Here is a 72,089-nt window from a genome sequence, read left to right on the forward strand (position 1 = left end):
GAGATTGGCATGAAATGCTCCCATTCGCGTTACACGGTTACCGAACTTCAGTGCGAACGTCAACTGGGGCAACGCCGTTCTCATTGGTGTATGGGATGGAGGCTGTGTTACCGTTTGAGGTAGAAGTCCCGTCATTAAGGATCTTGGCAGAATCCGGATTAAAGGAATCAGAGTGGGCCCAAATGCGCTATGACCAACTCAACCTCATTGAGGATAAGCGCTTAACGGCCATGAGTCATGGGCGCTTGTACCAGCAAATAATGAAGAATGCATTCGACAAGAAGGTACGCTTGCGCAAGTTCCATGAGGGAGACCTTGTTCTAAAGAAAATGTCCCATGCCATCAAGGACAATCGAGGAAAATGGGCCCCAAACTACGAAGGGCCTTTTGTTGTGAAAAGGGCTTTTTCCGGAGGAGCCCTGGTGCTTACCAACATGGATGGCAAAGAGCTACCTTCGCCTGTGAATTCTGATGTCGTCAAGCGATATTATGCTTAGAATCTGGGGCAATTAAGGATGTCGCCGCATGTTTTTTATCTTTACGTGTTTTCTAGATTTCCCCCAGGGATTCCCCGTCTACTGTATCTCTCGTTACAATCTTTCAAAGAAATGAACGTAGAATCGAGGCTTTAGTCCTCACGTTGGTTTCAAACCTTGCTTTAATTTGTGATCACCTGAGCTCTTCCGCTCAGTTCAGGGGATGCCCCAAGCGCTTAATTAAAATTGAACCTAAACCAACTTTCGCTCAAATTTGTTGCATTTGAAAACATTCATGCATACGCATACTCATGCATATTGTTGTGGTAAAACAGGGGCAAGATCATCTTGAGCTACCTTCTGGGGTGGGGACAAAACATGAACAGCAGAAACCAACCCGAGGTAAGACAACGACGCGGTCAGGATTGGCCATACCTGGTTGTTTATTACCTGCAGGTACTTAGGAATGGATGCAATTGGGGATGGGGTCACGACCAACTGATCGTCGCCCCTTCTCTGCGCTAAACAAGCAGAGAACGTTGCTGCAAGGCAGCCCCGTATCCTTTGTATTCGCAGTTTTCTTTTGCTATTTGTTTGTTTTAAATCAACGCCTAATTCTAACTTAAGTAAGTTCAAGTTAGGCAAAACGCTAACCCGTAAGGAAGGAGGGGACATGGTTAATGTTCCTCTAAAAAAAAAATGCAGGTTAGCTCGCCTGGGCGAGCAACCCCTGCACCAAAATATAAGAGTGACGAAAGGGGGGACGTTTTTGCATTCAAAAACTTCTTTTCCCCCCTTTCAAAAGCCATACCCACGGAATTTACGAGTTTGCACCCCTAGGGTCTCTACTTTTCGCATTCTTCGATTCCGTTTTGCGCTTTTATTCATCACCAACAAGTAAGTGTTCCATCCTTAAGCTTTCTAGCTTTTCATTGGTGTATTTTGATCTCCTTTTGGTGCTCTAAATTGTGGGAATATGCTCAAATATGTGGGGCAATTTTGGTTTGTTTTCTTGCTTGATTGGGTTCAATTGGGGGTTTGTATGGGATGGCCCTAGGCCTATAATGCATTTTGAAGCAATGGGACATGCCACATTGTCCCCGTTCTCTTGCTATTAATGCCTAAACGCGCGCCCACCAAGTGTTCGGTGAAATGCCCATGGGAAACAACCCATGGGGCATTTTGGTTTGCACATATTTTCTATTTTTTGAGACATGCATTCAGTTCCGAAAGGGCTAGAGTAATTGCCCCACATATATCCTAGGCCTAGGAACCAAAGTTTTTATGCAAAAGAACGCAAGAGTGGGTGTATATTGGGTAAAGTTACCCTTTTTGGCCAGCAATCAGCTATGAGCCACGCTACAATAATTTCCCTACGCCTAGATGTTTAGGAATTTTGCTCATCATAAATGTGTAGGTTTAGAATAGGTAGCAAAATACCTTTGGCAATTTACACTTTGGGTGTGGTAGCAAAATACTTGGATGTATGTACATGTAATTTTTGGTAGTCAAAATGTCTCACAAAAAAAATATACATATGTTGCATGTTATGTAAAGAAAATACATTACAAAAATACCTTTTAATTTGAATACAATTTTAGTCAGCAAAAGAAAATATACTTGAATTTGCATGCGGCTTTAGGTAGCAAAAAAAAAAAAAACTTGAAAAAAAACATGAAATGTAGCACCTTATTGTGTAGATAGCCAAGATTCATCACAAGGTTTGTATATGCATAGGTATTAGAAATGCCAGAATGTGCACGTGTGCAATTTTTGGTAGCCAAGATGCTTTGAGTATGCATGTATGTAAATTTAGCCAAGGAAGTGCATGTGATGTAGGTAGCAAATACACCTTGGAAGTACACATAGATAAATCTAGGTAACAAAGGTGCCTTGATTGCGCATGGGTGCATTTTTTAGGTAGAAGAATATCTTGTGCGAGTGAATGTTCATAAGGAAGTATGTGCATGAGTTTGCTCTAGATTTACATTGATATTTGTGTTTATTGGAGGAGGCTGTACGCCATTTTTGTTTTAAGAGTAACATTTCTTGGTAAAACTAACTTTCCAAATGTTTGCCTTCGCAGGAAATGGCCCCGAGGAAGCTTGCCTCGAAGAGGTCCAGGAAGGATAAGGCGGTCGAAGGAACTAGTTCCGCTCCTGAGTATGACAGTTACCGCTTTAGGAGCGCTATACACCAGCAGCGCTTCGAGGCCATCAAGGGATGGTCATTTCTCCGGGAGCGACGCGTCCAGCTCAGGGACGACGAGTATATGGATTTCCAGGAGGAGATAGGTCGCCGGCGGTGGGCATCACTAGTTACCCCCATGGCCAAGTTCGATCCAGAAATAGTCCTCGAATTTTATGCCAATGCTTGGCCAACAGAGGAGGGCGTGCGTGACATGAGGTCCTGGGTAAGGGGTCAATGGATCCCGTTTGATGCCGATGCTATCGGCCAGCTCCTGGGATATCCGTTAGTGCTGGAAGAGGGCCAGGAGTGCGAGTATGGCCAGAGGAGGAACCGGTCTGATGGGTTCGATGAGGAGGCCATCGCTCAGTTGCTATGTATACCGGGGCAGGATTTTGCTCGGACTGCTGCCGGAAGACGGGTGTGGATCATGTGCACCAACATGACCACCCTGACTCAGATATGGATGACTTTGCTGCTCAGCAACATCCTGCCCACCGACCATAATTCCGACCTCCCCCTGCCGAAGTGTCAGTTGGTGTATGCCATCCTGACGCGGATGAGCATCCATGTGGCTCAGTTAATCGCTGGTGCCATCTATATTTTTGCAGGTATGGCGCCTACTAGGCACCCTTTGGACCCAGATAAGTCCAACAGGGCCCTGGGATTTCCCGCACTGATCACAGGACTCTGCCAGTCGTTCGGAGTCCCCGTGGCCCCTACCAAGGTGATTCGGCCGCCCATCACCCGGGCTTTTATTGAGAAGTACTGCACCCAGAGACAGGCTTAGGGGGATGCTCCACAGGCCGCGGGCGCGCCACCACCACCTCATCAGGCTGGCCCGGCTGGGTCATTTGACATGGAGCAGTATTTACGGCATTTGGTTCGCCAGCAGGCAGCCAACCACCGGGCACATGTGCAGACCCATGATTGTCTATACCAGATGAGCCTCAGCATGCAGAGCCAGGGCTTCGCTTCTTTTTCATGCCCTAATCCAGACCAGTTTAGGGCAGAGGTCGCATGGCCCGGGGATTGGCCCGAGGCCTAAGCCGGAGAGGCGCCCCCGGAAGTTCCCGGCGATGGAGAGGAGGCCCACGAGGATGAGGAGATGGCCGATTTGCTTGACTTCTTGGGAGGGAGTGGAGCTACATGACTGGGAGATCCCCAGATTCATGTTTTCTTTCATATTTCTTTTATCATTTTTATGTTATGTTTTGACTTGAGAGACTAATGTTTGTTTTTGTTGTTTCGATTGTCATTTGTACAGCGCATACATTTTTGTTTGGATTGTTGCGTTAGTGTTTATATATCATTACTATCAATGATGTTTGAAATTCTGGAACCGTGTAGAGTTCTTCGTTTAGGAACATCGTCCAAAACCAAAAATAAATAAAACAAACAAAATCATAATAAAAATAAGAAAATAAAAAAGGGAGAGCAAGTAAGAAAAAAAGAGGAAAAAGAGAAGAAAAATAAGTTGTCTAGCTGAAAAACCGACATGCTTTTGAAAAGAGATGGCTTCCAACTTTTCTTTGAAAAATTCATTGATCATAACTAGTTTTTGGAAAATGTGTGTGTACACCCGAAGGGTGAACGCTGTGAAATTTCCCGGACGCCCGAAATGGACTCGGATGAATGCACAAATTGATAAAAGAACATATTTTGGAAACATTGGGTTGATTTAAAATAGAGGAAATGAATCCTGAGCCCTAGCATCACATGACCATAAAAATTTGACACTTGAGTGTCCACATAGGTGCATGCATGACCAGTTTTGCATAAAATTTCCAAATCATCATCTTTGCATTTGTGTCATGGAAATAATGTGGGGCATCCCTTTTTATCCTTGAACCAAACCAAACCAAACCCTGACATGTATCATGTCTAGCCATTCTACGAGCCTTGAGCCAAAATCCTGACTCACCATAAACCTTGATCCAGGGTGAGAATGTCAATCCTTACCCTCGGAAGCAAAAAAAGAGAAGGAAAATTTCCAATCAAAGAGAAAGCAAAAAAAAAGGGGAGAGAAGGAAAATTTCCAATCAAGGAAAAAAAAAAGGAAGCAAGGAAATTCCCAATCAAAGAGTGGGAGAAAACGAAAAGAAAGGAAAGAAAATTCCAAGTCAAAGAAAAAGAAAAGAATGGGAGAAAGTAAAAAAGAAGAAAGCTCCTGGTCAAAGAAACCAGAAGAAATGTGCAGAAAGGTCTTGGGACCAGACAATATCTGAACAATACAGAATTGTCACCAAATGAACAAAAGAAAGAAAAGGAAACCATGACCTAAAGTGGTCTGCCCCCTTTGATTACCAACCAAAATCCTGTGCGTCGGTGACTTGTTCGCCTCGCGCAAAACCAAAACAGAAAAGGAAAAGGCCAAAAACACGCAAAAGCCGAAAAACCCACCAAAAGAATCCCTTCCCGAGGGAAGTCCTATTGATCCATGATCACGCATGTAATTTTTGATTTGATAGGAAGTAATTTGCAAAGTCAAGTCATGACATATCTATGGTTCGGAATTAGGATGAAACACTTACCTGTGCGAGATTGATACACTTTGAGTGATTTTCTTCTATTTTTGTCGAACCCAGTGTTTCCTCTAAATGGTCATTTAGAAACGAAATGCTAAACATCCAAAATCTCATTTGTGGTTATGAGAAAATTTCATCAGCAGATTCTCCTTCCCCGATAGACACATTGTTTTTTGTCCGAAAAGCATATGTTGATCTGATTAGTTGGAAGTTTTATCTCTTTACTAAAGCACGTTCGCATTTTAGCGAAGAAAACACTGGGACTATTTCTAGTCTCACAAGTTATCCAGAACTACGTAGGTCTGAGTTCCTCATTGGAGGATACGTAGGAGCAAGAGCCTCGCTTTTGTCGACCACACCACCTTTTGTTGCCATGACCCAAGAGCTGGTAACCCGCGGAGACACCTTACAGTTATCCGCACCTCGTCGTTCAGTGACCCCAAGTGTGATTGATGAGCAGAGGCCAATGTGGTCATCTGCGCCCTTTCCGGAGATGTCAGCATCTTCCGGTGGAGACTTTTTCAAGTCTCACAAGTTATCTAGAACTACGTAGGTCTGAGTTCCTCATTGGAGGATACTTAGGAGCAAGAGCCTTACTTTTGTCGGCCGCCCCACAAGATCTGTCATACTGACCCTGCGGAGACAAAATTTGGTCATTCCGCACCCCTTTGCCATTCAGACACAGTCGTGTCCGATGGCACGCAGAGACAAATTATGGTCATTCTGCACCCTTTTGTCATCCAGAGGCGGCGGGCCCGATGACATGCGGAGACAAAATTTGGTCATTCCGCACCCCTTTGCCATTCAGACACAGTCGTGTCCGATGACAAAATTTGGTCATTCTGCACCTTATTGTCATCTAGAGGCGGCGGGCCCGATGACATGCGGAGACAAAATTTGGTCATTCCGCACTCATTTGCCATTCAGACACAGTCGTGTCCGATGGCACGCAGAGACAAAATTTGGTCATTCTGCACCCTTTTGTCATCCAGAGGCGGCGGGCCCGATGACATGCAGAGACAAAATTTGGTCATTCCGCACCCCTTTGCCATTCAGACACAATTGTGTCCGATGGCACGCAGAGACAAAATTTGGTCATTCTGCACCCTTTTGTCATCCAGAGGCGGCGGGTCCGATGACATGCGGAGACAAAATTTGGTCATTCCGCACCCCTTTGCCATTCAGACACAGTCGTGTCCGATGGCACGCAGAGACAAAATTTGATCATTCTACACCCTTTTGTCATGCAGAGGCGGCGGGCCCGATGACATGCGGAGACAAAATTTGGTCATTCCGCACCCCTTTGCCATTCAGACACAGTCGTATCCGATGGCACGCAGAGACAAAATTTGGTCATTCTGCACCCTTTTGTCATCCAGAGGCGGCGGGCTCGATGACATGCGGAGACAAAATTTGGTCATTCCGCACCCCTTTGCCATTCAGACACAGTCGTGTCCGATGGCACGCAGAGACAAAATTTGGTCATTCTGCACCCTTTTGTCATCCAGAGGCGGCGGGCCCGATGACATGCGGAGACAAAATTTGGTCATTCCGCACCCCTTTGCCATTCAGACACAGTCGTGTACGATGGCACACAGAGACAAAATTTGGTCATTCCGCACCCCTTTGTCATTCAGACACAGTCGTGTCCGATGGCACGCAGAGACAAATTATTGTCATTCTGCACCCTTCGTCAATCGCGGTCGACAAGCCCGTTGACACGCGAAGATTTACATCATCTTCCGCACTTACAAGATCTGTCATACTGACTTTTGAGTCACGCTGACGGGCGGAAATACTCGAGTGGTTATCCGTATAAACATTCTTTTGCTATCTGTAAGACAGAACGCTTGATAGCAGGCAGAGACTGACACCGTCTTCTGCACCTTTTGTTCCCCCAGGAACAACAAGTCATTTGCATGCGGAAATTTTATGGTCACCCGTGACTCTCGTCAACCGAGAGGAACGAAATTAGTGTCTTATCTTTACTTTCCTTTTATCTCCAATAAAAGACAAGTAAAGAGGGGCAACTGTCATACCCTAATTTCGTCCGGGGACCTTTGCTTGATGGCATGCGACTTTTGTTTGGTCCTTGTAAGGTGCTTGGCACCCATCATTAGGCAATCTGTGAAATTCCGGGACATGCCGAAAAACAAAAGAAAATATTGATGCACAATCCGTAAGGTTCCGTGACACACCGGAAATCAAATGAAAGCATCGTTGCACAATTAGTGAGGTTCCGTAACACTCCGTAAGTAAAAAAGGGGATGATTATGTAATCCGCAAGGTTCCGTAACATTACGGAAAGAAAACAAGTATCGTTACGAAATTCGTAAGTTTCCGTAACTTTACGAAAAAAGAATCACCAAAAAAAAGGCAAGGGGTGTACTTAGTAAAAATGGGGGTGCAAATAGCAACCAGGCCCACTTGGGCCCTCCAGAAGATTCCTCCAGAAGGCTGTTGCTTCTGGAGGAAGCAACCCTGCTCGCCTGGGCGAGCTGGGTGGCAAGCATCTCCCCTATTTTGCTATAAATAAGGGAGGAAGTGAAGAAGAAAAGGGTTCAGCCCCTTAGGCACTTCTCTCTCTTTCGAATTTGCTTGGAAAAATTGTTTCCGTGAAGAAAATCTAAGCCGAGGCGCTTCCGAAACGTTTCCGTAACGTTTCCGTGAGGAATTTCGCAAAGGTTTCGACCGTTCTTCAACGTTCTTCATTCGTTCTTCATCGTTCTTCGATCTTCAACGGGTAAGTACCTCGAACCAAGCTTTTCAATTCATTCTATGTACCCGCAGTGGTCCACATTGTGTTTCGTGTATTTTTATTCTCGTTTTATTTACTTTTTATACCCCCTTTTGACGTGCTAAAGCCATTTTATTTCAGTCATTTCTCGCTTTACCTAAAAATAAAATAAATTTCCATCGATCGTTTGAATTGTATTATCCATTAACTTCGGTTAAAATGAATTCCGACCGTTCGGTCGTGCTGTACCACGTTGGAAATCAAAAAGAGGTAAAATAATAATATAATAATAAAAAATATATACGTTTTAGTAAAATAAAGCGGAAAATCAATCGGACGTTTTCTCTTTGGGATTTCTCATTCTTAATTGAATTGACTAATAACTAAAGTGAAACGAAGGCTAAAATCATTTCGCCTAGTCAAGCTCGTCCATAAAAAAATAGGTTTTTGAAGTTTGTTATTTCAATTTCTTACTAAGTAAAATGGATCATTTTTCAAGGTCCAACGCCTTAAAATGATCCCCTTTCAAGTAAAAAAAAGAACCACTTGATAAAAAAGAACTACGTAGGTCTGATTTCCTCATCACAATTGAGGAATACGTAGGAGCAAAGGGAAACACCCTTGTCGACCACAAAAATAGAAAAAATATAAAAAGGGTATAAAGGATATAAAGACGTAAAAAGGGAATGTAAAAATCAAAGTCATGTTTGCGCATTCGATTAAAGGCTGTCGTCCCTTGGGACAGACGTGTGGGGTGCTAATACCTTCCCCGTGCGTAAATACAACTCCCGAACCTTTTCACTTAAAAGTTCGTAGATCGCGTCTTTTCCGGTTTTTCCGACGTTTTCCTCAAATAAATGTTGGTGGCGACTCCGCGCGTATTCCTTTCGTGGAACACGCATCCCGCGAGTCTCGCGTCGCCCTCCCGCCGAAGGGTAGGTTGCGACAGAACTGTTGGAATGTGAATGACCAAGCTCATAGCAACTGATGTTCTCTTTTCCTTTGCACCAATAGCTGGCATCCCTGCATCTTCTACTTCAGCCCCACTTCCAGCTTTAGCAGACTTATCTGCCCAAAGCTCCCAAACTTCAGATGCCAAATTGTAAAGCGTGTTTGAAGGACAAATTCTCATTATGCAAAGCTTGCAGGAACTGGCTCAGCAAAGGCCAATTATGAGTGTAGAGCAATTCATTAAGAAGGTGGCCTGGCCTGGAGCCTGACCTTCTTTTGTGGGGGATAATGAAAGTTTTAAAACCTAGGCACCTCAACAGCATGAGCTAGAGCCCGAAAATGATCACTCATCTGAAGCCATCATCCCTGGAGCTATTGATTTTTCAAAAAGAAGATTAGAGACGAGATCCAATAAGGCTGATCATCTTGGACCAGTGCCAGTATCAGTTGATGTACCATTTCCAGGGTTGGATCCATCTTCACCTCAGCATGCAGCAGATTCTTCCACTCCTGTCTTAAAGATACTTGAGGGCCAGACCATACCAGTCCTAGCTCTGGACATTTCTCATCCAGCTACTCCAGTATTGCATCTGACAGATAAAGAGGATGTTCAGACACAGGATATCCAGGACCAGTCACAAGAATTTTGATTCCTGATGACACTTTTTGGTTTATTATTATTTTAATTATGGTTTTAATATAGCATTTCTTTTATGTTTATATACACTACTAGTTTCATTTATGAATAATTGGTTTGCTCTTCCTAAAGCATTTTGAACAGTTTAACTTAGTTTTTGATGACATGGCAGTAAAACACATTTATCTTTTTGTGAAAAATGGGTGTATGTATTGATTTTGAATTGAATGCATGATTGTGATGGAATTTGTGTTCTTTTCATGAGTTTGAGAAAGTGTGTATGTTAGACAAAGAAAGAACAAGAATGTGAATTTGCAATTAGAATTGTTAGTCAGTAGACAGATTGATTGAGAAAGAAAAGCTTGAACCAAAACCGGTGAGAGTGTGAACTTAAACTGTGAGTGAATGACTAGCTGTGAGTAATAATCTTTACATCAATCTCTGAATTTTAGAATGAAATGTATAAACGAGAACATGATGAAGGCCATGATTGTACATACACAAGCCTTTTGACCAAAAAGCTTACCTTGAATGATAATTATATCCTTTGCACCCTTCTTGAGCTGAATGATATTGTCAAAAATTTGAACCCTAAACTTAAATAAGTATCTTCTGATACCTTGCTTAGATTCTAGGAAAGCATATGGTCCAAAGCTAATTTACCCCAAATTTGGGGGAGTGGAACTAATTGGAATGCAAAGAAAGAGAGAAAGCATTAGCACACACAACACACAAGTTGTCTGTTAAAAAAAAAAGAATAAAGAAGAAAAGTGTGTTGATGTAACAAGGTCAAAAGCAAAGGAAAGTGAAAAGCTAGTGAGCAAGCCAATTGTATTAAAAAGACCATTGGGATAAGTCTTGGAGTTGTGCTCTGTTAGAATCTAAACCTTTGAATCCTAGAAAAACCAATGAATTTTTGTAGCCAAGCCTTACTACAAGCCTGAGAAAGTCCTTCTGATTCTGTTTATACATTTCTGACTTTATGGCATGAGATGAAATTCAAAGATTGGACCTCTTGCTAGTTGTTACTAATGAATTGCTTAAACACTTGTGCTTGAGTGAAACAATAGTCGTGAGACTGTAGTTTAAGCTACTTTCCTTGATATCTATCTTATGCCTAACTCCATCTAATTGTTCAGGTTACATTTTATTCTTCTCTTTGGATAACTTCATACCTTGTGAAAGACAAGTGATGAGGGCATTTTACTCCATTCTCTTATCATGCAATCAGTAACTTTTGTTGCATACACCTTTGTACATAGTCACTGCATGTCATTGTCACTTGAGGACAAGTGGGTTGTTCTCTTTTTGCTTGAGGACAAGCAAAACTGTAAATTTGGGAGAGTTGTTAGTCGGTGAAAATGACTAACTTTTGTGTATAAAACTTGTATAAATTGTATCAAACTCTCCCAATTTATGGTTATTTTGTAGTGTTATAAGTATTTTCTGTTAAGTATAGGTAATAAATACTTAGTACTTTCATTTTGTGTGTTTAATAATCATTTTCTCTCAATTTCAGGTTAATTAGGTAAGCTTTGAAAAGTGTTATTTTTCACCTTCTCGCTAAGCCAATATGTTGGCTTAGCGAGCGTCCGCTAAGCACAACACTCATGGGCTAAGCGCGAGGAAGACACTGGAAGAAGATGAGTTGTACAGGTTCTCTAAGCGCACCGCTTCATCTCACTAAGTGCACCACTTCAGTTCATCTGCTAAGCGAGAAAGGCATGCGTTAAGCCAAAATTCACTAATGTACGCTAAGCGGTCCATAAGTGCGCTAAGTGCACGAGCACGAACAAGGCCACCTATTTAAGCCTGAAATCAGTACTCATTGTGTATATAGGCGTTCTATGAAGAACTCGCTAAGCACGCTTACCGCACTAAGCGAGTTCATCCTTTGAGGATGAACACTCATCCTCTTACTAAGCTACCTGTGGCTAAGCGAGGCTGAATCGCTAAGCCAGGTAACTTAGACAATTTTTTGTTGATAGCCGCACGCTAAGCCGAGCTTTCCTGGGCCAAGCACGATTTTTTGCGACACCCGCTAAGCTTAGCGAGCTTAAGCTCCCAACACTTAGTGGAATTTTTGAAGAGTTGGTGCCGCTAAGTGCAACCTTTAAGGAGCTTAGTGCATATCCTTGTGGCAGATGTTTAGCTTAGCGGGCGCTATCCAGCTAAGCCAATTTTGCAGAAGCTAAATTTCTGCAACTTCTGTTAAGCGACTCCACATGTCGCTAAGCGATAGTGTTTTTTTTTTGCAAAGGCCAACTAAGCGGACCATGTCTTGCTAAGCGGCCAGTGTCTTTTTCAGTTTTTGAAATTTGAATAACTTGTGTGTTGATTAATTGTTTGGTTCCTTTGTCTGCAGATGGCTTCCTGAAAGAGAAAGAGTATTAGTACAAGGCCCACATCTCAGTATGACACAAGGAGATTCTCTTCCTTAGATGCTTGGACCAGATACACAAATAATGTTTTGGGAGAAACATTTTACCTGAGAGGAAGGTAGAGCTCTATCACACTGAGCTAGATGACTTTCTGAATTGGAAAGGCGTAATTTCCATAAACACCTCACCAATTTAGTCGATGGGAGCATAGACCTGTCTTTGGTTAAAAAGTTCTATGCAAATTTATACAGTTCTGAGGACCGTCCACCAAAGCAGTCCAGAGTCAGAGGTCATTTGGTGAAGATTGATGCTGATAGACTCAACACATTCCTGGAGACACCTGTGGTATTAGCCGAGGGAGAGACTCTACCCACATACTCCAAATACTGCAGGTTGCCTACGGACTTCAAAGAGATAGAGGCTGCCTTATGCATACCTGGCCGAGGGTTCATCTTCAACTCTGAGGGCTATCCTTGGAAGATTCTCAGGAAGGATTTGACTACACTAGCTCAGGTGTGGAGTGTCCTCTCATACTCCAACTTGGACCCCACATCACATACCTCTGATCTAATAGTGGACAGAGCTAGGTTGATCTTTAGCCTAGTCTCTCACTTGGATATGAACATAGGAGCATTGATCTCTGGCCAGATGACCTCTATAGCCCAGTCTAACACTTCTAGACTTGGGTTCCCTGCTCTGATCACCGCATTATGTAGGCCAGAGGGGTTGTCTCTGACAGCGTTACCTTTGAGCGCCTGAGCCCGGTCATTAACTTGGCCTACATCAGGAAGAACTGTTGGAATCCCGACGATCTAACAGTTTCTATCCGAGGGGCTAGAAGGGCAAGGGCAAGGCCGGCTGAGCTTCCTTCTTCTTCTGCAGCTCCTACTCCAGCATCCACTTCAGCAGCCCCATCTGTCCCAGCTCAGACAGATTCTCAGCATTTTGAAGCCATGCTTTAGACCATTCATCAGGGACAAATCATTTTACTACAAAGTTTACAGGTGGTGGTGCGTCTAGGATCTATTCCTTCAGTTGAGCAGTTCAGGGAAATGGTAGCCTGGCCCAGGACCCAACCTTCTCTTCATATGGAAGATGAAGGTCCCACAGCCCAGGTACCTCAGCATCTGGAGGATGAGTCATCTGAGGCCACCATCCCAGAGCCATTTGATATAGGACAAGAGGTAGAGGAGACACAGGTGAGACAGGTAGCTACTGCCACTCCTGAGCGATCCCTTGAGGCTACTTCAGAGCCTTCTGCACTAGTGGTAAACCTACCCTCACCTCAGCCTGCAGCAGACCCCTCCACTCCTCTTCTAGAGATGCTAGAGGACCCAACTACACCATTCCTAGCTATGGACACTTCTCCTCCAACTACTTCAGTGCTTCATCTAACAGATGAGGAGGATGGTCAGACACAGGACACCCCGGACCAGTCACAGGAATTTTGATTCCTGATGAGACTTTTTGCTTTTTGATTTATTATTATTATAATTTTGGTTTTCGTACAGTGTTTCTTTTATATTTATATACACTTCTAGTTTTATTTATGAATAGTTGGTTTGCTTTTCCTGAAGCATTTTGAGCAGTTTAACTTGTTTTTGATGACATGGCAGTAAAACACTTTTGTCTTTTTGTGAAATGGGTGTATATCTTTATTTTGAATTGAACGCATGATTGTGATGGAATTTGTGTTCTTTTCATGAGTTTGAGCAAGTATGTATGTTAGACAAAGAAAGAACAAGTATCTGAACTTGCAATTAGAATTGTTAGTCAGTAGACAAATTGATTGAGAAAGAAAAGCTTGAACCAAAACCGATGAAAGTGAGAACTTAAACTGTGAGTGAACAACTAGCTGTGAGTAATAATCTTTGTATGAATCTCTGAATTTTAGAATGAAATGTATTAACGAGAACATGATGAAGGCCATGATTGTACATACACCAGCCTTTTGACCAAAAAGCTTACCTGGAATGATAATTATATCATTTGCACCATTTTTGAGCTGAATGATATTGTCAAAAATTTGAACCCTAAACTTAAATAAGTATCTCTAGATACTTAGTTTAGATTCTAGGAGAGCATATAGTTCAAGGCAAGTTTACCCCAAATTTGGGGGAGTGGAACTAATTGGGATGTAAAGAAAGAGAGAAAACATTAGCACACACAACACACAAGTTGTCTGTTAAAAAAAAAAGAAGAGAAGAATAAAGAAGAAAAGTGTGTTGATGTAACATTAGCACACACAACACACAAGTTGTCTGTTAATTAGGCAAGCTTTGAAAAGTGTTGTTTTTCACCTTCTCGCTAAGCCAATCAGCTGGCTTAGCGAGCGTCCGCTAAGCGCAACACTCATGGGCTAAGCGCGAGGAAGACACTAGAAAAAGATGAGTTGTACAGGTTCTCTAAGCGCACCGCTTCATCTCACTAAGTGCACCACTTCAGTTCATCTGCTAAGCGAGAAAGGCATGCGTTAAAGCCTGAAATCAGATTTTAGAAAGAGAGTTTGGACTAAGATTCAGAGCTTTGCATGTCTAGGATTTCTAAAGAGACAAAGGTCCAAGTTCCAAAGAGTTTTGAGAGATTTTTGCTGTCTGAAGATCTGCAGGGACCAGAGCTTGAAGCAGGAGCCGGTTTGAAAGCTTGAGATGAGTTTGTGAGTGATTGTGAGATCCTAGAGGTGAAGGATACATCCTCACCACTTGTATTTTTGCAATCTTTCATCTTGTTCTTCTCTTTATTGTAAAGAAGGCTTCCTAGTATGGAAAGCTAAATCCTCTGTTGGATCTTCCCTGTAGGTACCTGATGTAAATATATTTCTATCTATTTAATGATGTTTTGTGTGTTCTCTGTGCTATCTGCTTTTCACTCCAGTATGCCTTTACCTTGATCAAATAGATGCATGCTTTGTTAGGATCATTCAACAGTGGAAACTGGTCTGACTCTAAAGTCCTTGAGAGTACAGGGCTAAGTTGTCGTACTATCACGAAGAATCGGGGTGCGATAATTTAGTTGTGTATGTGTGTCTTAATGCGGTCCTGGTTGAGTTTAGTCTTACAAGAGGAATCTGTGGAAGATGCTTGATCAGGATTAGGCTAAACTATTGTCATACCCTAATTTCGTCCGGGGACCTTTGCTTGATGACATGCAACTTTTGTTTGGTCCTTGTGAGGTGCTTGGCACCCATCATTAGGCAATTTGTGAAATTCCGGGACATGCCGGAAATCAAAAGAAAATATTGATGCACAATCCGTAAGGTTCCGTGACACACCGGAAATCAAATGGAAGCATCGTTGCACAATTAGTGAGGTTCCATAACATTCCGTAAGTCAAAAAAGGGGATGATTATGTAATCCGCAAGGTTCCGTAACATTACGGAAAGAAAACAAGTATCGTTACGAAATTCGTAAGTTTCTGTAACTTTACGAAAAAAGAATCACCAAAAAAAGGCAGGGGGTGTATTTAGTAAAAAATGGGGGTGCAAATAGCAATCAGGCCCACTTGGGCCCTCCAGAAGATTCCTCCAGAAGGCTGTTGCTTCTGGAGGAAGCAACCCTGCTCGCCAGGGCGAGCTGGGTGGCAAGCTTCTCCCCCAATTTTCTATAAATAGGGGGAGAAGTGAAGTAGAAAGGGGTTCAGCCCCTTAGGCACTTCTCTCTTTCGAATTTGCTTTGAAAAATTGTTTCCGTGAAGAAACTCCAAGCCGAGGCGCTTCCGTAACGTTTCCGTGAGTGATTTCGCGAAGGTTTTCGACCGTTCTTCGACGTTCTTCATTCGTTCTTCAACGGGTAAGTACCTCAAACCAAGCTTTTCAATTCATTCTATGTACCCGTGGTGGTCCACATTTGGTTTCATGTATTTTTATTCTCGTTTTCATTTACTTTTTATACCCCCTTTTGACGTGCTTAAGCCATTTATTTAAGTCATTTCTCGCTTAACCTAAAAATAAAATAAATTTCCACCGATCGTTTGAATTGTATCATCCGTTAACTTTGGTTGAAATGAATTCCGACCGATCGGTCGTGCCGCAACCACGTTGGAAATAAAAAAAAGAGGTAAATAATAATAAAAAAAATATCTTTTAGTAAAATAAAACGAAAAATCAATCGAACGTTTTCTCTTTGGGATTTCTCATTCTTAATCGAATTGACTAAGTAACTAAAGTGAAATTAAGGCTAAAATCGACTCGCCTAGTCAAGCTCGTCCACAAAAATAGGATTTTGAAAGTTTATCATTTCTGTTTCTTACTAAGTAAAATGGATCATTTTTAAGGTCCAACGCCTTAAAATGATCACCTTTCAAGTAAAAAAGAATCACTTGATTCACGCATAAGAAAGAACTACGTAGGTCTGTTTTCCTCATCGCAATTGAGGAATATGTAGGAGCAAAGGGAAACACCCTTGTCGACCACAAAAAGAAAAAAATATATAAAAATGATATAAAGGATATAAAGTCATAAAAGGGAATGTAAAAATCAAAGTCATGTTTGCACATTCGATTAAAGGCTATCGTCCCTTGTGACGAACGTGTGGGGTGCTAATACCTTCCCCGCGCGTAAATACAACTCCCAAGCCTTTCATTTAAAAGTTCGTAGATCGCGTCTTTTCCGGTTTTTCCGACGTTTTCCTCAAATAAACGTTGGTGGCGACTCCGCGCGTATTCCTTTCGTGGAACACGCCTCCCGCGAGTCACTCGTCGCCCTCCCGTCGAAGGGTAGGTTGCGACAGTTGGCGACTCCACTGGGGAGATTTTTAGAGAGTTAGGCCATTTAATATTGTGCAATGTTTTATCATGACTTTCTCCTTTGATTGGTTTCCCTTTATTTGTCTTATGTTCTTGTGTATATAAACTCTTTGTTGCTTTTAGTGCATTTTTTAAATGTATACATGAGGTAAATATTTATTCATTTGATGCACACAAACACCAAACACTATTTGCACACACGATGAGTTGAAAAAGGGCCCTATACCCGGGTTCGTGGGAACATAAGGAGCGGAGGTGAATCCGTGATCATGCTAGGTCTCTGACTTGCTTGATTACAGTGAACCCTCATCTAAAGTTTTTCTCTTTGAAAACATATTGTTGCTAGTAGTCCCTACTGCTGCAGTATGTTCTTCGAAGGGGATGATACCTCTAGAAACCATCAAGAGAGATATGACTACCTTGGGGGTTATCACTAAAAGCCTAGTTAGCTTTCTCCCTTATAGGTCCCTTAAATAGGGGCATGGAGCAAACACGCTGCATGCCATTTTTCACACTGCCATGCATAAGTATCATATACCCTTTTGCTTATATTTGTTTGTGAATATTGTCGTACTATGTACATCCCCGTGTTGTGCCTTTCGCATATGCATCATGCGTGGGTTTCGTCTTTGATCCCCTCACTTTAGCAAACCGAAGGAGGGTCCGTGTCGCCTTCTTAAAAACATACGTTGGGTGCCATGCTGCCCAAACGTTGTATCCAAGAAGGAAACAATTTCTCGGGCTCCCGTATTCGTAAATTGCATCTGTGTCATATGCATTTCTTCATGCATTCATCCATTCCACCCATGATAGATGTCGGAGTTTTGATTCGCACTGGATTTTATTTCACTTTAGTAAAACATGGGATCGAGTCAAAAGCCTTCGCTTAAAAAGAGGTTCTATCAAGTCAAAATCAAGAGCTTAGAGGTCACTAGTTTACGAGAGTTGGGGCAATTAATGGGTCAACTTCAACGGCAAGCCTTCTGCAAAGCCTATGGTAAGATTTGGGACCTAGCTAGGGTAGAAGTCTCCATGGAACCGATTGCATCCCTTTCCCAGTATTATGACCAGCCCCTAAGGTGCTTCACATTCGAGGACTTCCAGCTAGTGCCGACTGTGAAAGAGTTTGAAGAAATCCTGGGATGCCCACTGGGAGGAAGGAAGCCATATCTTTTCTCTGGGTTCTATCCCTCCACGACAAGAGTTGCCAAGGTAGTGAAAATCTCAGCACAAGAGTTGAACCAGGTAAAGCAAAATAGGAATGGGGTAGTCGGAGTATCAAGGAAGTGTTTGGAAGAAAGGGCAAAGGCCTTGGAAAATCAAGGCGAATGGGCTTTCTTTTATTGACATCTTGGCGCTTTTGATCTTTGGAGTTGTCCTCTTTCCGAATATGGAAGGGTTAGTGGACCTAGCAGTGATTGACGCTTTCCTCGCCTTTCATCATGGCAAGGAAAGCCCGGTCGTCGCCATTTTGGCCATGTATGACACGTTCGACCGGGGATGTGAAAAGAGCGACGCAAGAATTTTTTGTTGTGCACTGGCTCTCTATGTGTGGCTGGTTTCACACCCTTTTCTCCAAGAAGGTAGGCCCGTCTATCCGCTACAAGGTCACCGCTCGTGCGTCGAAAAAGGAAAGGCGAATTGGGACCAACTCTTGGCTACCATGGAGGGGCGTCTGTTAATTGGTTCCCTCGCTAGAAGGAAGGAAGAATCAGGATTCTATCTTCATACGAAGGATGTCCAAATGTTCCCTTGATGGAACAAGGGGTTTTATTAATTATAATCCCGTCCTCGCCATAAGACAGCTTGGCTACCCCATGAGAGGAGTGCCATCAGACGAAAGCATCACGCCTTTCATCGCACGGGTTTCAGTGACCACAACGCGAGGGTACTCCAAGGAGTTCGCAAGGCATGGGATGCGGCGTGAAGAAAGGACAGAGAGCTTAGGGGAAGCAGTAATGGGATCATCGGCGGCTATCATAAGTGGCTGAGAGTCCGGACACAAGGATTGGATCGGCTCCCAAATCTAAAGACTGTGAGAGACAATGAGGTTAAAGCTTCGGAATAAAGTGATGAGGTACAAGCCCTAAAGGCAAAGCTTGAAAGAGCCCGGGTAGTCAAAGAGAAGTTCAAGTCCATAGCCATCAAAGTCTGAAGAGAGTATGATGAACTAAGGGATGTCAATATGGCCACCAATGAAGCCTTGGAATGAGAAACCAAGAAGGCCCGAAAGGAAGAACACGACCAAAATAAGTTTTGAGGGGCTTTATAGGGCAGCAATAGTGAGCTCAAACTCTGAAGAGGTGAAAGGAATCATCACGGGTCAAAGGCATGATCTGGAAGGACGAGCTAAAGGCTTGCCTTAGGTCGAAAAGAAATTTGTCCCAACAGTTAAAGTGAGACTGAAGGGAATATGTGGGCCATCATCGATGAGTGCAAAGAGAAGCTAAATCTAGCGGCGACTCACGAGCAAAGGCTAAAGGATGAGTACGCCAAGATATCAGCAGAAAGGGAAGCAAGGGAAAGGGTAATTGATTCATTGCACCAAGAGGCAACAATGAGGATGGACCGATTTGCTCTTACTTTGAACAGGAGTCAAGAACTTCCCCGATTGCTAGCCAAGGCCAAAGCAAGGGCGGACACCTACTCCGCCCCCAAGGAGATCCACGGACTTCTCAGCTATTGTCAGCATATGATAGACTTAATGGACCATATGATTAGAAACCGCTAGGAAGTTTGTATTGTCGCTCAGATCTTGACTAGTTATAACTTTTTGAATAAAATGAGTTTATCCCACGTTTTTACTCCAAAAATCAGTGCGAATCAAGTCACTCCCACATTTTATCTCTAGCATGCATTGTATGTTGGTCTCGTCCTTTGTCACGGGAAGCCGGAAGGTCCATATCACCTTCTTAATTGTACACATGGGGCACTGCACCCCCAAATGCGCAAGTAAGAAGAGATAATTTTCCGGGCTCTCGTGTCCGTAAAATGCGTTCATATCATGCATCGCATAAGCATCTCTTCATAACATCATAATGAACATATCGTTCCTGCATTTGTCCGTTATCATATTCCAGCCTCACATTTTGCATGAGTCATGGCATCATCATGCATATGCGTTCAACAAACTTTTTGATCTGCAAAATTGCATACCATTTGTTTTCATGTTTGCTCATCCTTGCGTTTTCCTCTACAAAACAAAAACAAAAAAGGGGAAGCGTGAAACTTCACACTACATTCTTAGTTGCATGTGTTAGGCACCATGAGCCAACCATGTTGGGATCATAAACCTATTTCTAAAAAAAAAAAAAACACACAACAACAAAACAAAATAACTGAACATGGTACCTAATGCATGGTTAACTAGGAAATGGTGTTTCTTCGGGCATCTCGATTTCATAATTACATTTTCCGTGCATAAGCTTAAAGTATGCCCGAGTCATTCATCCCTATGAGATGTTGTTGAAGTATTGGCGATCAGAATTGCCATTCCTTGGATTATAGGGTTGAACCAAGCTCATGCTTTTACAAAAAGGTTCATCAAGTCAAGTTGAAATATGGAAGTAACCGTCTTGCAAAATTGGGGCAAAAGATGAATCGAGTCTGTCGCAACCTACCCTTCGGCGGGAGGGCGACGCGTGACTCGCGGGATGCGTGTTCCACGAAAGGAATACGCGCGGAGTCGCCACCAACGTTTATTTGAGGAAAACGTCGGAAAAACCGGAAAAGACGCGATCTACGAACTTTTTAAGTGAAAGGCTCGGGAGTTGTATTTACGCGCGGGGAAGGTATTAGCACCCCACACGTCCATCACAAGGGACGGCAGCCTTTAATCGAATGTGCAAACATGACTTCGATTTTTACGTTCCCTTTTATGTCCTTATATCCTTTATACCTTTTTTATATTTTTTCCTTTTTGTGGTCGACAAGGGTGTTTCCCTTTGCTCCTACGTATTCCTCAATTTGCGATGAGGAAATCAGACCTACGTAGTTTTTTCTTATCAAGTGATTCTTTTTTACTTAAGTGGTGATCATTTTAAGGCGTTGGACCTTAAAAATGATCCATTTTACTTAGTGAGAAATTGAAATGACAAACTTCAAAAGCCTATTTTTATGGACGAGCTTGACTAGGCGAGTTGATTTTAGCCTTAGTTTCACTTTAGTTATTAATCAATTCGATTAAGAATGAGAAATCCCAAAGAGAAAATGCCCGATTGATTTTCCGCTTTATTTTGTTAAAAGATGTTTTTTTGATTATTATATTATTTTTTACCTCTTTTTTTATTTCCAACGTGGTTACGGCACGACCGAACGGTCGGAATTCATTTTAACAGAAGTTAACGGATAATACAATTCAAACATTCGGTGGAAATTTATTTTATTTTTAAGTTAAGCGAGAAATGACTTAAGTAAAATGGCTTAAGCACGTCAAAAGGGGGTATAAAAAGTAAACAAAACGAGAATAAAAATGCACGAAACACAATGTGGACCACCAAAGGTACATAGAATGAATCGAAAAGCTTGGTTCGAGGTACTTACCCGTTGAAGATCGAAGAACGATGAAGAACGAATGAAGAACGCCGAAGAACGGTTGAAACCTTTGCGAAATTCTTCACAGAAAACGTTACGGAAACGTTTCGGAAGCGCCTCGGCTTAGATTTTCTTCACGGAAACGATTTTTCCAAGCAAATTCGAAAGAGAGAGAAGTGCCTAAGGGGCTGAACCTTTTTCTTCTTCACTTCCTCCCCTATTTATAGCAAAATAGGGGAGGTGGTTGCCGCCCAGCTCGCCCAGGCGAGCCAGGTTGCTTCCTCCAGAAGCAACAGCCTTCTGGAGGAATATTCTGGAGGGCCCAAGTGGGCCTGGGTGCTATTTGCACCCCCATTTTTACTAAGTACACCCCCTCTGCTTTTTTTTGGTGATTCTTTTTTCGTAAAGTTACGGAAACTTACGAATTTCGTAACGATACTTGTTTTCTTTCCGTAATGTTACGGAACCTTGCGGATTACATAATCATCCCCTTTTTGACTTACGGAATGTTACGGAACCTCACTTAATTATGCAACGATGCTTCCATTTGATTTCTGGTGTGTCACGGAAACTTACGGATTGTGCATCAATATTTTTTTTGTTTTCCGGCATGTCCTGGAATTTCACAAATTGCCTAATGATGGGTGCCAAGCACCTTACAAGGACCAAAGAAAAGTCGCATGTCATCAAGCAAAGGTCCCCGGACGAAATTAGGGTTTGACAGTTGCCCCTCTTTACTTGTCTGTTATTGGAGATAAAAGGAAAGTAAAGATAAGACACTAATTTTGTTCCTCTCGTTTTGACGAGAGTCGCGGGTGACCATAAAATCTCCACATGCAACTGACTTGTTGTTCCCGGAATTTCACAAATTGCCTAATGATGGGTGCCAAGCACCTCACAAGGACGAAAGAAAGGTCGCATGTCATCAAGCAAAGGTCCCCGGACGAAATTAGGGTATGACACTAATTTCGTTCCTCTCGGTTGACGAGAGTCGCGGGTGACCATAAAATTTCCGCATGTAAATGACTTGTTCCCGGAGGAACAAAAGGTGCAGAAGACTATGTCAGTATCTGCATGTCATCGGGCCCGCCGCCTCTGGATGACATAAGGGTGCGGATAACCGTAAGGTACCTCCGCGTGTCATCGGGCCCGCCGCCTCTGGATGACACAAGGGTGCAGAATGACCAAATTTTGTCTCTGCGTGTTATCGGGCCCGCCGCCTCTTGATGACAAAAGGGTGCGGATAACCGTAAGGTATCTCCGCGTGTCATCAGGCCCGCCGCCTCTGGATGACACAAGGGTGCAGAATGACCAAATTTTGTCTCTGCGTGTCATCGGGCCCGCCGCCTCTGGATGACAAAAGGGTGCGGATAACCGTAAGGTATCTCCGCGTGTCATCGGGCCCGCCGCCTCTGGATGACACAAGGGTGCAGAATGACCAAATTTTGTCTCTGCATGTCATCGGGCCCGCCGCCTCTGGATGACAAAAGGGTGCGGATAATCGTAAGGTATCTCCGCGTGTCATCGGGCCCGCCGCCTCTGGATGACACAAGGGTGCAGAATGACCAAATTTTGTCTTTGCATGTCATCGGGCCCGCCGCCTCTGGATGACAAAAGGGTGCGGATAACCGTAAGGTATCTCCGCGTGTCATCGGGCCCGCCGCCTCTGGATGACACAAGGGTGCGGATAACCGTAAGGTATCTCCGCGTTTCATCGGGCCCGCCGCCTCTAGATGACACAAGGGTGCGGATAACCGTAAGGTATCTCCGCGTGTCATCGGGCCCGCCGCCTCTAGATGACACAAGGGTGCAGAATGACCAAATTTTGTCTCTGCGTGTCATCGGGCCCGCCGCCTCTGGATGACACAAGGGTGCATGTCACATGACCTCAGGGTCAGTATGACAAAGATTATGGGGAGGCCGACAAAAGCAAGGCTCTTGCTCCTACGTATCCTCCAATGAGGAACTCAGACCTACGTAGTTCTAGATAACTTGTGAGACTTGAAAAAGTCTCCACCAGAAGATGCCTACATCTCCGGAAAGGACGCAGATGACCATATTGGCCTCTGCTTATCAATCACACTCGAGGTGCGGATAACCGTAAGGTGTCTCCGCGGGCTACCAGCTCTTGGGTCATGGTAACAGAAAGCGGTGCGGTCGACAAAAGCGAGGCTTTTGCTCCTACGTATCCTCCAATGAGGAACTCAGACCTACGTATCCTCTATTTTAGTCAACCCAATGTTTCCAAAATATGTTCTTTTATCAATTTGTGCATTCATCCGAGTCCATTTTGGGCGTCCGGGAAAATTTTCACAGCATTCACCCTTCAGGTGTACACACACATTTTCCAAAAATTGGTTATGAGCATGTCGGTTTTTCAAAGAAAAGTTGGAAATCATCTCTTTTCATAAGCATGTCGGTTTTTCAGCAAGACAACTTATTTTTCCTTTTCCATCTTTTTTCTTACTTGCTTTCTTTTTCCTTATTTGCTCTCTTTTTTTCTTACTTGCTCTCTTCTTTTCTCATTTGCTCTCTTTTCCATTTCATTTTTTTTCTTTTCTATTTTTTTTTATTTTTATCATGATTTTTGTTTGTTTTACATATATATTTTTTGGACGATGTTCCTAAACGAAGAACTCTACACGGCTCCAGAATTTCAAACATCATCGATAGTAATGACATACTAACGCAACAATCCAAACAAAAATGTATGCGCTGTACAAATGACAATCGAAACAACAAAAACAAACATTAGTCTCTCAAGTCATAACATATAAATGATAAAAGAAATACGAAAGAAAAACATGAATCTGGGGATCTTCCAGTCATGTATCTCCACTCCCTCCCAAGAAGTCAAGCATATCGGCCATCTCCTCGTCCTCGTGGGCCTCTTCTCCACCGCCGGGAGCTTCTGGGGGTGCCTCTCCTGCTTGGGCCTCAGGCCAATCTCCGGGCCATGCGACCTCTGCCCTGAACTGGTCTGGAGTAGGGCATGAAAAAGAAACGAAGCCCTGGCTCTACATGCTGAGGCTCATCTAGTACAGACAATCATGGGTCTGCACATGTGCCCGGTGGTTGGCTGCGTGCTGGCGAAACAAATGCCGTAAATACTGCTCCATGTCAAATGCCCCAGTCTGGCCAGCCTGATGAGGTGGTGGTGGCGCGCCTGCGGCCTGTGGAGCATCACCCTGAGCCTGTCTCTGGGTACAGTACTTCTCAATAAAAGCCCAGGTGATAGGCGGCCGAATCACCTTGGTAGGTGCAACGGGGACTCCGAACGACTGGCAGAGTCCTGTGATCAGTGCGGGAAATCCCAGGGCCCTGTTGGACTTATCTGGATCCAAAGGGTGCCTGGTAGGCGCCATACCTGCAAAAATATAAATGGCATCAGCGATTAACTGAGCCACATGGACGCTCATCCGCGTCAGGATGGCGTACACCAGCTGACACTTCGGCAGGGGGAGGTCGGAATTATGATCGCTGGGCAGGATGTTGCTGAGGAGCAACGTCATCCATATCTCGGTCAGGATGGTCATGTTGGTGCGCATGATTCGCACTCGTCTCCCTGCAGCAGTCCGGGCAAAATCCTGTCCCGGTATACATAGTAGCTGGGCGATGGCCTCCTCATCGAACCCATCAGACCGGTTCCTCCTCTGGCCATACTCACATTCCTGGCCCTCTTCTAGCACCAACGGATATCCCAGGAGCTGGCTGATAGCATCGGCATCAAACGGGATCCACTGACCCCTTACCCAGGATCTCATGTCACGCACGCCCTCCTCTGTTGGCCAAGCATTGACATAAAACTCAAGGACTATTTCTAGATCGAACTTGGCCATGGGAGTAACCAGTGATGTCCACCGCCGGCGCCCTATTTCCTCCTGGAAATCAGTATACTCGTCGTCCCTGAGCTGGACGCGTCGCTCCCGGAGAAACGACCATCCCTTGATGGCCTCGAAGCGCTGCTGGTGTACAGCGCTCCTAAAGCGGTGACTGTCATACTCCGGAGCGGAACTAGTTCCTTCGGCCGCCTTGTCCTTCCTGGACCTCTTTGAGGCAAGCTTCCTCGGGGCCATTTCTTGCGAGAGCAAACATTTGGAAAGTTAGTTTTACCAAGAATGCTACTCTTAAAACAAAAATGGCATACAACATACAAACATCAATGTAAATTTAGAGTAAACTTATGCACATACTTCTTTACGAACGTTCACTTGCACAAGACATTCTTATAACTAAGAAAAATGCACCCATGTACAATCAAAACACATCCATTACCTAGATTATTTATATGTACTTCCAAGGTGTATTTGCTACCTACATCACATGCACTTCTTTGGCTAAATTTACATACATGCATACTCAAAGCATTTGGGGTACCAAAAATTGCACATGTGCACATTCCGGTATTTCTAATATTTATGCATATACAAACTTTGTGATGAATCTTGGCTATCTACGCAATAAGGTGATACATTTCATGCTTCATTCAAGTGTTTTTGCTACCTAAAGCCGCATGCGAATTCAAGTATATTTCCTTTTGCTGACTAAAATTGTATTCAAATTAAAAGGTATATATATATATATATATATATATATATATATATATATATATATATATTGTAATGTATTTTCTTTACATAACATGCAATATGTATATATTTTTTTTGTGAGACATTTTGACTACCCAAAATTTCATGTACGTACACCCTAATATTTTGATACCATATCCAAAGTGTAAATTGCCAAAGGTATTTTGCTACCTATTTTAAGCCTACACATTTATGATGAGCAAAATTCCTAAACATCTAGACGTAGGGAAATTATTGTAGCGTGGCCCATAGCTGATTGCTGGCCAAAAAGGGTAACTTTACCCAATATGCACCTCCTCTTGTGTTCTTTTGCATAAAACTTTGGTTCCTAGGCCTAGGATATATGTGGGGCAATTACTCTAGCCTTTTTTCGGGAATGAATGCATGTCCCAAAAAAAATAGAAAATATGTGCAAACCAAAATGCCCCATGGGTTGTTTCCTTACAAAAGTCACGCGCTAATGCCATTGAGGCATTTCACCGAACACTTGGTGGGCGCGCGTTTAGGTATCAATAGCAAGAGAACGGGGACAATGTGGCATGTCCCATTGTTTCAAAATGCATTATAGGCCTAGGGCCATCCCATACAAACCCCCAATCCAACCCAATCAAGCAAGAAAACAAACCAAAATTGCCCCACATATTTGAGCACATTTCCACACTTTAGAGCACAAAAAGAAGATCAAAATACACCAATGAAAAGCTAGAAAGCTTAGGGATGGAATACTTACTTGTTGGTGATGAACAACAGCGCGAAACGGAATCAAACAATGCGAAAAATGATGACCCTAGGGCTGCAAGCTCGTAAATCCCGTGGGTATGGCTTTTGAAAGGGGGAAAAAGAAGTTTTTGAATGCAAAAACGTTCCCCCTTTCGTCATTCTTATATTTTAGTGCAGGGGTGGCTCGCCCAGGCAAGCTAACCTGCATTTTTTTTTTTGAGGGGAACATTAACCATGTCCCCTCCTTTCTCATGGATTAGCGTCTTGCCTAACTTGAACTTACTTAGGTTAGAATTAGGCGTTGATTACTTATTTTTACTTTTTAAAACAAACAAATAGTAAAAGAAAACTGCGAATACAAAGGATACGGGGCTGCCTTGCAACGACGTTCTCTGCTTGTCTAGCGCAGAGAAAAGGCAACAATCAGTCGATCGTGACCCTATCCCCACTTGCATCCATTTCTAAGTACCTGCAAGTAATAAACAACCAGGTATGGCCAATCTTGACCGCGTCGTTGTCTTACCTTGATTGGTTTCTGCTGTCCATGTTTTGTCCTCACCCCAGAAGGTAGCTCAAGACGATCCTGCCCCCGTTTTACCACAACAATATGCATGCGTATGCGTATGCATGAATGTTTTCAAAGGCAGTAAATTTAGTGAAAGTTGGTTTAGGTCCAATTTTAATTAAGCGCTTGGGGCATCCCATGAACTGAGCGGAAGGGCTCAGGTGATCACAAATCAACGCAAGGTTTGAAACCAACGTGAGGACTAAGGCCTCGAATCCACATTCATTTCTTTGAAAAGATTGTAACAAGAGATACAACAGACGGGAAATCCCTGGGGGGAAATCCAGAAAACACATAAAGATAAAGAACATGCAGCGACATCCTTAATTGCCCCGGATCCTAAGCGTAATATCGCTTGACGACATCAGAATTCACGGGTGAAGGTAGCTCTTCGCCATCCATGTTGGTAAGCACCAGGACTCCTCCGGAAAAAGCCCTCTTCACAACAAAAGGCCCTTCGTAGTTCGGGGCCCATTTCCCTCGATTGTCCTTGACAGCATGGGACATTTTCTTTAGCACAAGGTCTCCCTCATGGAACTTGCGCAAGCGTACTTTCTTGTCGAATGCACTCTTCATTCTTTGCTGGTACACGCGCCCATGACTCATGGCCGTTAAGCGCTTACCCTCAATGAGGTTGAGCTGGTCATAGCGCGTTTGAGCCCACTCTGATTCCTTTAATCCGGATTCTGCCATGATCCTTAATGATGGGACTTCCACCTCAAACGGTAACACAGCCTCCATCCCATATACCAATGAGAACGGCGTTGCCCCAGTTGACGTTCGCACTGAAGTTCGGTAACTATGTAACACGAATGGGAGCATTTCGTGCCAATCCTTGTATGACACGGTCATCTTTTGGATAATCTTTTTTATATTCTTATTGGCCGCTTCCACGGCTCCATTCATCTTTGGCCGGTAGGGTGTGGAATTGTGATGTTGGATTTTAAACTCCTCGCACATTTCCCCATCATCTTGTTATTCAGGTTGGTGCCGTTGTCCGTGATAATCTTCCTTGGCAAACCATATCGGCAGATGATCTCTTTCTTAATGAACCTGACCACTACACCCCTCGTGACACTGGTATAGGAAGCCGCCTCGACCCACTTGGTGAAATAATCTATCGCTACGAGGATGAAGCGATGACCATTCGAGGCCTTGGGCTCAATGGCCCCGATGACATCTATTCCCCACATGGAGAAAGGCCAAGGGGCGGACATGACATTCAGAGGATGTGGTGGGGCATTGACATTATCTGCGAACGCTTGACATTTGTGGCATTTCCTCACATGGACACAACAATCACTTTCCATGGTAAGCCAGTAATAACCTGCTCTTAGGATCTTCCTGGCCATAGCATTCCCATTGGCGTGTGTTCCAAACGAGCCCTCATGGACTTCCTCGATCATGTGATTTGCCTCCCTGGCATCCACACACCGCAGGAGTGTCATGTCGTGATTTCTCTTATACAGTATGCTTCCACTCATGAAGAAACCGGCTGCCAACCTTCTCAATGTCCTCTTATCATTGTTGGCAATCTCTGGCGGGTATTCTTTGCTTACGACATATCGCTTGATGTCGAAATACCAAGGCTTTCTGTCCCGTTCCTCTTCTACTTGGCAACAATGCACGGGTTTGCCATGACACCAAAATTCAATGTAGGGTAGATCCCCGTGCGGCGTTAGCTGGAACATAGACGCCAAAGTAGCAAGTGCATCCGCCATTTGATTTTCCTCGCGGGGAACATGATGGAAGGAGATCTCATCGAAGGTCTTAGCCAATTCCTTGATATAGGCTTTGTAGGGTATCAGCTTGGGATCTCTAGTTTTCCATTCCTCTCTCAGCTGATGGATTACCAATGCCGAGTCGCCGTACACCTTGAGTAGTTTGACATTGGAGTCAATCGCTGCCTGGACGGCTAGGGCACATGCTTCATATTCGGCCATGTTGTTGGTGCAGTCGAATCCTAGCCTGGCTGTGAAGGGTACACATTGATTGTCCGGAGAGACCAATACTGCCCCAACGCCATGACCTAGAATGTTTGACGCTCCGTCAAACCATACAGTCCATTTGTCCCGATCTTCGTCCAATTTTTCCTCAAACAAGACCATGATGTCCTCATCCGGGAATTCAGGATGCATGGGCTGATAGTCGTTAAGAGGCTGTTGAGCCAAATAATCTGCTAAGGCGCTTCCTTTTATCGCCTTTTGGGTGACGTAGACTATATCAAATTCGGATAGCAGGACTTGCCACCGGGCGATTCGTCCCGTGAGAGCTGGCTTTTCGAAGATGTACTTAACCGGGTCCATCTTGGATATCAACCAGGTAGTATGGCTCAGCATGTACTGCCTTAGGCGATGGGATGCCCATACTAAAGCATAACACGTTCTTTCGAGCAACGATTAATTCATTTCACAGGTCGTGAACTTCTTACTCAGGTAGTAAACAGCACGCTCTTTCTTTCCGGATTCGTCATGTTGCCCCAGCATACACCCCATTGACTCGTCCAAGATTGATATTACTTAAGCCTTTCGAACAACTTCTGCAGGTTGACAAGGTGTTCTTCCTCGGATTTAGATTTAGCAATTATGTCGTCCACGTAGACCTCGATCTCTTGATGCATCATATCATGTAACAAAGCTACCATGGCCCGTTGATAAGTTGCCCCGGCATTCTTGAGTCCAAAGGACATCACCTTGTAATAGAACGTCCCCCACAGGGTGATGAAAGTAGTCTTTTCCATATCCTCGGGCGCCATCTTTATCTGATTGTAACCAGAGAAACCGTCCATGAAGGAAAATAAAGCGAAATTGGCCGTGTTATCTACGAGGATATCGATGTGTGGTAAAGGAAAATTGTCCTTGGGACTGGCCCGATTCAGGTCCCGATAATCCACACACATTCGTACTTTCCCATCTTTCTTAGGGACCGGTACGATGTTGGCAACCCATTCTGGATACCGAGCGACGGCCAGAAATCCAGCGTCAAATTGCTTCTTCACTTCTTCTTTTATCTTTAAGGATGTTTCGGGCTTCATCCTTCTTAGTTTCTGTTTTACCGGGGAACACTCGGGATTTAGAGGTAATCGGTGTTGTACAATGTCAGAACTCAAACCAGGCATATCTTGGTATGACCAAGCAAAGATGTCTTGGTAGTCTTTTAGCAGGATTATTAATTCTTCACGGATAGGTGCGGTAATACCTGTACCTATCTTTACTTCCCTTTTTCCACTGCCAATTCCTAAGTCTACCAGCTCTGTTCCTTCTTGATGAGGCCCCATTTCTTGGTCCTCATGGGCGACCATTCTTTCTAATCTTGGGGGAAGTCCCACATCCTCATTTCCTTCATCTTCCATTTGACTCATTTCTTGCTCGAAGTCGATAGGCGGGTCCCAGGTATTAGTACCTTCAGGAGACTCGTCATCGGATCTGCCATTTCAGAAAAAGAAGTAAACATGCAAATGAATGAGAATGGGTAGAGACGTAGGAACAGATGAAGAAAGATCTTTGTATTATAAATTCAAAAACAAAAGACACAAAGCCTTAACAAAAGGAAAAAACTCTAAAGCCTAGGCCCAACTATAGAGCTTTTAAAACCTTAAAGGTTTACATTATGCTCGTTGCGTAAATGCCGGGGCGTTCCTCCACTCGCCAATTTCCCAGCTGGAAATCAGGAGGGCATGGTCGTACCAAATCCAATGTACTCGGAACATCATCTTCGCATATCGCGACCACTTGACCTTTGTCTCCCTGACCCGCGCTTATAAAGCTTCTACTTATGTGGCAGGGCGGGCTTCCTTCACTTTCTTGTCTCCAACGCGAGGTTTGACCACTGCTCTTCCTTCCCGCGATGCTTCTGTTCATATCCGCCTGAGTGGGCTTATAGCCTAAACCATACTTCCCACGATTTCCTTTGACGTTTATCAGGCTAGTTATGCCGTCGTTGTCCTTGCCTAAACCCATTCCGGGTTCGTAACCGTTCCCTAACATAACTCGGGCCATCATTACTGCTGCATCCGACAGACAAGGCTGCCCAGAGAAGGAGTCCACGGAGGAAATGCTGACCACCTCAAAAGACTGGAAAGCGGTTTCTAACGATTCTTCTGCGGCTTCCACATAGGCATAGAGGATGGGCAGCTCTCCAAGATGTCTTTCTCGCCTGACACGATGACCAAGTGCCCCTCCACTACGAATTTCAACTTTTGGTGGAGTGTAGAGGGCATAACTCCCACTGAGTGGATCCACGGGCGCCCCAACAGACAGCTGTAGGGGGGGTTAATATCCATTATTTGGAAGGTGACTTGACAGGTGTGAGGGCCTATTTGTACTGGGAGATCGATCTCTCCCCTAACCTCTCGGCGAGTGCCGTCGAAGGCACGAACCACCATTGAACTCGGCTTTAAGTGGGAAGCATTGAATGGTAATTTCTCCAAAGTTCTCTTAGGCATCACGTTTAAACTGGAACCATTATCGATGAGCACCTTGGCTACGATATGGTCCATACACTTGACTGATACGTGTAAAGCCTTATTATGCCCTCTCCCCTCGGCGGGGATTTCTTCTTCGGCGAAGGCAAGATAGTTGTTGGCAGTGAAATTGCTGACCAGCCCTCTGAAACCTTCTACCGAGATATCTTGGGCCACATGGGCCTCGTTCAGAACTTTTACTAGCAGAGCCCGATGAGGCTCGGAGCTCATAAGTAACTCCAACAGCGAGACCCTGGCCGGGGTTTTGTTGAGCTGTTCGATAACCTTGAATTCGCTCTGCTGAATTATCCGGAGGAACTCGCTGGCTTCCTCTAGCGACACCTCCTTTTTACCCTCCTTTTTCTCTGGGGGGCCCTTTGCCGGAATATCTTTATTCGAAGCGTGGGGTGCTTCGCCATCTTGTTCCTCCACCACTTTTCCTTTTCCCTTGACGTCCGCGGGTTGGACTGGTAGGTCCGGAGGCGCGAACACACGACCACTACGGGTCACACCACTCAGTCCCGTGATATTTGTTACTTTAGCTGACAACGAGCTGACGTCAGTGGCTTCTTCTTCCTTCTCCCTCGGAGGTGTATATCTCCATGGGACTGCGTGGCTATTTTCGTACGGGAAAGGAACAGGTTTGGCTACTAAGGGGTGTCCGGGCTTTTGCGAAGCTGCACTTTTAGTGAAGTATATCACCAAGGGTTTGGGCTTCGCAACACTGCTCCCATCCGTGGACTGCATGCATATATGCTGCTCTTCTTTTCCTTCACTGCCGACTTCCAGTCGACCATGATCTATCATCCGCTGTAACAATTCCTCTACTCCCAAACACGTCTCCATGTCATGCAGTTCGCCGGAATGCAGCAAACAGGAGTCCTCCTTACACCCACTATGGGGAATCACACCTCCCTTTTGTAGGGCCTCAAAGATAAACCTCCTAGGGGTTGCCACATCCCTTAAAGGTTTAGACCTGTGCGGCCTATCGGACTCAACGGCATTAACCGCTCCCCCTCCATGATTGGCGAGCGGGTTGGTTCTCACATTGGGCCGATCCTCTTGGAAAGTCAGCCATCCAGCACCCATTAAATGTTGGACCTTGTATTTAAGGGCCAAGCATTTTTCAACGGAATGCCCCGGGACACCCCCATGGTACTTGCAAGTTGCGTTAGGGTCATACCACTTCGGGAAAGGGGGTTCGAGGACCCTTCCGGGAGTTACCACGGCCAAATGATTGGCGATGAGGGATGGAAAAAGGTCTTCGTACGTCATTGGGAGTGGGGTGAATTCCGGAAATGGCCTCGGAGGGAAATTCCTTGTCGTGTTGGAATTACCGGCCGGGCGAGTCGTGTTCGGAGTTAGAACTTGGGGAGCTTCCCTCTGGGTGGGTGCCTTAGGCTGCATGGGTGTTGAACTAGAGACGTTTCCGGTATGAGCTGAGAAGCTCGGGTGATGTTGCGCGTACTGATGGGTACCATGAGGTGTTTGCTGGGGTTTGACCCACGTGGGTGTTGAAGAGACGGCATGGGCATCTCCTTCCTTCCTTTTTGCCCCCGTTGTCCCGATTCTTTTGGCATTCGCACTCGTGGAGGAAACGTAATCAAACTTTCCTCTTTTCAATTCTACCTCGATTCTTTCCCTGGCGAATACTAGGTCCGCAAAGCTGGACAGCATATAACCTACTAGCTTCTCATAGTAGAACACCGGCAGAGTGTCTACCATCATGGTGATCATCTCTCTCTCAACCATGGGAGGAGCTACTTGTGCCGCCAAATCTCTCCACCGCTGCGCGTATTCTTTAAGGGTTTCGCCCTCTTTCTTGAACATATTCTGCAATTGAGTGCGGTTGGGAGCCATATCGGAATTGTACTGATACTGCCTTAGGAAGGCAGTAATCAGATCCTTCCAAGTACGGATATGGGAAGCTTCCAAATTAGTGTACCACACTACCGCGGCTCCGGCCAAGCTATCTTGAAAGAAGTGTATTAATAGCTTCTCATCCTTAGAGTGGGCGCCCATCTTACGGCAGTACATCTTGAGATGGTTTTTGGGACAAGTCGTCCCTTTATACTTGTCGAAGTCCGGCACTTTGAACTTGGGGGGAATAACAACATCGGGTACTAAGCAAAGATCCGTCATGTCTGCGAACGGATAGTCCCCAAATCCTTCCACGGCCCTCAATCTTTCCTCAAGGAGATCGAGCTTCCTCCTTTCTTCAGTTGCCGGGGACGGTCCTTCCGTGGACAAGACTATTGGTTGTGTTGCGATGTTGGGCTGAGGCAACGTGTTGGGTGCCGCATAAACACTGAGACAAGCTTCTTTTGGACCTTGAACAAGCAACTAACTCCTCTTTCAGAACCATGCTATGTGCTCGCGACTGGTCCCTCTCTTCCCTTCGCAGCTTGAGTTCACTATTGCTACCCCATAGAGCTCCGCGAAATTTATTCCGGCCATACTCTTCCTTGCGAGCCCTCTTGGTCTCTTGTTCAAGGGCTCTTGCGGTAATTGCATTCTCTTCCCGTAACCCGGCACACTCCTTCCGAATGTGTGTAGCGGCCAACTTGAACTTCTCCTTGGCAAGTTTCGCCTTTCCTAACTTGCTTTTGAGAGCTTGGACTTCTTCGTCCTCTTCCGGTGCTTCAAAACTCTCTTCGCTGACGACTTTTAACTTGGCGAGCCAATCTAAACCTCGTATATGAACTTTCAGCCATTCGTGGTACCCACCAATGATGCCATTACGAATGCCACTAAGCTCTTGATCTTTACTTAACGGGGTTTCCCATGCCTTATGGATTCTTTGTATAGCCTTGAAATTTTGTGCGCTGAAATCCCTTACAAGCAAAGGAGACTTGCTTTCTTCCGTCGGTGCTCCCCTCATGGGGTACCCTAGTTGTCTTATAGCGAGCGCGGGATTGTAGTTAATACAACCCCTCGTTCCTACCAGCGGAATGTTTGGGTATCCTCCACATGAGAAAAGGACTCCTTCTTTTCCTTCCTTCCATCGGGGGAACCAACTGATTGTTCTACCTCCTATCCCAGCCAAAAGCTGGTCCCAATCTATTCTCCTCTTTTCAGTACACGAGCGATGGCTCAGGAGCGGACATGGATGCCTTGTGTCTTGTTGGAACAAGTGCGAAACCAACCAAACACAGAGGGCGGGCAAGCAACAGATGATCCGTGCGCTACTCTTTTCGCATCTTCGGTTAAATGTGTCAAACAAATCCGCCAAGACAGCTACCACCGGACTTTCCTTGCTATGGTGGTATGCAAGGAAAGCGACGATTGCTGCTAGGTCCACCAAACCATCCACGTTTGGAAAGAGGACGATCCCAAAAATTAGCAAAGCTAACACATCCATAAACGGGACCCAATCTCCTTGATTGGCCATACCCCTCACCTTGTCTTCTAGGTACCCCCGTGGTAGGCCCGCTATGCCGTTCCGAGTCTGTTTTATGCGGTCCAAACCTCTTGCTGAATCCTTGACCACAGTTGCAATTCTGCTCAAAGAGGGGAGACACCCGGATGAAAGATATGGTTTTCTTCCCCCGAGAGGACATCCTAGAATTTCCTCAAATTCTTCAATGGTTGGTACTAATTGGAAGTCTCCGAATGTGAAGCATCTCAATGGCTGGTCGTAGTATTGGGTGAGTGATGCAATGGCTTCTATGGATACCTCTGCTAAGGTCAACTCTAAGATCTTTCCGTAAGTCTTGCGGAAAGCTTGCATTTGGAGAGGTTCCATCAACCGCCCTAATTCCTTGATGCTGGTGGTATCTAAGCTTTTAACCTTGACTTGGTAAAACCTCTTGCCGGTTTGATTTGTTCCCATGCTTACTAAGGTGAGACAAAAAGCTGGTGCAAATCAAAACTCCGATACCTCATGAATGGAATGGATGAATGCATGAAGGAATGCATATGACACAGATGTAACCTAGGAATGCGGGGGCCCGAGGAATTGTCTCCTTCTTAGATACAACGTCTAGGGGTAGCAAAGTGCCCCAACGTACGTTTTTAAGATGGCGACACGGACCCTCCGTTGGTTTGTTTACAGAGGGGATCAAGACAGAACCCATATGTGATGCATATGCAAAAGACGCAATGCGGGAATGTACATAGTATGACAATATTCACTGATCATAAGCAAAAGGGTATATGATACTTATGCATGGCAGTGTGAAAAATGGCACGCAGCGTGTTTGCTCCGTGCCCCTATTTAAGGGACCTATAAGGGAGAGAACTAACTAGGCATTTAGCGATAACCCCCCTAAGGTAGTCATATCTCTCTTGATGGTTTCTAGAGGTATTATCCTCTTTGAAGAACATATTATAGCAGTAGGGACTACTAGCAACAATAAGTTTTCAAAGAGAAAAGCTCTAGATGAGGGTTCACTGTAATCAAGCAAGTCGGAGACCTAGCATGATCACAGATTCACCTCCACTCCTTATGTTCCCATGAACCCGGGTATAAGGCCCTTTTTCACTCACAATGTGTGCAAATAGTGTTGGTGTTTGTGTGCATCAAATGAATAAATATTTACCTCATGCATACATTTTAAAATGCACTAAAAGCAATAAAGAGTTTATACACACAAGAACATAATGAAGGGAAACTAACAAAGGGATAAGTCATGGTAAAACATTGCACAAAATTAAATGGCCTAACTCTCTAAAAACTGTCCCCAGTGGAGTCGCCAACTGTCGCAACCTACCCTTCGGCGGGAGGGCGACGCGTGACTCGCGGGATGCATGTTCCACGAAAGGAATACGTGCGGAGTCGCCACCAACGTTTATTTGAGGAAAACGTCGGAAAAACCGGAAAAGACGCGATCTACGAACTTTTTAAGTGAAAGGCTCGGGAGTTGTATTTACGCGCGGGGAAGGTATTAGCACCCCACACGTCCGTCACAAGGGACGACAGCCTTTAATCGAATGTGCAAACATGACTTTGATTTTTACGTTCCCTTTTATGTCCTTATATCCTTTATACCTTTTTTATATTTTTTCCTTTTTGTGGTCGACAAGGGTGTTTCCCTTTGCTCCTACGTATTCCTCAATTTGCGATGAGGAAATCAGACCTACGTAGTTCTTTCTTATCAAGTGATTCTTTTTTACTTAAGTGGTGATCATTTTAAGGCGTTGGACCTTAAAAATGATCCATTTTACTTAGTGAGAAATTGAAATGACAAACTTCAAAAGCCTATTTTTATGGACGAGCTTGACTAGGCGAGTTGATTTTAGCCTTAGTTTCACTTTAGTTATTAATCAATTCGATTAAGAATGAGAAATCCCAAAGAGAAAACGCCCGATTGATTTTCCGCTTTATTTTGCTAAAAGATGTTTTTTTGATTATTATATTATTTTTTACCTCTTTTTTGATTTCCAACGTGGTTACGGCACGACCGAACGGTCGGAATTCATTTTAACCGAAGTTAACGGATAATACAATTCAAACGTTCGGTGGAAATTTATTTTATTTTTAAGTTAAGCGAGAAATGACTTAAGTAAAATGGCTTAAGCACGTCAAAAGGGGGTATAAAAAGTAAACAAAACGAGAATAAAAATGCACGAAACACAATGTGCACCACCAAAGGTACATAGAATGAATCGAAAAGCTTGGTTCGAGGTACTTACCCGTTGAAGATCGAAGAACGATGAAGAACGAATGAAGAACGTCGAAGAACGGTTGAAACCTTTGCGAAATTCTTCACGGAAAACGTTACGGAAGCGCCTCGGCTTAGATTTTCTTCACGGAAACGATTTTTCCAAGCAAATTCGAAAGAGAGAGAAGTGCCTAAGGGGCTGAACCCTTTTCTTCTTCACTTCCTCCCCTATTTATAGCAAAATAGGGGAGGTGGTTGCCGCCCAGCTCGCCCAGGCGAGCCAGGTTGCTTCCTCCAGAAGCAACAGCCTTCTGGAGGAATATTCTGGAGGGCCCAAGTGGGCCTGGGTGCTATTTGCACCCCCATTTTTACTAAGTACACCCCCCTCTGCTTTTTTTTGGTGATTCTTTTTTCGTAAAGTTACGGAAACTTACGAATTTCGTAACGATACTTGTTTTCTTTCCGTAATGTTACGGAACCTTGCGGATTACATAATCATCCCCTTTTTGACTTACGGAATGTTACTGAACCTCACTTAATTATGCAACGATGCTTCCATTTGATTTCCGGTGTGTCACGGAAACTTACGGATTGTGCATCAATATTTTTTTGGTTTTCCGGCATGTCCTGGAATTTCACAAATTGCCTAATGATGGGTGCCAAGCACCTTACAAGGACCAAAGAAAAGTCTCATGTCATCAAGCAAAGGTCCCCGGACGAAATTAGGGTATGACAGAGTCACATCACTGCTTCGTCTACTGCCAAACATATTTAGGATTGTTGATGTCCCTGTTACTTCCAGTTTCACCTTGACAAAGATGTCATGGACCATGTTGAAAATCTAAATTGATTCAACCCCATATCCTGCGTAAAAATTCGCAATACTTCAACTGTACATCATTCGCATACATCCATGCTTTTCATTGGTTGCATTGCTCATTGCATTCTTTCCTTGAAAAAGAAAATAAAAATAAATAAATAAATAAAATAAAATAAAAATGAACTTAATCGTTATTATCAAAAAAGAAAAAAAACACGCTTTACGGCGCCCCTACCAAACCCTTGCTAGAGCTAGAGTAATGGGTGAAGTAGAGAAGGTGCAAGAGCAGATGAAGGCTGACATGGAGGCCATGAAAGAGCAAATGGCCACAATGATGGAGGCCATAATAAGCATGAAAAAGATAAGGGAAGTCGATATGGTTGCAGTTGCCGCTACCAACGCTGTTGCTAAGGTGAACCCGATGCCCCCATCTGGCCTCAACCAAATGAATCATCCAACCTCAAATATGGTAGGCAAAGATTTGGGAAGTACGGATGACCCCATGATGTGCAAATTCAAAACAAGCACGCCTTCCCGCCATATGGCTTGCCTCCCAAACTATACACCACCCAATGTGGCGTACATTCCCAATGAGGATGTCAATAACTCCACTCCCATACTCATTAAGAGCCAACAACCTCAATCTGATCATGCACATGTCTCTCGACCCATGGAGGAGACACATGAAATTCCCCACCACAATCTAGCTGACTTCGAGCCTTGGCTCGGATATGCCACTGAAGGGCAAGCAGTTGGTGGTATACCCTTTGAAAACACTTTGGAGGGCCCTCAGTTTCGCCCACAACCAAACCCATTGCATTTTGCGGTGGGAAGAGCCCCTCCTGCTATGGCCAAAAAGGGAAAGGCGGATCATCTAGAGGAAAGGCTCAGGGCCATTGAAGGAGGTGAAGATTATTCCTTTGCTAACCTAGAAGAGTTGTTCCTAGTACCCAATATCATCACCCCTCCCAAGTTCAAGGTGCTGGACTTTGACAAGTACAAGGGGACTACTTGTCGCAAGAACCATCTAAAGATGTATTGTCAGAAGATGGGGGAATACGCAAAAGATGAGGAATTGCTGATACATTCCTTCCAAGAAAGTCTTACTGGGGTAGCTGTTACCTGGTACACTAACTTGGAATCTTCCCGAGTCCATTCTTGGAAGGACCTAATGGTTGCCTTTGTTAGGCAGTATCAGTACAATTTTGATATGGTTCCGGATAGGATGCAACTATAGAACATTTGCAAAAAGGGGGACGGATCTTTCAAAGAACACGCCCAAAAGGTGGAGGGATCTGGCGGCCCAGGTGGTACCCCCAATGATGGAAAGGGAGACGATGATCGTGATGGTAGACACATTATCGATACTCTACTATGAAAAGATGGTGGGCTACGCACCCTCAAAGCTTTGCGGATTTGGTCTTCGCCAGTGAAAGGATCGAAGTGGATCTGAAAAGAGGCAAATTTGATCATCCTACTAGGACGACTGAGAAAACTGGGGCAAATGAAGAGGGTGAGAAAGAGGGAGATACCCATGCTGTGACTGCCATTCCTATACGGCCAAGTTTCCCACCAACCCAACAATGTCATTACTCAGCCAATAACAAACCTCCTCCTTACCCACCACCCAGTTATCCACAAAGGCCATCCCTAAATCAACCACAAAGCCTATCTACCGCACTTCCAATGACGAAGACCACCTTTAGCACAAACCAAAAACACCAACAAAAAGGAATTTTGCAGTGAGAAAGCCTGTAGAATTCACCCCAATTCCGGTGTGTTATGTTGACTTGCTCCCATGTCTACTTGATAATTCAATGGTAGCCATAACCCCAACCAAGGTTCATCAACCTCCATTTCTCCGAGAATACGACTCGAACGCAACGTGTGCTTGTCACGGAGAAGCCCCGGGGCGTTCCATTGAGCATTGTAGGGCTCTGAAGCGTAAGGTGCAAGGTCTAATTGATGCGGGCTGGCTGAAATTTGAGGAGAATCGCTTGTTGAATCCTAACATTGACAAGCAACACCATACATGGGGCAATTCTGGAAGCTGTTGTTATGACTCATCAGGATTTTCAAGTTTATGCCATTATTATAAACCACAGTTACAATGCTAAATGATATGGATAAAATGGACATCCTTGTCTCTCTCATCCTCTCACAAACACATCTTTGCTTATTCAACTTCCACCGGAATGTGAGTGTAAGCCATTGGTCTGTTTGCTCAAGCAACCTACGCTCCTGAGTGTTGACTTCCAAGACCGTTCAATCAGAGATTACTCATCTTGCACGTTGGTGGGGGTGTCGTAAAACGACGAGTAAAGTAAAAAAAAAAAAGAAGAGGGGGCATTTGATTGACTGTGTTTTCAAGTAAAAATATAGACGTTCATGTGACTTCATTTTATCATTCCGGAAAGTTTGTCTTCTTAGAGAAGCGAGTTGTCAAGAATAGGATGTTGGACAAATGGCCTCAGTTATCTTAAGAAAGGGGGGTTGAATTAAGATGCAAAGACTATTCCCAAATTGAACTGTCACTCTTTCTTTTTGGATTAACAATGCACCCTTAACATGAATTACTCAAAAGACAATTCAAAATAAACTTCTTTAAAGCAAAAGATAAATAGCAATAAATAAAAGAAGTTTAAAGGAAGAGAGGAATGCAAACTTGATTTATATTGGTTCGGCCACTTCCTGTGCCTACGTCCAGTCCTCAAGCAACCCACTTGAGATTTTCCACACTCTTTGTAAAACTCCTTTTACAAAGTCTGAACCACACAGGGACAACCCTTCCCTTGTGTTCAAGAATCCTCTACAACAAGAGACTTTCAGTCTCTTAATCCCTTTTCAGAAGTAAGAAGAAGAGAAGAAGAAATCTCTCTTAAAAGGGATAGATTGTACAATGAAGACCAATCAAAATTCCTTATTGAATATGCAAGTGGTTGACCAAGGAATCCTTTTGAGAGGATAAGACAGTTCAGTTCAGAAAAACTCTTAATCCTTTTGAGAGGATAAGACAGTTCAGTTCAGAAAAACTCTTAATCTTTTGAGAGGATAAATTTTTGGGCAATGAAAACTCTCTTTAAATTCGTGTTTCCAAGTCACCTTTGATGGCCATTCATAAACCATTTGAATAGATGTGACTCTTGGAAATTATTTTCTGAAAATCTCCTCTGGTAATCGATTACAAGACTTGTGTAATCGATCACAGGCTTTAAAATTTGAATAAATTGCTGGTAATCAATTACCATCCATGTGTAATCGATTAAACATTATAAATTTTGAATTCAAATTTCTAGTGACTATTATAAACATTTTCAGCTGCTAGTAATTGATTACCAGAGAGTAAATCTCAATTTAAAATGATTTAGATAGAATTCTTTGGCCAAACCTTTTGCTTTTTCAATTTGGAAACTTCTTCCTAAGATTCTAGAGATCAACTTGATCATATATCTTGATTTTCTTGGATTCTTGTCTTGAATAAAACTTGGAAGCACTTGATCCTTTGGCATCATCAAAACATCAAAACATCTTGCTTCTACATAGGAGTCATTTGACGTAATCCATCAAAAAATCCTTCAACTATTTCTCTTCCTTGGAAAAATTCTTTTTGCAAGAATCAACTGCTTCTTTCATTCTTCCTCACTACGAGGCTATGAAAACAAGACAACGATTGGTACCTCAAAGCCTTACACTGGGGCAAAGAGGGGCACCGTGCATGAGCCTCAAGTGAGCATAGGGGCCGATCAAAAGTTCTCACCCATCGATGTTTTCAACAAAAAAAAAAGACAAACCCTAGGATTTCAATGGATTGATTAAACATCAAACGACTCCATTGCCGTCACTGGAAAATGGTCAAATGACTAAATCAAACAGAACACACACTCTGAGGGAGTTCTCGGAGAGATTTGCAAAAGATAGGATAAGGTTGCATGGACTATCACCTCTTTCAAAAGGACAGTCAATTTGTGTTTTCCAAAAAAAAAAATTAAATCAAAATCAAAATCACAAAATAGGGAAAGAATGTAATGAACATTGTACAACTTTCCATTGCATTGCATTGTTTCATATGAAGTCCGCATTTAGCAAATTTCACCACAAAGGTTGCATGCATCTGCATCCCTAAAAAATCATGTTAACTGCATACATTTCCTACATCTAATGTCCAAATCTTGTGGATTTGGGATGACCGGCCCTCTCGATGAGTCGATCTCTTGCTTTCTCATAAGGGTGGACCCTTGGGTACTTGTACCTATAGCCTTTAGAGGACTACACGTCCTCGCCTTGAGAGGACTACACGTCCTCACCTTCGTAGGGCTACACGCCCTCACCTTAAGAGGACTACGCGTCCTCGCTAACAGAGGGCTGCACGCCCTCACCTTGAGAGGACTACACGTCCTCGCCAACAGAGGGCTGCACACCCTCACCTTGAGAGGACTACACGTCCTCGCCAACAGAGGGCTACCCGCCCTCGCCTTGGGTACTAGTTACCCTCACCTTCAGAGGATTACATGTCCTCACTTTCAGAGGGCTACACGCCCTCGCCATCAGAGGACTGCATGTCCTCAACTTCGTAGGGCTACACGCCCTCACCTTTAGAGGACTACACGTCCTCGCCAATAGAGGGTTGCACGCCCTCACCTTGAGAGGACTACACGTCCTCGCCTTGAGACGACTACACGTCCTCGCCTTTAGAGGACTACACGTCCTCGCCTTGAGAGGACTACAAGTCCTCACCATCAGAGGGCTGCACGCCCTCACCTCCAGAGGACTACACGTCCTCGCCTTGAGAGGGCTACCCGCCCTCGCCTTGGGTACTAGTTACCCTCACCTTCAGAGGACTACATGTCCTCACTTTCAGAGGGCTTCACGCCCTCGCCATCAGAGGACTGCATATCCTCACCTTCGTAAGGCTACACGCCCTCACCTTTAGAGAACTACATGTCCTCGCCAACAGAGGGCTGCACGCCTTCACCTTGAGAGGACTACACGTCCTCGCCTTGAGAGGACTACACATCCTCACCATCAGAGGGCTGCACGCCTTCACCTCCAGAGGACTACATGTCCTCACCTTCGTAGGGCTACACGCCCTCACCTTTAGAGGACCACACGTCCTCACCTTCAGAGGGCTACACGCCCTCGCCATCAGAGGACTGCATGTCCTCACCTTCATAGGGCTACACGCCCTCACCTTTAGAGGACTACACGTCCTCGCCAATAAAGGGCTGCACGCCCTCACCTTGAAGAGGACTACACGTCTTCGCCAACAGAGAGCTGCACGCCCTCACCTTGAGAGGACTGCATGTCCTCACCTTCGTAGGGCTACACGCCCTCACCTTTAGAGGACTACATGTCCTCGCCAATAGAGGGCTGCACGCCCTCACCTTGAGAGGACTACATGTCTTCGCCAACAGAGGGCTGCACGCCCTCACCTTGAGAGGACTACACGTCCTCACCAACAGAGGGCTGCACGCCCTCACCTTGAGAGGACTACACGTCTTCGCCAACAGAGGGCTGCACGCCCTCACCTTGAGAGGACTACACGTCCTCGCCATCAGAGGGCTGCACGCCCTCACCTCCAGAGGACTACACATCCTCGTCTTGAGAGGGTTGCACGCCCTCACCTTTAGAGGGCTACGTGTCCTCATTTTCAGTGTGCTCCACATCTACACCTTAAGAGAATTTAAGGTCCTCTGTCCTTAAATGCTTAACCGAGACTTGCACTCCCGGTTAAGGGGCCAGTAGTTTCCTTTTAACGGTTCCTAGGCCACCCTCTGATATTGGAGGAGGGCCAACTGTGCGAGCACAACCAGAGAGGGAGGCTGTCACACAACTACTATCCATACCGGGGCAAGATTTCATCCGTGCCGCTGCAAAGAGACGAGTGCGGATCATGCGCGCCAACATGACCACTCTTACACAGATATAGATGACATTGCTGCTTAGCAACATTCTGCCCAGCGACCGCAATGCAATCTCCCCCACAAAAGTATCAGTTGGTCTGTGTCGTCCCGACATGGGTAAGTATGCATATGGTTCAACTGATTTCTGATACCATCTATTGTTTGCAGGGATCGCACCCACAAAGACACCCAGTGGACCTGAAGAAGTCCAACAGGGCCCTGGGATTTCCAGCTCTGGTTACGGGCCTCTGTCGGCCCTACAGGGCGCCCGTTCCCCCCAGCAAGTTCATGTCGTCGTGGCATAGGTAAGTATGCACCTCCCCCAACTGATTTCTGATGTCATCTATTGTTTGCAGGGATTGTGCCCGCAAGACACCTAGTGGACCCGAAGAAGGCCAACAGGGTCTTGGAGTTGCCAGCTCTAAATACGGGTCTCTGTCAGTTCTAGGGAGTGCCTGTCGCCCCCAGCAAAGTCATCAGGCCCCCCTACCAATCTAGCTTTCATCAAGAAGTACCGCGCCCCCAGGCAGGCGCAGGGCAAAACACCACAGCAACATTGGGATGGCCGGTAGCGGGCAATAGACACACCGCCACCACCTCTAGAGTTCACCTCAGTTCATCCACAAAAAGGTTAGAGCGTTGCCTATGACACATGGCCGACCAGCAGGCTACCAAGTCCAAAGCCAAAGGTAAGCAAAGTACTAGGTCAGTGACCGACAAGTCATAAGGCGTCCAGCTCAAGACATTAAAGAAGCGCTACTAGGAGGCAACCTAGTACCTTTTAAATTTCTGCTTGCTATTTGATCACCTTTTGTTTCTCAAGTCATATTGGGACACACCTAGTTGCTCATGATCCTAAGAATTTAAATAAAACGAGCACAAGCTCAGAAGGTAGTCATACCTCACAAATATATGTATGCGTGTTTAGGTAGTGAAAAATACCTTAGATATGCATGTATGTAATTTAGGTAGCAAACAACTACCTCACAAAACATATATGTATGTTTAGGTAGCAAGATACCTTAGATATGCATGTATATAGCAAAAATACCTTACAAAACATATATATGTATGTTTAGGTAGCAAGATACCTTGGATATGCATGTATATAGCAAAAATACCTCACAAAAATATACACATGTTTAGGTAGCAAAATACCTCATGAAAAAAAAAAGGAAAAAAAACAAAAAAAAAAACAAACAAGAAAAAGAAATAAACAAATGATAATGATAAAAAAAAGGAAGAAAAAAAAGAAAAAAAGTTGTCTAGTTGAAAAACCAACATGCTTTCGAAAAGAGATGACTTCCAACTTTTCTTTAAAGAAAAATTCGCTGATCATAGCTAGTTTTTGGGGAAAAAAAATGTGTGTACACCTGAAGGGTGAATGCTGTGAAATTTTCCCGAGTACCCGAAATGGACTCGGATGAATGCACAAATTGATAAAAGAACATATTTTGGAAACATTGGTGTCGCAACCTACCCTTCGGCGGGAGGGCGACGCGTGACTCGCGGGATGCGTGTTCCACGAAAGGAATACGCGCGGAGTCGCCACCAACGTTTATTTGAGGAAAACGTCGGAAAAACCGGAAAAGACGCGATCTACGAACTTTTAAGTGAAAGGTTCGGGAGTTGTATTTACGCACGGGGAAGGTATTAGCACCCCACACGCCCGTCCCAAGGGACGGCAGCCTTTAATCGAATGTGCAAACATGACTTTGATTTTTATGTTCCCTTTTATGTTCTTATATCCTTTATACCCTTTTTATATTTTTTTCTTTTTTGTGGTCGACAAGGGTGTTTCCCTTTGCTCCTACGTATTCCTCAATTTGTGATGAGGAAATCAGACCTACGTAGTTCTTTCGGAACAAAGTGTTTGGTTAAGTTGTTTTTGTCATTTTTGCAAAATATGTTTTTATTGAACAAAAGGTCATTTAAGGTGTTGAACCATTAAACGGTCTTTTGATTTTGAAAGGGGAGAAACGTTAAGGCTTTGGACCGTTAACGATCTCTTGTTTTTGAAAGGAGAGAAACGTTAAGGCATTGGACCATTAACGATCTCTTGGGGTGGTCGACAAAAGCGGGGCTTTTGCTCCTACGTATCCTCAATGAGGAACTCAGACCTACGTAGTTCTTTCTTATCAAATGATTCTTTTTTACTTAAGTGGTGATCATTTTAAGGCGTTGGACCTTAAAAATGATCCATTTTACTTAGTGAGAAAATAAAATGACAAACTTCAAAAGCCTATTTTTGTGGACGAGCTTGACTAGGCGAGTTGATTTTAGCCTTAGTTTCACTTTAGTTATTAATCAATTCGATTAAGAATGAGAAATCCCAAAGAGAAAAACGTCCGATTGATTTTCCGCTTTATTTTACTAAAAAGATATTTTTTGATTATTATATTATTTTTTACCTCTTTTTGATTTCCAACGTGGTTACGGCACGACCGAACGGTCGGAATTGATTTTAACCGAAGTTAATGGATAATACAATTCAAACGTTCGGTGGAAATTTATTTTATTTTTAAGCTAAGCGAGAAACGACTTAAGTAAAATGGCTTAAGCACGTCAACAGGGGGTATAAAAAGTAAACAAAACGAGAATCAAAATGCACGAAACACAATGTGGACCACTACGGGCACATAGAATGAATCGAAAAGCTTGGTTCGAGGTACTTACCCGTTGAAGATCGAAGAACGATGAAGAACGAATGAAGAACGTCGAAGAACGGTTGAAACCTTTGCGAGATTCCTCACGGAAAACGTTACGGAAACGTTTCGGAAGCGCCTCGGCTTAGATTTTCTTCACGGAAACAATTTTTCCAAGCAAATTCGAAAGAGAGAGAAGTGCCTAAGGGGCTGGACCCCTTCCTTCTTCATTTCCTCCCCTATTTATAGCAAAATAGGGGAGGTGGTTGCCGCCCAGCTCGCCCAGGCGAGCTCAGCTCGCCCAGGCGAGCAGGGTTGCTTCCTCCAGAAGCAACCGCCTTCTGGAGGAATCTTCTGGAGGGCCCAAATGGGCCTGGGTGCTATTTGCACCCCCATTTTTACTAAGTACACCCCCCTCTGCTGTTTTTTGGTGATTCTTTTTTCGTAAAGTTACGGAAACTTACGAATTTCGTAACGATACTTGTTTTCTTTCCGTAATGTTACGGAACCTTGCGGATTACATAATCATCCCCTTTTTGACTTACGGAATGTTACGGAACCTCACTTAATTATGCAACGATGCTTCCATTTGATTTCCGGTGTGTCACGGAAACTTACGGATTGTGCATCAACATTTTTTTGGTTTTTCGGCATGTCCTGGAATTTCATAAATTGCCTAATGATGGGTGCCAAGCACCTCACAAGGACCAAAGAATGGTCGCATGTCATCAAGCAAAGGTCCCCGGACGAAATTAGGGTATGACAGTTGCCCCTCTTTACTTGTCTTTTATTGGAGATAAAAGAAAAGTAAAGATAAGACACTAATTTCGTCCCTCTCGATTTGACGAGAGTCGCGGGTGACCATAAAATCTCCACATGCAAATGACTTGTTGTTCCCAGAATTTCACAAATTGCCTAATGATGGGTGCCAAGCACCTCACAAGGACCAAAGAATGGTCGCATGTCATCAAGCAAAGGTCCCCGAAAATCAGTGTATGACACTAATTTTGCTCCTCTCGGTTGACGAGAGTCGCGGGTGACCGTGACTTGTCGTTCCTAGGATTTCACAAATTGCCTAATGATGGGTGCCAAGCACCTCACAAGGACCAAAGAATGGTCACATGTCATCAAGCAAAGGTCCCCGAAAATCAGTGTATGACACTAATTTCGCTCCTCTCGGTTGACGAGAGTCGCGGGTGACCGTGACTTGTCGTTCCTAGGATTTCACAAATTGCCTAATGATGGGTGCCAAGCACCTCACAAGGACCAAAGAATGGTCACATGTCATCAAGCAAAGGTCCCCGAAAATCAGTGTATGACACTAATTTCGCTCCTCTCGGTTGACGAGAGTCGCGGGCGACCATGAAATTTCCGCATGTAAATGACTTTGTTGTTCCCGGAGGAACAAAAGGTGCAGAAGACTGTGTCAGCCCCTGCATGCTATCAAGCGTTCTGTCTTACAGATAGCAAAAGAATGGGTGCGAATAACCATAAGGTATCTCCGCGTATCATGGGTGCAGAATGACCAAACTTGGTCTCTGCTTGTCATCGGGCCCGCCGCCTCTGGATGACAAAAGGGTGCGGATAACCGTAAGGTATCTCCGCGTATCATGGGTGCAGAATGACCACACTTGGTCTCTGCTTGTCATCGGGCCCGCCGCCTCTGGATGACAAAAGGGTGCGAATAACCATAAGGTATCTCCGCGTATCATGGGTGCAGAATGACCAAACTTGGTCTCTGCTTGTCATCGGGCCCGCCGCCTCTGGATGACAAAAGGGTGCGAATAACCATAAGGTATCTCCGCGTATCATGGGTGCAGAATGACCAAACTTGGTCTCTGCGTGCCATCGGACACGACTGTGTCTGAATGGCAAAGGGGTGCGGATAACCGTAAGGTATCTCCGCGTATCATGGGTGCAGAATGACCAAACTTGGTCTCTGCGTGCCATCGGACACGACTGTGTCTGAATGGCAAAGGGGTGCGGATAACCGTAAGGTATCTCCGCGTATCATGGGTGCAGAATGACCAAACTTGGTCTCTGCGTACCATCGGACACGACTGTGTCTGAATGGCAAAGGGGTGCGGATAACCGTAAGGTATCCCCGCGTATCATGGGTGCAGGATGACCAAACTTGGTCTCTGCTTGTCATCGGGCCCGCCGCCTCTGGATGACAAAAGGGTGCGAATAACCATAAGGTATCTCCGCGTATCATGGGTGCAGAATGACCAAACTTGGTCTCTGCGTGCCATCGGACACGACTGTGTCTGAATGGCAAAGGGGTGCGGATAACCGTAAGGTATCTCCGCGTATCATGGGTGCAGAATGACCAAACTTGGTCTCTGCGTGCCATCGGACACGACTGTGTCTGAATGGCAAAGGGGTGCGGATAACCGTAAGGTATCTCCGCGTATCATGGGTGCAGAATGACCAAACTTGGTCTCTGCGTGCCATCGGACACGACTGTGTCTGAATGGCAAAGGGGTGCGGATAACCGTAAGGTATCTCCGCGTATCATGGGTGCAGGATGACCAAACTTGGTCTCTGCTTGTCATCGGGCCCGCCGCCTCTGGATGACAAAAGGGGTGCGAATAACCATAAGGTATCTCCGCGTATCATGGGTGCAGAATGACCAAACTTGGTCTCTGCTTGTCATCGGGCCCGCCGCCTCTGGATGACAAAAAGGGTGCGGATAACCATAAGGTATCTCCGCGTATCATGGGTGCAGAATGACCAAACTTGGTCTCTGCTTGTCATCGGGCCCGCCGCCTCTGGATGACAAAAGGGTGCGAATAACCATAAGGTATCTCCGCGTATCATGGGTGCAGAATGACCAAACTTGGTCTCTGCTTGTCATCGGGCCCGCCGCCTCTGGATGACAAAAGGGTGCGGATAACCGTAAGGTATCTCCGCGTATCATGGGTGCAGAATGACCAAACTTGGTCTCTGCTTGTCATCGGGCCCGCCGCCTCTGGATGACAAAAGGGTGCGGATAACCGTAAGGTATCTCCGCGTATCATGGGTGCAGAATGACCAAACTTGGTCTCTGCTTGTCATCGGGCCCGCCGCCTCTGGATGACAAAAGGGTGCGAATAACCATAAGGTATCTCCGCGTATCATGGGTGCAGAATGACCAAACTTGGTCTCTGCTTGTCATCGGGCCCGCCGCCTCTGGATGACAAAAGGGTGCGGATAACCGTAAGGTATCTCCGCGTATCATGGGTGCAGAATGACCAAACTTGGTCTCTACTTGTCATTGGGCCCGCCGCCTCTGGATGACAAAAGGGTGCGGATAACCGTAAGGTATCTCCGCGGGCTACCAGCTCTTGGGTCATGGCAACAAAAGGCGGTGTGGTCGACAAAAGCGAGGCTCTTGCTCCTACGTATCCTCCAATGAGGAACTCAGACCTACGTAGTTCTGGATAACTTGTGAGACTTGAAAAAGTCTCGGTGTTTTCTCCACTAAAATGCGAACATGCTTTAGCAAAGAGACAAATATTCCAACTGATTTAGAGCAGCATATGCTTTTTTGAGTGAAAAACAATGCGCCTACCGGGGAAGGAGAGTCTGCTGATGAAATCTCCCATAACCATAAATGAGATTTTGGATGTTAGCATTTCGTTTCTAAATGACCATTTAGAGGAAACACTGGGTTCGACAAAAATAGAAGAAATCCACTCAAAGTGTATCAATCTCGCACAGGTAAGTGTTTCATCCTAATTCCGAACCATAGATATGTCATGACTTGACTTTGCAAATTATTTCCTATCAAATCAAAAATTACATGCGTGATCATGGATCAATAGGGCTTCCCTTGGGAATGGGTTCTTTTGGTGGTTTCTTCTTTCGGCTTTTGTGTGTTTTTGGCTTTTGATTTTCCTGGCTTTTTCTTTTTCTGTTTTTTTGTTTAGTGCGGGGCGAGAAAAAAGGGTCGCTAGCGCACGGAATTTTGGTTGGTAATTAAAGGGAGGAGACCATTTTAGGTCGTGGTTTCCTTTCCTTCCTTTTTTGTTCATTTGGTGACAATTCTGTATTGTTCAGATATTGTCCGGTCCAAAGACCTCTCTGCACATTTCTTCTGTTTTCTTTCGATCCTTGATCAGGAGCTTTCTTTCCTTCTTTTCTCTTTTTTTTTTTTTTTTTTTTCTCTTTCTCCCATTCTTTGATTGGGAATTTTCTTTCTTTTCTTTTTGCTTTCTCCCACTCTTTGATTGGGAATTTCCTTTCTTTTCTTTTTTTGCTTTCTCTTTGATTGGAAACTTTCCTTCTCTTCCTTTTTGCTTCCGAGGGTAAGGATTATGGTGAGTCAGGATTTTGGCTCAAGGTTTGTAGAATGGCTAGACATGATACATGTCGGGGTTTGGTTTGGCTCAAGGATAAAAGGGTTGCCTTACATTATTTCCATGACACAAAATGCAAAAATGATGATTTGGAAACTTTATGCAAAACTGGTCATGCATGCACCTATGCGGACACTCAAGTGTCAAATTTTTATGGTCATGTGATGCTAGGGCTCAGGATTCATTTCCTCTATTTTAATCAACCCAATGTTTCCAAAATATGTTCTTTTATCAATTTGTGCGTTCATCCGAGTCCATTTCGGGCGTCTGGGGAAATTTCACAGCATTCACCCTTCAGGTGTAGACACATTTTCCAAAAATTGGTTATGATCAATGAATTTTTTCAAAGAAAAGTTGGAAATCGTCTCTTTTCAAAAGCATGTCGTTTTTTTAGCTAGACAACTTATTTTTTTCTTTTTTCTCCTTCTTTTTTTTTTTATCATTATCATTTGTTTATTTCTTTTTCTTGTTGTTTTTTTTCCCTTTTTTTTTCATGAGGTATTTTGCTACCTAAACATGTGTATATTTTTGCGAGGTATTTTTGCTATATACATGCATATCCAAGGTATCTTGCTACCTAAACATACATATATATGTTTTGTAAGGTATTTTTGCTGCATACACGCACATCTAAGGTATCTCTCTACCTAAACATACATATATATATTTTGTGAAGTATATTTTTGTTTACATACATGCATATCTAAGGTATCTTTCTACCTAAACATACATATATATTTTGTGAAGTGTTTTTTTTGTTTACATACATGCATATCTAAGGTATTTTCACTACCTAAACATACATATATATATTTTGTGAGGTATGACTACCTTCCGAGCTTGCGCTTGTTTTATTTAAATCCCCAGGATCATGAGCAACTAGGTGCATCCTACTATAAAAAGTGATCAAATAACAAACATAGATTCAAAAGGTACTAGGTTGCCTCCTAGTAGCGCTTCTTTAACGTCTTTAGCTGGACGCCTTATGACTTGTCGGTCACTGACCTAGTACTTTGCTTACCTTTGGCTTTGGACTTGGTAGCCCGCTGGTCGGCCATGTGTTGTAGGCAACGCTCTAACCTTTTTGCGGATGAGCTGAGGTGAACTTTAGTGGTGATGGCGGTGTGTCTATTGCCCGCTGCCGACCATCCCAATGCTGCTGTGGTGTTTCGCCCTGCGCCTGTCTGGGGCGCAGTACTTCTTGATGAAAGCTCGATTAGTAGGGGGCCTGATGCCCTTGCTGGAGGTGACAGGTACTCCGTAGAACTGACAGAGACCCGTAATTAGAGCTTGACAATTCCAAGACCCTGTTGGACTTCTTCGGGTCCACTAGGTGTCTTGTAGTCGCGATCCCTGCAAACAATAGATGAAATCAGAAATCAGTTGAGCGATGTGCATACTTACCTATGATGACGTAACCTTGCCGGGGGGGTACGGGCACCCTGTAGGACTGATAGAGGCCCGTAACCAGAGCTGGAAACCCCAGGGCCCTGTTGGACTTTTCCGGGTCCACTGGGTGTCTTTGTGGGTGCGATCCCTGCAAACAATAGATGGTATCAGAAATCAATTGAACCATATGCATACTTACCCATGTCGGGACGACACAGACCAACTGATACTTTTGCAGGGAGAGATTGGCATTGCGGTCGCTGGGCAGAATGTTGCTAAGTAGCAATGTCATCTATATCTGTGTAAGAGTGGTCATGTTGGTGCGCATGATCCGCACTCGTCTCTTTGCAGCGGCACGGGTGAAATCTTGCCCCGGTATGCATAGTAGCTGTGTGATAGCCTCCCTCTCTGGTTGTGCTCGCACAGTTGGCCGTCCTCCAATATCAGGGGGTGGCCCAGGAACCGTTAAAAGGAAACTACTGGTCCCTTAACCGGGAGTGCAAGTCTTGGTTAAGCATTTAAGGATAGAGGACCTTAAATTCTCTTAAGGTGCGGATGTGGAGCACACTGAAAATGAGGACACGTAGCCCTCTAAAGGTGAGGGCGTGCAACCCTCTCAAGGCGAGGATGTATAGTCCTCTGGAGGTGAGGGCGTGTAGTCCTCTCAAGGTGAGGGCGTGCAGCCCTCTGTTGGCGAGGACGTGTAGTCCTCTAAAGGTGAAGGCGTGTCGCCCTCTGTTGGCGAGGACGCGTAGTCCTCTAAAGGTGAGGGCGTGTAGCCCTACGAAGGTGAGGACATGCAGTCCTCTGATGGCGAGGGCGTGTAGCCCTCTGAAGGTGAGGACGTGTGGTCCTCTAAAGGTGAGGGCGTGTAGCCCTACAAAGGTGAGGGCGTGTAGCCCCCTGAAGGTGAGGGTAACTAGTACCCAAGGCGAGGGCGTGTAGCCCTCTCAAGGCGAGGACATGTAGTCCTCTGATGGTGAGGGCGTGCAGCCCTCTGATGGTGAGGACGTGTAGTCCTCTCAAGGCGAGGACGTGTAGTCCTCTCAACGGTGAGGGTAACTAGTACCCAAGGTGAGGGCGTGTAGCCCTCTCAAGGCGAGGACGTGTAGTCCTCTGATGGTGAGGGCGTGCAGCCCTCTGATGGTGAGGGTAACTAGTACCCAAGGTGAGGACGTGTAGCCCTCTCAAGGCGAGGACATGTAGTCCTCTGATGGTGAGGGCGTGCAGCCCTCTGATGGTGAGGGTAACTAGTACCCAAGGTGAGGACGTGTAGCCCTCTCAAGGCGAGGACGTGTAGTCCTCTGAAGGTGAGGGCGTGCAGCCCTCTGATGGCGAGGACGTGTAGTCCTCTCACTGGTGAGGGTAACTAGTACCCAAGGTGAGGACGTGTAGCCCTCTCAAGGCGAGGACATGTAATCCTCTGATGGTGAGGGCGTGCAGCCCTCTGATGGTGAGGACGTGTAGTCCTCTCAAGGCGAGGACATGTAGTCCTCTCAACGGTGAGGACGTGTAGTCCTCTAAAGGTGATAGGTACAAGTACCCAAGGGTCCACCCTTATGAGAAAGCAAGAGATCAACTCATCGAGAGGGCCGGTCATCCCAAATCCACAAGATTTGGACATTAGATGTAGGAAATCTATGCAGTTAACATGATTTTGAGGGATGCAAATGCATGCAACCTTTGTTGTGAAATTTGGGTAAATGCGGACTTTATATGAAACAATGCAATGTAATGGAAAGTTGTACAATGTTCATGACATTCTTTCCCTATTTTGTGATTTTGATTTTGATTTAATTTTTTTTGGAAAACACAGATTGACTGTCCTTTTGAAAGAGGTGATAATTCATGCAACCTCATCCTATCCCTTTTTGCAAATCTCTCCGGGAATTTCCTCAGAGTGTGTGTTCTGTTTGATTTAGTCACTTGACCATTTTGGAGTGACGGCAATGGAGCCATTTGATGTTTGATCAATCCATTGAAATCCTAGGGTTTGTCCCCCCCCTTTTTTAAAAACATCGATGGGTGAGAACTTTTGATCGACCCCTATGTTCACTTGAGGCTCATGCACGGTGCCCCTCATTGCCCCAGTGTAAGGCTTTGAGGTATCAATCGTTGCCTTTCGTCATGACCTTGTAGGAGGGAACCTATTGGGTGAATACTTCTAATCTGCCCCTAGGTTCGCTTGAGGTTTTTGCATGGTGCCTTTCGTTGCCCCAGTGTAGGGCTTGGAGGTACCAATTGTTGTCTTGTTTTCACAACCTCGTAGTGAGGAAGAATGAAAGAAGCAATTGATTTTTGCAAAAAGAATTTTCCAAGGACGAGAAATAGTTGAAGGATTTTTTTCAGTTGATGGATTAAGTCAAATGACTCCTATGTAGAAGCAAGATGTTTTGATGTTTCGATGATGCCAAAGGATCAAGTGCTTCCAAGTTTTATTCAAGACAAGAATCCAAGAAAATCAAGATATATGATCAAGTTGATCTCTAGAATCTTAGGAAGAAGTTTCCAAATTGAAGAAGCAAAAGGTTTGACCAAGGAATTCTATCCTTTCAAATTGAGATTTGCTCTCTGGTAATCGATTACCAGCAGTTTGAAAATGTTTTAATTCAAATTTTTAAAACCTGTAATCGATTACATAAGTCTTGTAATTGATTACTAGAGGGGATTTTCAGAAAATAATTTCCAAGAGACATATCTATTCAAATGTTTTATGAATGGCCATTCAAATGTTTTAAAGAGAGTTTTCATTGCCCAAACAGTTTTATCCTCTCGAAAGATTAAGAGTTTTTCTGAACTGAAATGTCTTATCCTCTCAAAAAGATTCCTTGGTCAACCACTTGCTTATTCAATAAGGAATTTTTGATTGATCTTCATTGTACAATCTATCCCTTTTAAGAGAGATTTCTTCTTCTCTTCTTCTTACTTCTGAAAAGGGATTAAGAGACTGAGAGTCTCTTATTGTAGAGGATTCTTGAACACAAGGGAAGGGTTGTCCCTGTGTGGTTCAGACTTTGTAAAAGGAGTTTTACAAAGAGAGTGGAAAATCTCAAGTGGGTTTCTTGAGGACTGGACGTAGGCGCGGGAAGTGGCCGAACCAGTATAAATCAAGTTTGCATTCCTCTCTTCCTTTAAACTTCTTTTATTGCTATTCATCTTTTGCTTTAAAGAAGTTTATTTTGATTTGTCTTCTGAGTAATTCATGTTAAGGGTGCATTGTTAATCCAAAAAGAAAGAGTGATAGTTCAATTGGGGAATAGTCTTTGCATCTTAATTCAACCCCCCTTTTTCTTAAGGTAACTGAGGCCATTTGTCCAACATCCTATTCTTGACAACTTGCTTCTCTAAGAAGACAAACTTTCTGGAATGATAAAATGAAGTCACATGAACGCCTATATTTTTACTTGAAAACACAGTCAATCAAATGTCTTTTTATTATTTTTTTTTGATTTTGAAACTTATTTTTTATTTTGAAACTTATTTGTTTTGAACTTTACTCATTGTTTTACGGCAACCCCACCAACGTGCAAGACGAGTAATCTCTGATTGAACGGTCTTGGAAGTCCAAACTCAGGAGCACAGGTCGCTTGAGCAAACTGACCAATGGCTTGCACTTGAAAATCCTGATGAGTCATTAGAGACATCTAACAACAGTTTTCAAAATTGCCCCATGTGTGGCATCTCTTGTCAATGTCAGGATTTACACGCGATTCTCCTCAAATTTCAGCCAGCCCGCATCAATTAGACCTTGCACCTTACGCCTGAGGGTCATACAGTGCTCAATGGAATGCCCCAGGGCTCCCCCACGATATGCACATGTTGCGTTCGAGTCATATCCTCAGAAAAATGGGGGTTTGAGGGAACCTAGCAGGGGTTATGGCTACCATTGCGTTATCAAGTAGATATGGGAGCAAGTTAGCATATGACACCGGAATTTGGGGTGAATCCTACAGGCTTTTTGCTGCAAAATTCATTTCTTGGTTGGTGTTTTTTTTTGTTTGTGCTAAAGGTGGTCTTCGTCATTGGAAGTGCGGTAGACAGGCTTTGTGGTTGATTTAGGGATGGCCTTTGTGGATAACTGGGTGGTGGGTAAGGAGGTGGTTTGTTATTGACTGAGTAATAACATTGTTGGGTTTGGTGGGAAACTTGGCCGTATAGGAATGGCAGTCACAGCATGGGTTTCTCCCTCATCCTCACCCTCTTTATTTGCCCCAGTTTTCTCATTCGTCTAAGCAGGATGATTAAATTTGCCTCTTTTCGGATCCACATCGATCCTTTCACTGGCGAAGACCAAATCTGCAAAGCTTTGAGGGTGCGCGGCCCACCATCTTTTCATAGTAGAGTATCGATAATGTGTCTACCATCACGATTATCGTCTCCCTTTCCATCATTGGGGGTACCACTTGAGCCGCCAGATCCCTCCACCTTTTGGGCGTGTTCTTTGAAAGATCCGTCCCCCTTTTTGCAAATGTTCTGTAGTTGCATCCTATCCAGAACCATATCAAAATTGTATTGATACTGCCTAACAAAGGCAACCATTAGGTCCTTCCAAGAATGGACTTGGGAAGGTTCCAAGTTAGTGTACCAGGTAACAGCTACCCCAGTAAGACTTTCATGGAAGGAATGTATCAACAATTCCTCATCTTTTGCGTATTCCCCCATCTTCTGACAATACATCTTTAGATGGTTCTTGGGACAAGTAGTCCCCTTGTACTTGTCAAAGTCCAGCACCTTGAACTTGGGAGGGGTGATGATATTGGGTACTAGGAACAACTCTTTTAGGTTAGCAAAGGCATAATCTTCACCTCCTTCAATGGCCCTGAGCCTTTCCTCTAGATGATCCAACTTTCCCATTCCTGCCATAGTCATGAGGGTTTTTAACCGCTGTGGAACGTGAGGGTTGTGGTTGTGGATGATATTGAGGGCCCTCCAAAGTGTTTTGCAGGGGTATACCACCAACTGCTTGCCCTTCAGCAGCATATCCGAGGCAAGGCTCGAAGTTGGCTAGATCGTGGTGGGGAATTTCATGTGTCTCCTCCATGGGTCGAGAGACATGTGCATGATCAGATTGAGGTTGTTGGCTCTTAATGAGTATGGGAGTGGAGTTATTGACATCCTCATTGGGAATGTACACCACATTGGGTGGTGTATAGTTTGGGAGGCAAACCATATGGCGGGAAGGCGTGCTTGTTTTGAATTTGCACATCATGGGGTCATCCGTACTTCCCAAATCTTTGCCTACCATATTTGAGGTTGGATGATTCATTTACTTGAGGCCGGATGGGGACATCGGGTTCACCTTAGCGACAGCGCTAATAGCGGCGACTATAACCGCATTGGCTTCCATTATCTTCTTCATGCTCATCATGGCCTTTATCATTGTGGCCATTTGCTCTTTTATGGCCTCCATTTTTGGCCTTCATCTTCTCTTGCACCTTCTCTGCTTCACCCATTACTCTAGCTCTAGCACGAGTTCGGTAAGGGCGCCGTAAAGCGTTTCCTTTTCTTTTTGATAAGTTCATTTTATTTTATTTTATTTTTCAAGGAAAGAATGCAATGAGCAATGCAACCAATGAAAAGCATGGATGCATGCGAATGATGTACAGTCGAAGTATTGCGAATTTTTACGCAGGATATGGGGTTGAATCAATTTAGATTTTCAACATGGTCCATGACATCTTTGTCAAGGTGAAACTGGAAGTAACAAGGACATCAATAATCCTAAATATGTTTGGCAATAGACGAAGCAGTGATGTGACTCGATTCATCTTTTGCCCCAATTTTGCAGGATGGTTACTTCCATATTTCAACTTGACTTGATGAACCTTTTTGTAAAAGCTTGAGCTTGGTTCAACCCTATAATCCAAGGAATGGCAATTCTGATCGCCAATACTTTAACAACATCTCATAGGGATGAATGACTCGGGCATACTTTAAGCTTATGCACGGAAAATGTAATTATGAAATTGAGATGCCCGAAGAAACACCATTTCCTAGTTAACCATGCATTAGGTACCATGTTCAATTATTTTGTTTTTAAGTGAAACGGGTTTATGATCCCAACATGGTTGACTTGTGTTGCCTAACACATGAAACTAAGAATGTAGTGTGAAGTTTCACGCTTCCCCCTTTTTTGTTTTTGTTTTGTAGAGGAAAACGCAAGGATGAGCAAACATGAAAACAAATGGTATGCAATTTTGCAGACCAAAAAGTTTGTTGAACGCATATGCATGATGATGCCATGACTCATGCAAAATGTGAGGCTGGAATATGATAACGGACAAATGCAGGATATGTCCATTATGATGTTATGAAGAGATGCTTATGATATGAATGCATTTTACGGACACGAGAGCCCAGAAAATTATCTCTTCTTACTTGCGCATTTGGGGGCGTAGTGCCCCATGTGTACAATTAAGAAGGTGATATGGACCTTCCGGCTTCCCGTGACAAAGGACGAGACCAACATACAATGCATGCTAGAGATAAAATGCGGGAGTGACTTGATTTGCACAAGCTTTTTGGAGTAGAAACATGGGACCAACTCATTTTATTTCAAAAAGGAAGTCGTATCTAGTCAAGGTCTGAGAGACCATACAAGTTTCCTAACGATTTCTAATTATGTGGACCATTAAGTCTATCATATGCTGACAATAGCCGAGAAGCCCATGAATCTCTTCGGGGGCGGAGTAGGTGTCTGCCATCGCCTTGGCCTTGGCTAACAATCGGGGAAGTTCTTGACTCCCGTTCAAGGTAAGAGCAAACCGATCCATCCACACGGTTGCCTCTTGGTGTAAAGAGTCGATCACCCTTCCTCTAGCCTCTTTTTCCGCGTATACTTGGGCATACTCATCCGCGATTCTATGCTCGTGGGCCGTGGCTAGACCTAACTCTTCTTGGTACTTGGCGATGATAGCTAACATGTTGGTCTCTGTCTCGCATAAACGCTGAGACAAGCTTCTTTTGGACCTTGAACAGGCAACTAACTCCTCTTTCAAAACCATGCTATGTGCTCGCGACTGGTCCCTTTCTTCCCTTCGCAACTTGAGTTCACTATTGCTACCCCATAGAGCTCCGCGGAATTTGTTCCGGCCATACTCTTCCTTGCGAGCCCTCTTGGTCTCTCGTTCAAGGGCTCTTGCGGTAATTGCATTCTCTTCCCGTAACCCGGCACACTCCTTCCGAACGTGTGTAGCAGCCAACTTGAACTTCTCCTTGGCGAGTTTTGCCTTTCCTAACTCGCTTTTGAGAGCTTGGACTTCCTCGTCCTCTTCCGGTGCTTCAAAATTCTCTTCGCTGACGACTTTTAACTTGGCGAGCCAATCTAAACCTCGTATATGAACTTTCAGCCATTCGTGGTACCCACCAATGATGCCATTACGAATGCCTCTAAGCTCTTGATCTTTCCTTAACGGGGTTTCCCATGCCTTATGGATTCTTTGTATAGTTTTGGAATTTTGTGCGCCGAAATCCCTCACAAGGAAAGGAGACATGCTTTCTTCCGTCGGTGCTCCCCTCATGGGGTACCCTAGTTGTCTTATAGCGAGCGCGGGATTGTAGTTAATACAACCCCTCGTTCCTACCAACGGAATGTTTGGGTATCTTCCACATGAGAAAAGGACTCCTTCTTTTCCTTCCTTCCATCGGGGGAACCAACTGATTGTTCTACCTCCTATCCCGGCCAAGAGCTGGTCCCAATCTATTCTCCTCTTTTCTGTACACGAGCGATGGCTCAGGAGCGGACATGGATGTCTTGTGTCTTGTTGGAACAAGTGTGAAACCAACCAAACACAGAGGGCGGGTAAGCAACAGATGATCCGTGCGCTACTCTTCTCGCATCTTCGGTCAAATGTATCAAATAGATCTGCCAAGATGGCTACTACCGGACTTTCCTTGCTATGGCGGTAGGTAAGGAAAGCGTCGATTGCTGCTAGGTCTATCAAACCATCCACGTTTGGAAAGAGGACGACCCCAAAAATTAGCAAAGCTAACACATCCATAAACGGGACCCAGTCTCCTTGATTGGCCATACCCCTCGCCTTGTCTTCTAGGTACTTCTGTGGTAGGCCCGCTATGCCGTTCCGAGTTTGTTTTATGCGGTCCAAACCTCTGGCTGAATCCTTGACCACAGTTGCAATTCTGCTCAAAGAGGGGAGACACCCGGAGGAAAGATATGGTTTCCTTCCCCCGAGAGGACATCCTAGAATTTCCTCAAATTCTTCAATGGTTGGTACTAATTGGAAGTCCCCGAATGTGAAGCATCTCAAAGGCTGGTCGTAGTATTGGGTAAGTGATGCAATGGCTTCTATGGACACCTCTGCTATGGTCAACTCTAAGATCTTTCCGTAAGTCTTGCGGAAGGCTTGCATTTGGAGGGGTTCCATCAACCGCCCTAATTCCTTGATGCTGGTGGTATCTGGGCTTTTGACCTTGACTTGGTAGAACCTCTTGCCGGTTTGATTTGTTCCCATGCTTACTAAAGTGAGATGAAAGCTGGTGCAAATCAAAACTCCGATATCTCATGGGTGGAATGGATGAATGCATGATGGAATGCATATGACACAGATGCAATCTAGGAATGCGGGGGTCCGGGGAACTTGTCCCTTTCTTAGATACGACGTCTAGGGGTAGCGAAATGCCCCAACGCACGTTTTTAAGAAGGCGACACGGACCCTCCGTTGGTTTGTTTACAGTAGGGATCAAGACAGAACCCATATGCAATGCCTATGCAAAAGACACAATGCGGGAATGTGCACAGTATGACAATATTTACCGAACATAAGCAAAAGGGTATATGATACTCATGCATGGCAGTGTGAAAAATGGCACGCAGCGTGTTTGCTTCGTGCCCCTATTTAAGGGACCTATAAGGGAGAGAACTAACTAGGCTTTTAGTAATAATCCCCAAGGTAGTCATATCTCTCTTGATGGTTTCTAGAGGTATCATCCCCTTCGAAGAACATATTGCAGCAGTAGGGACTACTAGCAACAATAAGTTTTCAAAGAGAAAAGCTCTAGATGAGGGTTCACTGTAATCAAGCAAGTCGGAGACCTAGCATGATCACAGATTCACCTCCACTCCTTATGTTCCCATGAACCCGGGTGTAGGGCCCTTTTTCACTCACAGTGTGTGCAAATAGTGTTAGTTTTTGTGTGCATCAAATGAATAAATATTTACCTCATGCATACATTCTAAAACACACTAAAAGCAACAAAAAGTTTATATACACAAGAACATAAGACAAATAAAGGGAAACCAACAAAGGAGAAAGTCATGATAAAACATTGCACAAAATTAAATGGCCTAACTCTCTAAAAACAGTCCCCAGTGGAGTCGCCAACTGTCGCAACCTACCCTTCGGCGGGAGGGCGACGCGTGACTCGCGGGATGCGTGTTCCACGAAAGGAATACGCGCGGAGTCGCCACCAACGTTTATTTGAGGAAAACGTCGGAAAAACCGGAAAAGACGCGATCTACGAACTTTTAAGTGAAAGGTTCGGGAGTTGTATTTACGCACGGGGAAGGTATTAGCACCCCACACGCCCGTCCCAAGGGACGGCAGCCTTTAATCGAATGTGCAAACATGACTTTGATTTTTATGTTCCCTTTTATGTTCTTATATCCTTTATACCCTTTTTATATTTTTTTCTTTTTTGTGGTCGACAAGGGTGTTTCCCTTTGCTCCTACGTATTCCTCAATTTGTGATGAGGAAATCAGACCTACGTAGTTCTTTCGGAACAAAGTGTTTGGTTAAGTTGTTTTTGTCATTTTTGCAAAATATGTTTTTATTGAACAAAAGGTCATTTAAGGTGTTGAACCATTAAACGGTCTTTTGATTTTGAAAGGGGAGAAACGTTAAGGCTTTGGACCGTTAACGATCTCTTGTTTTTGAAAGGAGAGAAACGTTAAGGCATTGGACCATTAACGATCTCTTGGGGTGGTCGACAAAAGCGGGGCTTTTGCTCCTACGTATCCTCAATGAGGAACTCAGACCTACGTAGTTCTTTCTTATCAAATGATTCTTTTTTACTTAAGTGGTGATCATTTTAAGGCGTTGGACCTTAAAAATGATCCATTTTACTTAGTGAGAAAATAAAATGACAAACTTCAAAAGCCTATTTTTGTGGACGAGCTTGACTAGGCGAGTTGATTTTAGCCTTAGTTTCACTTTAGTTATTAATCAATTCGATTAAGAATGAGAAATCCCAAAGAGAAAAACGTCCGATTGATTTTCCGCTTTATTTTACTAAAAAGATATTTTTTGATTATTATATTATTTTTTACCTCTTTTTGATTTCCAACGTGGTTACGGCACGACCGAACGGTCGGAATTGATTTTAACCGAAGTTAATGGATAATACAATTCAAACGTTCGGTGGAAATTTATTTTATTTTTAAGCTAAGCGAGAAACGACTTAAGTAAAATGGCTTAAGCACGTCAACAGGGGGTATAAAAAGTAAACAAAACGAGAATCAAAATGCACGAAACACAATGTGGACCACTACGGGCACATAGAATGAATCGAAAAGCTTGGTTCGAGGTACTTACCCGTTGAAGATCGAAGAACGATGAAGAACGAATGAAGAACGTCGAAGAACGGTTGAAACCTTTGCGAGATTCCTCACGGAAAACGTTACGGAAACGTTTCGGAAGCGCCTCGGCTTAGATTTTCTTCACGGAAACAATTTTTCCAAGCAAATTCGAAAGAGAGAGAAGTGCCTAAGGGGCTGGACCCCTTCCTTCTTCATTTCCTCCCCTATTTATAGCAAAATAGGGGAGGTGGTTGCCGCCCAGCTCGCCCAGGCGAGCTCAGCTCGCCCAGGCGAGCAGGGTTGCTTCCTCCAGAAGCAACCGCCTTCTGGAGGAATCTTCTGGAGGGCCCAAATGGGCCTGGGTGCTATTTGCACCCCCATTTTTACTAAGTACACCCCCCTCTGCTGTTTTTTGGTGATTCTTTTTTCGTAAAGTTACGGAAACTTACGAATTTCGTAACGATACTTGTTTTCTTTCCGTAATGTTACGGAACCTTGCGGATTACATAATCATCCCCTTTTTGACTTACGGAATGTTACGGAACCTCACTTAATTATGCAACGATGCTTCCATTTGATTTCCGGTGTGTCACGGAAACTTACGGATTGTGCATCAACATTTTTTTGGTTTTTCGGCATGTCCTGGAATTTCATAAATTGCCTAATGATGGGTGCCAAGCACCTCACAAGGACCAAAGAATGGTCGCATGTCATCAAGCAAAGGTCCCCGGACGAAATTAGGGTATGACAATTGGGTTGACTAAAAATAGAGGAAATGAATCCTGAGCCCTAGCATCACATGACCATAAAAATTTGACACTTGAGTGTCCACATAGGTGCATGCATGACCAGTTTTGCATAAAGTTTCCAAATCATCATTTTTGCATTTGTGTCATGGAAATAATGTGGGGCATCCCTTTTTATCCTTGAACCAAACCAAACCCTGACATGTATCGTGTCTAGCCATTCTACAAGCCTTGAGCCAAAATCCTAACTCACCATAAACCTTGACCCAGGGTGAGAATGTTAATCCTTACCCTCAGAAGCAAAAAGGAGAAGGAAAATTTCCAATCAAAGAGAAAGCAAAAAAAGAGGGGAAAGGAAATTCCCAATCAAAGAGTGGGAGAAAGCGAAAAGAAAAGAAAGAAAATTCCCAATCAAAGAATGGGAGAAAGTAAAAAAAGAAGAAGAAAAAGGAAGGAAAGAAAGTTCCTGATCAAAGAAGCAGAAGAAATGTGCAGAAAGGTCTTTTGACCAGACAATATCTGAACAATACAGAATTGTCACCAAATGAACAAAAGGAAGGAAAGGAAACCATGACCTAAAGTGGTCTTCTCCCTTTGATTACCAACCAAAATCCTGTGCGTCGGTGACTTGCTCGCCTCGTGTCAAACAAGAACAGAAAAGGAAAAAGCCAAAAAAAATCAAAAGCCGAAAAACCCACCAAAAGAACCCATTTCCAAGGGAAGTCCTATTGATCCATGATCACGCATGTAATCTTTGATTTGATAGGAAATAATTCGCAAAGTCAAGTCGTGACATATCTATGGTTCGGAATTAGGATAAAACACTTACCTGTGCGAGATTGATACACTTTGAGTGGATTTCTTCTATTTTTGTCAAACCCAGTGTTTCCTCTAAATGGTCATTTAGAAACGAAATGCTAACATCCAAAATCTCATTTATTGTTATGGGGGGGGTTTCATCAGCAGACTCTCCTTCCCCGGTAGACGCATTGTTTTTCACTCAAAAAAGCATATGCTGCTCTAATCAGTTGGAATATTTGTCTCTTTACTAAAGCATGTTTGCATTTTAGTGGAGAAAACACCGAGACTTTTTCAAGTCTCACAAGTTTCTAGAACTACGTAGGTCTGAGTTCCTCATTGGAGGATACGTAGGAGCAAGAGCCTCGCTTTTGTCGACCACACCACCTTTTTGTTGCCATGACCCAAGAGCTGGTAGCCTGCGAAGACACCTTACGGTTATCCGCACCTCGTCATTCAGTGACCCCAAGTGTGATTGACGAGCAGAGGCCAATGTGGTCATCTGCGCCCTTTCCGGAGGTGTCAGCATCTTCCGGTGGAGACTTTTTCAAGTCTCACAAGTTATCCAGAACTACATAGGTCTGAGTTCCTCATTGGAGGATACGTAGGAGCAAGAGCCTCGCTTTTGTCGGCCACTTTCACAAGATCTGTCATATTGACTTTTGAGTCACGCTGACGGGCGGAGATACCCGAGTGGTTATCCGTATAAACCTTTTTGCTGTCTGTAAGACGAAAAGCCTGATAGCACGCAGAGACTAATGTCGTCTTCTACGCCCTTCTTCAATCGCGGCCGACAACCCAGTTGACACGCGGAGATTTACGTCATCTTCCGCGCTCACAAGATCTGTCATACTGACTTTTGAGTCACGCTGACTGGCGGAGATACCCGAGTGGTTATCCGTATAAACCTTTTTGCTGTCTGTAAGACGAAAAGCCTGATAGCACGCAGAGACTAACGTCGTCTTCTGCGCCCTTCGTCAATCGCGACCGACAAGCCCGTTGACACGCGAAGATTTACGTCATCTTCCGCGCTCACAAGATCTGTCATACTGACTTTTGAGTCACGCTGACGGGCGGAAATACCCGAGTGGTTATCCGTATAAACATTCTTCTTGCTATCTGTAAGACGAAAAGCCTGATAGCATGCGAAGACTGACATCGTCTTCTGCACCCTTCGTTCCTCCGGGAACAACAAGTCATTTGCATGCGGAGATTTTATGGTCACCCGCGACTCTCGTCAACCGAGAGGAATGAAATTAGTGTCTTATCTTTACTTTCCTTTTATCTCCAATAAAAGACAAGTAAAGAGGGGCAACTGTCATACCCTAATTTCGTCCGGGGACCTTTGCTTGATGACATGCAACTTTTGTTTGGGCCTTGTGAGGTGCTTGGCACCCATCATTAGGCAATTTGTGAAATTCTGGGACATGCCGGAAATCAAAAGAAAATATTGATGCACAATCCGTAAGGTTCCGTGACACACCGGAAATCAAATGGAAGCACCGTTGCACAATTAGTGAGGTTCCGTAACATTTCGTAATTCAAAAAAGGGGATGATTATGTAATCCGCAAGGTTCCGTAACATTACGGAATGAAAACAAGTATCGTTACGAAATTCATAAGTTTCCGTAACTTTACGAAAAAAGAATCACCAAAAAAAGGCAGGGGGTGTATTTAGTAAAAATGGGGGTGCAAATAGCAACCAGGCCCACTTGGGCCCTCCAGAAGATTCCTCCAGAAGGCTGTTGCTTCTGGAGGAAGCAACCCTGCTCGCCTGGGCGAGCTGGGTGGCAAGCTTCTCCCCCAATTTTCTATAAAATAGGGGGAGAAGTGAAGTAGAAAGGGGTTCAGCCCCTTAGGCACTTCTCTCTCTTTCGAATTTGCTTAGAAAAATTGTTTCCGTGAAGAAAATCCAAGTCGAGGCGCTTCCGTAACGTTTCCGTGAGTGATTTCGCGAAGGTTTTCGACCGTTCTTCATCGTTCTTCAGTCTTCAACGGGTAAGTACCTCAAACCAAGCTTTTCAATTCATTCTATGTACCCGTGGTGGTCCACATTTGGTTTCATGTATTTTTATTCTCGTTTTCATTTACTTTTTATACCCCCTTTTGACGTGCTAAAGTCATTTATTTAAGTCATTTCTCGCTTAACCTAAAAATAAAATAAATTTCCACCGATCGTTTGAATTGTATCATCCGTTAACTTTGGTTGAAATGAATTCCGACCGATCGGTCGTGCCGCAACCACGTTGAAAATAAAAAAAAGAGGTAAATAATAATATAATAATAAAAAAATACCTTTTAGTAAAATAAAGCGAAAAATCAATCGGACATTTTCTCTTTGGGATTTCTCATTCTTAATCGAATTGACTAAGTAACTAAAGTGAAATTAAGGCTAAAATCGACTCGCCTAGTCAAGCTCGTCCACAAAAATAGAATTTTGAAAGTTTATCATTTATGTTTCTTACTAAAAAAAAAGATCATTTTTAAGGTCCAACGCCTTAAAATGATCACCTTTCAAGTAAAAAAGAATCACTTGATTCACGCATAAGAAAGAACTACGTAGGTCTGATTTCCTCATCGCAATTAAGGAATACGTAGGAGCAAAGGGAAACACCCTTGTCGACCACAAAAAGAAAAAAATATATAAAAAGGATATAAGGTCATAAAAGGGAATGTAAAAATCAAAGTCATGTTTGCACATTCGATTAAAGGCTGCCGTCCCTTGTGACGGACGTGTGGGGTGCTAATACCTTCCCCGCGCGTAAATACAACTCCCGAGCCTTTCATTTAAAAGTTCGTAGATCGCGTCTTTTCTGGTTTTTCCGACGTTTTCCTCAAATAAATGTTGGTGGCGACTCTGCGCGTATTCCTTTCGTGGAACACGCCTCCCGCGAGTTACTCGTCACCCTCCCGCCGAAGGGTAGGTTGCGACAACAATCATGAGGAATTGGGGTTTAGTATCTCAGGAAACACCATAAGAACACATGAGCATTGTTAGATAGAGAATATCTTTTTAGCATCAGGCACCTATTAGGAAGGCCAACATGTTCTCTACTTGTTTTTACACATCATTTCTCTCGCGTGATTTTCTTTCTTTTTGCACGGATAGTTTATACACCTGTTCATATTCACACTTACCTTTACACACCAGACACCTATTTGCTGAAATAGCTTACCAAATAACACAAGTTCCCCGAGTGTCCGATACTCGGTTCTTACCATTTTATACTACTTGTGCGATCCGGTGCACTTGCCGAAAGTCGAACACACGCGCTTGTGATTATTGAAATATATATATATATATATATATATATATATATATATATATATATATATATATATAAGAGAATCCTTGAGGTTTCGCACTTGCACATTTGAGAAGAAAACTCATTCGCCCAGGAGCTCCTGGAAGATGCCCAAAGAAAATTATGATAGTAGGGTACATTTGATGTTAGTCGCTCATGCAGACTCCTTAGGATTCCTTTTGAATCCAAGGGCGGCCTTTGCTGTATAAATTCTTTCAGGATCAGCCCATTTCATCAAGTTTCAGTGGGATCGACAGACCCTTGGCATCACTCTACGATCTTAAATCAGGAAAGTTTCACTTGGTCACATACCAAAGTGTGACAATATTTCGGGATCAGCCCATTTAATCAATCCCAAAGCCTTATGCTTTCTTGCTGTGCAGAATAACTGAAGTTTTTAAAAAGAAAGGGGGAAACCCTAGGATCAATATTTTGGTTTATTGATTAAATGTCAAACGACTCCATTGTCATCACTCCAAAATTGTCAAGTGATTAAATCAAACAAAACATACACTCAGAGGGAGTCCCCGAAGAGATTTGCAAAAAGATAGGATGAGGTCTCATGAGTTATCACGTCTTTCACAAAGAGACAGACAATTTGTGTTTTCCTCAAAAAGAAAAAAGCAAAAACAATCAAATCAAAATCAAAATCACAAAAATAGGAAAGAATTTCATGAGCATTACACAATTTTCATGATTCAAAACCTTTTGCATTACTAGCATTTCGAGATGAAGGTTGCATGCATCTGCATCCCAAAAATCCTGTTCATATTAGGCTATAAATGCGTAAATTTCTATTTATATACCAATTTCGCAAATATAATGTCCTATCTTTTAAGTTTAGGATGAGAGGCCCTCTCAAAGAGTCAACCTCTTGCTTTCTCATAAGGTTGTGCCCTTTGGTACTAGTGCCTATTTGGCTTGTTTCATAGGACTCAACGACCTTGGTTTTATCTTTCAGGGGACTCAAAGTCCTCACCTTTATCTTTCATAGGACTCAAAGTCCTGGCTTTTATCTTTCACAGGCTCAAACTCCTCGCCTTTATCTTTCATAAGACTCAAAGTCCTCTATCTTTATCTTTCATAGGACTCAAAGTCCTCTGTCTTTATGTTTTCATAGGACTTAAAGTCCTCTATCATTTACATTTCAAAGACTTCAATATCTTCAGTCATTTACGCTTTCAAAAGAATACAATGTCTTCATTTACATTTCAAAGACTTCAACGTCTTCAATCATTTACGCTTTCAAAAGACTACAATGTCTTCATTTACATTTCAAAGACTTCAATGTCTTGAGTCATTTATGCTTTCAAAAGACTACAATGTCTTCATTTACATTTCAAAGACTTTAATGTCTTCAGTTATTTACGCTTTCAAAAGACTACAATGTCTTCATTTACATTTCAAAGATTTCAATATCTTTAGTCATTTACGCTTTCAAAAGACTACAATGTCTTCATTTACATTTGAAAGACTTCAATGTCTTCTGTCATTATGCTTTCAAAAGACTCCAATGTCTTCATTTACATTTCAAAGACTTGAATATCTTTAGTCATTTACGCTTTCAACAGACTACAATGTCTTCATTTACATTTCAAAGACTTCAATGTCTTCAGTCATTTACGCTTTCAACAGACTACAATGTCTTCATTTACATTTCAATGACTTCAATGTCTTCAGTCATTTACGCTTTCAAAAGACTACAATGTCTTCATTTACATTTCAAAGACTTCAATGTCTTCAGTCATTTACGCTTTCAAAAGACTACAATGTCTTCATTTACATTTCAAAGACTTCAATGTCTTCAGTCATTTACGCTTTCAAAAGACTACAATGTCTTCATTTATATTTCAAAGACTTCAATGTCTTCAGTCATTTATGGTTTCAAAGACTACAATGTCTTTATTTGCATTTCAAAGACTTCAATGTCTTCAGTCATTTACATTTACGAAGAGTTCATTATCTTCTGTCTTTTACACTTTATAAGACTTCGACATCTTTTGTCTTTCATAGGACTCAGTGTCCTCGTCCTTATAGAACTCAATGTCCTTATCTTTATCTTTCATAGGACCCAATGTCCTTGTCTTTGTGCTTCTTAGGACTCAATGTCCTCTACTTCTATGCTTTGAAAAAAAACCTCAAATATCTTCTGCCCTATAGGACTTCCATGTCCTCCCTTTTTATGTTTTATAAGACTTCAATGCCCTTTTGTTTACTGGTTTTTTCTTCCTTGCTTTTCGCCAGTTGCCCATTCGAATAGCAAGGTCACTTGAACGAAATTAGTGTCCTTATCTTTTCTTCCCTTTTATTTCCAATAAAAAATAAGTAAAGAGGGGCAACTGTCATACCCTAATTTCATCCGAGGACTAACATTCATTGATCTTTTGACCCTTGCTAGTCGACTTACGGTATTGAATGCCAGTTATAGTGTGAAACAAAGGATCATTCAGTGTTTTGATCAAGAATGCGAAAAATACCAAACAAAAAGGGGACAAAAGGGTCTTTTCCTTGGTTTTCCTAGACCCTAGCTCACCTAAGCTAAACTCTAGCTCACCTGGGCCACCAAATAACTTCATGGTGATGAAACCAACTCACCTAGGTCAGCTCATTGCTTCAGCACTAAGTTTCAGCTCGCCTGGGCAAGCTACCTTTTCTCCAAGTGCCCATTTTCCTATAAATAGGCGTGCTAGGGAGGTTGAGGAAGGGTGGGAAGGTTCAGAAGGAAGAGAAATGATAGAAGAGAGAAAGAAGAAGAAGAAATAAGAGGAAACAAAGTTGAGGCACTACCGAATCACGACAGTGATCAATCTATACATCGTTCCTTGTTCAGTGTTCTTCGTGCGACCGTCGGTTAGTTTTATTTTTAAGATTTGAATGTGATCTATATACCCTTAGAGGTCTCCCTTGTTATTATGTGCACATCCATCTTCTCCATCTATTATCGGCAATCTCATTTTCCTTTGTAAAGTTTAATCTTAACCGATCACTAGTGTTGTAAAGTTGTCTTTAAAGAGATTGAAATTTAATAAACAAAACCAAGATAAAACCAACTCATAACTAACTTCTTTTTATCATATATCACTTGAGATCATTTCAAGGTCTAATGCCTTAAGGATTCTCTCTGCTTTTCAAATTTAAAAGATCATTTTAAGGTCCAACACCTTAACGATTCTCTTCGCTTTTCAAAATTTAAAACATCGTTTCAAGGTCTAACGCCTTAAACGACTTTTTGTTCACAATTAAAATGAATCTTTCAAAAACATAAAAATTAATTTAACACACAAACATTCACACTTAAAGAACTACGTAGGTTTGAATTCCTCATCGCACCTGAGGATACGTAGGAGCATGGGCAACACCCTTGTCGACCCCAAAAAAATAAAAAATAGAAAAAGGAAAAATAAATAACATTGAAGTCACGTTTTTTGCACACTTGATTAAAAGCTATCGTCCCATGTGACAGGCACATGGGATGCTAATACCTTCCCCATGTGCAAACAACTCCTGAACCCTTATTTTCAAAATCCCCAAACCTTCATCTTTTTGGATTTTCCAACATTTTCCTTGGATAAACGTTGGTGGCAACTCCGCTCGTTTTCTCCCTTGGAGATGAACACTTTGGCCTATCTATTCGGCCTTTGCCATCCCGTCGTAGGGTAGGTTGCGATAGCACATATGTTGGCTTGCATAGTTTTCCTGCATATGTTGATTGCTTCATAAACATTAAGTGAAGGTTCAATTGCTAGTGTGTTTGTATTATGTCCAAGGTCATACTATGTAGTATCTTCAGTATTCTATTGTGATTTTTCTTATGAGTGCTTCTCATGGATTAATTCAGCTTTCAACAAGTTTTCATCTTCTTATGCAATTAGTCTTCACTTTTTGATGTGCCCTCAGTGTGTGTGGCAGCATGTGGAAAGTGAAGTGTTGTCAACTTTAGTCTTCTAAAGTGCCCTCTGTATGTGTGGCATCATTTGGAAGACTTGATGTTGTTTCTTGAAAATCATTTTGAGGTGATCATACCATTCTAAACTTCAGTCTCTAAAGTCATGCTTCTACATCATCCTGTGGTAGCTTCATTCTGATGCTTGATGCTCTATATGTGATCTTCTTGTTTTAAGACCTGGTTGTTCAATACACTTGCCAAGGATGAGTACTCAAAAAGAAGTTTTCTTCATCATCCTGATGTGCTTTAGGAAATCTTATGAGTTCATAACTCACTAACAGTTGTTGAGCAAACCTTTCTGAGCATCATTTTGGGTACCTCAAAATGAACATATCTATTCTTTAATCATTTTGTCACTGAAACACTTGAACAAATTGCTAGTCATCTCATAAACCATCATCCTACGAATTTGCTTAACTAATGATTTATCATAATTAAAATAAGGGATGACACCCTTAGCATATTGAGATATTGACATGAATCTTCCTATTGCCAATAAAAATACTATCAAGTTGGTACTCCATCTCTCTTTGATTGCACACATCTTGGAATC

Source organism: Glycine soja, chromosome 14 (genome assembly GCF_004193775.1).
Source record: "Glycine soja cultivar W05 chromosome 14, ASM419377v2, whole genome shotgun sequence".
NCBI classification, from domain to species: Eukaryota; Viridiplantae; Streptophyta; class Magnoliopsida; order Fabales; family Fabaceae; genus Glycine; species Glycine soja.